The sequence below is a fragment of the Castor canadensis genome, chromosome 3 (genome assembly GCF_047511655.1).
Source record: "Castor canadensis chromosome 3, mCasCan1.hap1v2, whole genome shotgun sequence".
Classification (NCBI taxonomy): Eukaryota; Metazoa; Chordata; class Mammalia; order Rodentia; family Castoridae; genus Castor; species Castor canadensis.
Window position 1 is genome coordinate 148,535,922 of NC_133388.1, and position 72,089 is coordinate 148,608,010.

Consider the following 72,089-nt stretch of genomic DNA (forward strand, 5'->3'; position numbering starts at 1 on the left):
CTGGGAAGAGTCATCTTTAGTAAGCAAGAATAGGATATTTAATCTAACAGAGAGAGTCAGGTGTATTAGTCAGGGTTCCCCCTTAGAAGCAGATCCAGTGGGTGTGCACATGGAAAAAAGGGGAGTTTTTCAAAGAATTGGCTCAGAGGATTTTGAGGGCTGGCACATACAAATTTGCAGAATGGGCTGGATGGAGATCCAGGGATGAGCCAGTATTATAGTCCCAATGCCATCTGCTTAGAATTCCCTCCTGCTGCAGGAAGAGAAGTAGGGAGTCAGACTTTGTTCTAGTAAGACCTTCAACTGATTGGATGAGGTCCACCACATTAGAGAGAACAACCTGGTTTACTCAAAGTCCACCCATTTAAATGTTAGTCCCATCTCCCCAAAGGAAAAAAAAAAGCTCTGTAGAAACATCCAGAATAATTTTTGACCAAATACCTGAGCACTGCAATTTAGGCAGTGGACACAAAAAATTTAACTATCACAAAGCCAGGTATAGTGATACTTACCTATAGTCCCAGCCACTTAGGAGGCTGAAGCAAGAGGATCACTTGAGCCTAGAAGTTCAAGCTGGGCAACACAGTGAGACCTCATCTCAAAACTAGACTAGAAAGAGGTGGGGAGAAGAGGAGGGGAGGAGGAGGAAGAGGAAAGGGGAGGAGAAAGGAAGGAAGAGGAAGAAAAGGGAGAAGAAGTAGGAGAAGATGCTCAGCCATTACAGCAGGGAATGACTCCTCAAACTGGACAAGAGCCACCTGTGAGGCACAACTGATGAGGAACAGAGCTGGCTAACAAAAATGGTTCATCATTTTCCCACATTGCCTGTTCTTACTGGAAGGACACCCCTAACCCAGACACTTTAAAACTCTATGTTAAATTGAGGAATTTTTAGAAAGTGAATGATACTTGGTTGAGTGTGACTGCTGAAATGCTATCTATTCAGCTATCTAATACACATGTTTTATACCTACATGCAGAGTGCAAATAGGTCCCATTTTAGTCAAATGAAAGCATAGCAATGTTGCTCTTCCAATGTTCCTTGGGATTTAAAGGAAGGCACTCAAAAGAAAATAAACTTATTAACACATGCTTCTAAAATACCTATTGGTTTAAAAAATGTGACTAGAGGGGAAAGGCAAAGAGGACACATGGAATTGTTCTGTTTACCTTCAAATGAGCACCAAAAAAAAAAAAAAAAAAACAGGACTCAAGAAAGATGAAGAGAATGCTTTTTCATTTTTAATCATTAACTTTTATTACAAGAACACCACAAATTCAGTAGAAAAAGTTGAGATACAGGAAAAAAATGGAGGATACAGGAAAAAAAATGGAAGAACAGGAGAGACATCAATATATCAAGCTATACAAACTGAGACTTAAAATTTTTACTAAACAAGACAGAGCTTTAGTCATACATAATGATGATTGCCTCAGATTTTAAAGCTAGTACTCTCCACAACACTGTTACCTACATTGCTTCATTTGAGAAAGTTATCAAGGGAATTTCATCATTAATATTACATCATATGCCCAATCTTTATTTGGAACTTGGTGTGTTTTTAGCAGGCCATTTATTTTTTTAGGTTCCTACTCTGACACCTGCTCATTAGACACATCGGGGATACAAATATTGAATAGCAATTGTGAGTAACAAATCATCTTTTCATACCAAACCAACTTCAATTTGAAATATACTAAAGGTATGTAAAACAGTAATCCACTGAGAACAAAGAGAAACACATAGATATAGTGCATCGATGGAGACTTTACCAACGGTATCAAAACCAAACACAGGGAGATGGCCAGTGTCACAAATATGAATGGCAAAAACACCTAAAAAAAGGCAAAATTTTTTAAAATTAGAGATTCATATATGATAGCTATGTATTCATATAAATAAAAATAAGATATAAGCTAATGATAGAAAAAAGCAAACTGTGAAGGCTATTTGGATAAACCTGGCTTACAACACATAAAAGGAATTGTTGACAACATCATCAGGGCATTGGTTGGGAGGAATGAGTATCTGACGTTTGACTCTAAGTGAGTGGAAGCAGTCCTGGCCATTAGCTAATAAGTTACCCATCTGCTCATCTAGATGGTATGAATTTATTTAGAGGGAATTTCCAAGGCCAAATGGAGGTTACAGCAGTCATACTTGAAAAATAGTTCAAGTCTGTAAGAAATTCAAGACAAAAATACAAAAACTATCTGTAGACCCTCTGTTACTCAGGTAAATATGATGACTTCATAGGCTCAGCAGATTGAGAAAGGAAATAAATCAAGATGAACCCTTTGGTCCAAAAAATTCTTCCTATTTTTTGTTTTGCCAAAAATCTTAAAGATCCATCCTTGGTATTTGCTATACCTAAAGTTACCCTACCCAGAAAGAATATTTTGGGTGTTTTTGTTTGTTTGTTTGTCTGATTGTTTGTTGAGACAGGGTCTCACTATGTGGCCTAGGCTGACCTCAACCTTCTGATCTTCCTGCCTCTGCCACCTGAATGCTAGATTACAAGTATGCAATACCATGCCTATCTCTAGCCAGTCATTTTTAAGATGTCTTTACGAGACATGAATCTATACCCTAAATATACACAGCAGTCACAATTATGAACGCCTTTAATGGCAGAATCTTTCATTTGGGTCTTAAATAACTAAGAATCTCCTCTTACTTTTAAGTACCACTGACAAAGATAGCCTACCATCTCACAGCTCAGTATTAAAAAGAGAAACAAGCACTCACATAGGCAGACAAAAAAAAATTAACCATCTGTACTACAGAATGCCCTTGTAGGGCATTGTGGCACAGGCCTGTAATCCCAACACTCAGGAGGTGGAATGATTCTGAGTTTGAGGCCAGCATGGGCTATAAACTGATTTCCAGGCCAGCCTGTACTACACAGCAAGACCCTGTCTCAAAAAAAATAAATTGCCCTTGCATTCCTTTTTGATGCAAATGTAAATTAAATAATGATATGATAATATAAAATAACAATAGTCTTTAATGTCAGCCCTGGATGGTTTGCAAGCCTTAGCTTATTTAATCTATCTACATGCCTGGGAGCCATTTGAGATATGAAGAACTGAGGAGCAGACGTCAACTAACAAGACAAAGTTCAGAAAATAAGCTGAGGACCTGGACTTGAGCCCAAATTCTTAATGATTGACTTGTGATTATCTTGGTGTACTACAAATCCATCATCAGTTCATAACTTCACCTTCATTCAGTCTAATTAGGGCCAGTGATCTAGCAAAAGTGGGGGTCAGAAAACAGTAAAGAGGGAACAGATTTAAAAGTTGCAGAAGATGAAACTGTGAGAAGAGGAGACATTGTGGAAGCTCCAAGGGGGACCACGGATGTCAATCTTACTCTAGATTACATCTTCCTCCACAAGGTTCTCCGAGCATCCTCTGGATGTCACCAGGTCATAATTAGCATAGTATGGTTGGTCTTTGGTTCATCTGACTGTCCAGCTAGATTATAACCTGCCTAAAGGCAAAAGCCAAGTCTTACTCTTTTCTGTACCCAGAGCACTGAGTAAGATGCTTGAAATATAGTCACATCTCATATTTGAATATCCAGCAGGAAAGCGATGGCTGAGTGAAAGTAGAAGGGAAGACAGAAAAGGAAAGATGATTGTAAATCAAGCAGCGTTGGTGATGAAGACATTGCTTTCTTTCTCCTAGCATCTAGTCAAACACTTCAAACAGACTGCCACAATTTGAATCATGGCTCTGTTCCATGCTATATGAGCTTAGGCAAGTGACTTAGTGTCTCAAAACCTCTTTCCTCATCTGTAAAATGGGCACAGCAGGAGTAATTGCCTTTTGTCTTAATGGAAGAATTAAAGGTGACCATCCAGACAAAGTCTTGAATATGCTATCTAGCCAACCAAGATTTTTATTGCTCTGATAGGCCATCTTTTCCCCATAATCCTGATGCTGCTAAATGTCTGCTTACTTCTATTTTTTAAAATTAAAGTACCTCTTCTGTGAAATTTTTCCTCATTTAGACCAAAAGTACATTTAAAAGTAGTAAAGTTGAAAAGATGGAAGTCTTCAATGATCAAAATTAGTTGGTGTTTCAAAGCAGTGGATGTTATCATGTGTGACCTTGAGTTGTGTCTTCTAGTTTCCATTTGCTAAATCTGACCCGGACTGGAGAAGACACTGGTATGCATAAGTAATAAGTAACTCAAATAATCTCTGGTCCAAAGTCTCACAGTGATCCATCCCACGGCCCTTAGAACTCTCTTTCTTTCTAATAAACCACTAAATGGAACCTAAGGAGATTTTACACTGAGTAAAGCCTATACAGTAAAAATTTATAATGAAGGTTAGATTACCCTTACATGTTTTGCAATTTGTTGGATAGTAAAATACTTACAGCTGTTCTAAATATAGCCTTCAAATACAGTCACAAACAGTAGCTTTTATTTCACAATAGAAAAGAATTTAGAAAACCCACTTTTACCTTATAAGGTCTATGTAGATTGGGCTCCTGATATCTCAACTTCAGTAATCCTACTAATGATAATATCGTCCAAACAGAAGACACAAAAAAAACATAGTTTATCAGTTCAATTAGGTTTGTTGAGGCAATTGCAATGGATCCCAGGATGACACTTTCTAGAACAGGTATAAATGGAGAGGAGTGAATATTAAGCATGCCAAATAACAAAGGCAGTTGGCCTTGTTGGCCTGCAATGTATTTCAGTCTTGATGATTCAAGTATATCAATCATAAGATTGCTAAATAATGAGGCAGAAATCGCAAAAGGAACAATCCACGTTAATTGGGGGATGACTCTGTCAGTCCATGTAATAGCCACAGCATCTGCAGAAAAACAAAAACACACAAAAGTAAGCATATTAAGAAAGAAGATCTAATGAGAAACCTTTAAATAATATTATTTCCTGGTAAGAGCACAAAATTTTTAAAGTCATTCAAAAATTCAATTTTATTCATTCTTTCCTTGTTTTATCTTTACATAACATCTTATGCATGTGTCCATTTTAGTTATTATTTTTTCCCCAAAAGACTAGGGACTTTTTGAGAGCAAGGAGCCTTTATTTCTTTTCTATAAAACTAGTTCTTCACTCAGACATATAGGGAATTTTCAAAAAATACTTGAGAAGTGAATTAGTTTTATTGAATGGATGATTGAAAGCACACTTATTTTCTAAGATTAGCATATAGAATGCTGACAGATTCAGTAAGAGTCAGAAAAATCACTGTGACACTGCTGACACCATAATGAGACTTACCCATACCAGTGCACAATTTAAAATATTTAGAAAAATGATCCACAAAGGCAAAGAAAATAAATTATACACAGATGAAGATGCTTATGTCATTTCGGACTGGTCTAAACTGGTTCCCAAGTAGAGGTTGAGAATGATCATTCCATCACAGAGAAACATGAGTACAGTCAACCCCGGTACCTCTGGGGGTAGGTGCCCTCTGTGCATAAGTAGGGTGGTTTCCAGGGGGAGTCGCCAGGGCATCAGTATAATGGCTTTTCAAATGTGAAAAATTAAAATGTCGTCAATGGTTCATGCTAACATCTTTAATTTTTAACCATTATTTATTTACTTAATTTGGAGACAGGGTCTTGCTATGTAGCTCAGGCTGAACAAAAAATCATGGTTCTTCTACCTTGGCTTCCTAAGTGCTGGGATTACAGACATGGGCTACCATGCCCAGATATTTAACCTATTTCAAATAGTCTCAAGTGCCATACCACTTTTCTCTTTAGCACTATCTACAATATTGAGTCTTGTTTAAAAGTATCTCCTGTCTCAGTTCTTATTCATTTCAAATAAGGTATTATTGGTTGCTCCTCCTGGTTACCCATACATTCACATACTGCCCACTTTCAGACACATTTTACAAATATTTCTCTTCCATAATGCAAAAGAAGCTGCCCTTTGATTTCCCAATGCACTTTCTACAAGTGTGGTTGATTCTAACTAAAGGAGGCCATAGTGCAGCAAGGCCAGCATTGGCTGGCAAAAATTGTACATAATATTCATACATAATCTTTATCCCTAGCCCATAGTTGTTTTTCCTTTTTTACTCCTTCCCACACCATTTTTCTTTTCTTTTTTCTTTGATAGTAATTTTTATTGTGTTCTCAGCTCAGTATACATAGTCCATTGCTCATTTAAGATGTCTGTTCACAAGTATATAATTTCATGTTTTTTTAATTATATATGCTTTTGGTAAAAAGTAAAATAAATAGCAGTGAAGCACATAAAGTAAAAAGTGAACGTTTTCTTCAATTTCTCGTTCGTGCTCCCCCAGTGTAGCTACTGTTAACATCTATTTAGATCCTCCTCCAGAAATCATCTAAAATTATATCATATAAGCTCTGAGAGGATTGCATCCTTGTGTGCATGGATTCTGTGAGTACACACACATATGAGTGTGTTTGTGAGTTCACATGCTTGGGCTTGCTTTTTTTTACTTTCCAATGTATTTTGATCATATTAGTACATATGCATCCATGTAATTATTTTAGTGAATTCTCACTATTCAACTATATAACTGCAAATTAATTTATCTACTTATGTATAGATATCTCATTGGTGAATCTATAGGTTGTTTTCAGTTTTTTGCTTGTTTGCTTGTTTGTGTTTGTGCTTGTTTTGGCAGAACTAGAGTTTGAACTCTTTTGCATTAGTTTGTTTTTCTGGTAAGATCTTGTGTTTTTGCCCTGGTCATCAGCCTTGGATCACCTCCCGAGTAGATGAAATTACAGACATGCACCACAATGCCTGGCTCTCAGGTTTTTGCTAATATAAAATGTGCTTCAATGTCAGATGGGCAAAGTATGCCATATAGATACATAGAAAAAAAGCACAATGAAACACTGAAAAGGGTTGGAAATATAATGGAGGAGGTGAGCATTTTCAAGGCGCACTGTATGAATGTATGGTATTATCACAATGAAATCCCTTCATATTATTACTGTGTGCTAATTCAAAAATAAAATTTTAATTGTTTGGAAAAGCCAGGCATGCTGGCACGTGCCTGTAATTGTAGCACTTAGGTGGCTGGAACAGAAGGATCACAAGTTCAAGGTTGACTTGAGCTACATGGTGAGACCTTGTCTAACAACAAACAAAAAAAAATGTGCTTTAAAAAATACTCATGCCTTCATATCTTGACAGTTATATAATTTTCCTCAGAGGAAATTTTTAGAAATGGAACTTGTGAGTCCAAAGGTATACACATTCTTAAGTCAAGGGAGGGTATTTTTCCTCTAAGAATAATAGAAGAAGAAAAAGGCCAGAGCTCTGACACTGACAGATAAAAAAAAAATTATACAACTAACACCATTGCTTCTTTTACTATACAAACCACACAATCTAAAATTTATTACAGTTTGGCATAATTTCTTTAAGTGTTCCTCAAGTAAAATGTAACATCCAATTCACACCGCATCATAGATACCTCATATTTCTTTGGAAATTTTTCGCATCTTTTAGATTATTTGATCAAACAATCCTTAAAATTCTTAATCCTTAAAATTCTTAACTTTAAGAACCTATTTCCTTGTAATCCCAGCTACTCTGAAGGCAGAAGCAGGAAGATCAAGATTTCAAGGCCAGCCTGGGCAAAGTTTGGAAGACCCTCTCTCAAAAACAAAATGCAAACCAAAGAGTTGGCAGTATAGCTCAAGTGGAAGAGTGTTTGCCAAGCATGCCCAAAGCCCTGGATTTAATCCCCACTGGGGGTGAGGACAGATCTACTTCTGTTGGTTTTAACTTTCCCCACTAGTGATATCAATTATGCACTTCATTAAAGAAAATGTGGAAAATTCAGTGAAAATAATAAAGCAAAAACCACCCACATCATACCAGCTGATCACCATTTCTATTTACTTCCTCTTTTAGACGAGAATTTAAATCTTGCCTTTGCCATCATTGTCACATTATAAGCATTGTCCCTTTACATATCCATCAGCAATCTGATCTTTTTAAATGTTCAGAATGGTCTACTATATGACTTTATCTAACTTATTTACTTTAACCCTATTGGTATTCTGGAAGTCTTCAATGATTTTGCTACCTTAGCTAATGATAGGATGACCATCCCAATACGTACATTTTTCACACATAGTTCTCATTATTTTCTTTTAATTTGAATTCCTAATACAAAACTGTAAATATTTAAATTCAAAAATGTGGAATTTAAAGAAAGTCTAAGGATTATAAATCAGAAAAAGGAAGCACCATAAACCAAATTATTAGCAATGATTATAGTCAAAATACTTTATCAGTTTTCCACTAAGGCAAAACTATTGTGCCACTTGCAACATTGTTGCCACCATTATGATGCACCAAAGGAGACATTTACAATTTATTTTCCTTTTTTTTTTTGGTGCTTGAACTCAGGGCCTGCTAGGCAGGCACACTACACTTGAGCCACTCTCCCAGCAACATTTGCCGTTTTTTAATAACAATATGACCGAAGCCCAGGCAGTTATAACAAATGTCAGCTTCAGTGAACTGTATACCTGTACCAGCTGACCAGTAGTTCTGGGCAGACCCAGAATTAACTTTATAAACTTACTCTTTACACAATCGAGATAGTTAATAAATCACTGATTGTTCTCATGTAGTTTTGCATTTGGTTTTTTTTCACACAAATCCTTAGAATCTTTCTTTTGTTTAGTTTTCCAGCTCCTAAGATACCTAGACCCTTGGGAATGCACTCTGAAGTGGCACGCCATTGGAGCCTTCTATACAGTAGTCACATTCAAATTGAGGCAGTTTGTTGTAATTTTTATATTAAAACCTACCTTGGTTTTGAAGGTAGGAACAAAATAAATGATCATGTTTAAGGATTTGGAAATACTGATTATCTTGATTTGATTATCACATGTTGTATACAGTGTATGGAATTATCACAGTGTATACCTAAATATGTCCAATTTTTATATGTCAAGTCTATTTTTAAAAACCTGATGGGTAGGGATGTGGCTCAAACTGTAGAGTGTTTACCTAGCAAGTGTAAGACCCCAAATTCAAGCCCCAGTACCAATATAAAAACCTTTCTTTAAATGTATGAAAACAATTCTATTTACAATAGCTTCAAAAAAAAATCAAACACCTAGGTGTAAACCTAACAAAAGATGTGAAAGACCTCTACAAGGAAAACTATACACTTCTGAAGAAAGAGATTGAGGAAGACTATAGAAAGTGGAGAGATCTCCCATGCTCATGGATTGGTAGAATCAACATAGTAAAAATGTCGATACTCCCCAAAGTAATCTACATGTTTAATGCAATTCCCATCAAAATGACAATGACATTCATTAAAGAGATTGAAAAATCTACCGTGAAATTTATATGGAAACACAAGAGGCCACAAATAGCCAAGGCAATACTCAGTCAAAAGAACAATGCAGGAGGTATCACAATACCTGACTTCAAACTATATTACAAAGCAATAATGATAAAAACAACATGGTACTGGCACAAAAACAGACATGAAGACCAATGGAACAGAATAGAGGACCCAGATATGAAGCCACACACCTATAACCAACTTGTCTTTGACAAAGGAGCTAAAAATATATGATGGAGAAATAGCAGCCTCTTCAACAAAAACTGCTGGGAAAACTGGTTAGCAGTCTACAAAAAACTGAAACCACACTAAGATTCCACCTCACTCCAGTTAGAATAGCCATCATTAGCAACACCACGAACAACAGGTGTTGGCGAGGATGCGGGGGAAAAAGGAACCCTCTTACACTGTTGGTGGGAATGTAAACTAGTACAACCATCTGGAAAAAAATTTGGAGGCTACTTAAAAAGCTAGACATTGATCTACCATTTGATCCAGCAATACCACTCTTGGGGATATACCCAAAAGACTGTGACACAGGTTACTCTAGAGGCACTTGCACACCCATGTTTATTGCGGCACTATTCACAATAGCCAAGTTATGGAAACAGCCAAGATGCCCCAGCACTGACGAATGGATTAAGAAAATGTGGTATCTATACACAATGGAATTTTATGCAGCCATGAAGAAGAACGAAATGTTATCATTCGCTGGTAAATGGATGGAATTGGAGAACATCATTCTGAGTGAGGTTAGCCTGGCCCAACAGACCAAAAATCGTATGTTCTCTCTCATATGTGGACATTAGATCAAGGGCATACACAACAAGGGGATTGGACTATGAGCACATGATAAAAGCTAGAGCACACAAGGAAGGTGTGAGGATAGGTAAGACACCTAAAAAATTAGCTAGCATTTGGTGCCCTTAATGCAGAGAATCTAAAGCAGATACCTTAAAAGCAACTGAGGCCAATAGGAAAAGGGGACCAGGAACTAGAGAAAAGGTTAGATCAAAAAGAATTAACCTAGAAGGCAACACACACTTAACAGGAAATTAATGTGAGTCAACTCCCTGTATAGCTATCCTTATCTCAACCAGGAACACTTGTTCCTTCCTATTATTGCCTATACTCTCTCTTCAACAAAACTAGAGACAAGGGCAAAATAGTTTATGCTGGGTATTGAGGGGGTGGGGGGGAGCGGGAGGGGGCGGAGTGGGTGGTAAGGGAGGGGGTGGGGGCAAGGGGGAGAAATGACCCAAGCCTTGTATGCACATATGAATAATAAAACAATAAAATTTAAAAAAAACACCTTTCTTTGACTTATCTCTAGTGCCTCAAACATTCACCAAAGCAATAATAATTGCTCAAAAGGAACTAATCCTAAAGTACTGGGTAATAGGTTTATCTCAGAAAGTGATGCCTCAAGGTTTAGTGCTGATGTGAGACAATTACCAGTTTTCCATTTTCAATATTTTTCATTTCTTTCTAAATTTCCTTTTATTCCTTGAATCTCCTATTCATTTTTAAAAGTATGTCTATTTCTTTAAGATTTTCTTTCTTTTTTTTTTTTTTAATGGTATTGGGGTTTGAACTCAGGGTCTACATCTTGAGCCACTCTACCAGCCTTTTTTTGTGAAGGGTTTTTTTGAGATAGGGTCTCATGAACTATTTGCTTGGGCTGGCTTGAAACCATGATCCTCCTGATCTCTGCCTCCTGAGTTGCTAAGATTACAGGCATGAACCACCAGTGCCCGACTTCTTTAAGATTTTCTTATTGTTTATTTGACATATGGGCTTTTAGATAGTGATTTTGAGTCAAATTTTCAATATATTCAGAGTTCTTTACCACCATAAGTTTTAGCTATTTAAACTAAAAACTTCAGCGTTTTACATATTAATATTATCAATTATATGCATCAGTTGACCATTAGCATCCCCTCTTTCAACTGCTAATACTCTATATTTCAAAATTTATGATTCTTCATGTCACCCAGAAGAGTACTGAAAATAGAATATTTTGAAAGATTTAATAGATGTAAGTACTGGTTCAATAACCTCACTGTGATGAGAAGAGATCATGAAACAGACAACTAATATGTTGAATCTTTTCTGTACCATATATCAACATTACACATACTCGTCCATATTATCAGAAAATGCACAGCCATGCTTACACATGAATCTCCTTTCTAAGCCAAACCCTACTCTTTGGTCCTTCATTGTTAGAAAACTACAAGCTGATTCTATATACAGAATAATGAACAATAAACAAAGGTAAGGCGATACTTCAGATATGCTTAAAGTACCAGCACTTCATTTTTGGCTTGGCCATTTGTATACAAACCTGAAGAGAGAATTTCTCTTGGCGTCAGAACAGTCATGTAGGAAATATTAGCCAGTAAGTAAACCACAGTCACCAGAGGTAGTGCTGTAAATATGCTTTTGGGAATTGTCTTATTGGGTTTCCTCAGTTCCCCTACAACACATAAAAGAGCAAAACCATAATTGGTAAAAATTATTTCTTAAATTTATCTTTAAACTTGTTCATGTGTCAAATATTAGACTGTATTCTTTCCATTCTCTCTGTCTCTGTCTTTTTCTCTTCTCTCTCTCTCTCTCTCTCTTTCTCTCTCTCTCAAACACACACACAGATGCATACAAACTACTGCATGTCCATCTGACTCTGAGTTTGCTGCTAAATGAAGAAAAAGGGAAAATTTCCCCATAGATTGCAATATTTCTGAAGACACAGATTTAAAAATGAAATTTGAAGCCACAGTGCCTGAAACTTCTGGAACCTACCTACATCTTCAGTCTTGTCTAATAAGAACAACACACTGAGCTTGGGAATGGGAGTTCAATAGTGAGCAAAATCTATAAGAAACTTGACCTTAAGAAGCAGAGCTACACATTAGTTAAACAAGCACATAAAAGTTAAAATCACCACTGTGGTAAGTGACCATTTTGCCTTTCTCTGAAAATTACTCCCTGACACAAAGAATTTAACATCTGTAGCCATGGGTATGCAGTGAGTCTTTGTGCCCTGAGTACCGGAACAGACATCTGACCCACTGGAAGCCCATCACTGCTAGTATATAAGAAAATTTCTCTCAAGAATTTGAACCCAAGGTCAATAAGACTTAGAGAACTGAGAGAAGAGCAATGTAAGGTTGGTTTGGAAGGAGAAGGAAGGAAGGAAGGAAGGAAGGAAGGAAGGAAGGAAGGAAGGAAGGAAAAAAGGAAGGAAGGAAGGAAGGAAGGAAGGAAGGAAGGAAGGAAGGAAACACAGTGCTATTCATCCAGTAAGCCCCCTTTTATTGTTTAAGCTAATGCATGAGGGTTTCTGTTACTTAAAACCAAATCCCCTAACTAGTAAGTCCCTGTTGCTGCTGAAGGTGAGTTGCTCGGATCTTTGACATATATCAAATTTCTTCCATCTGCCTATGGGATGAATGTAATGCTCACGGAGTACATTAATTTGAATGTAATGCCAAGGAATACATTAACAGAAGTTGATAAGACTCAAAGAGTAAAGAATTAGAGAGCTCTAATTGTCACCCTGGTTGTAACACTTACTAGTTTTGGCCTATGGACAACATATGGGTTGTCAAGGTTTCAACTTCCTTAACTGTATAGTGGGAGAAATGGAAGCTATAGAGACAATAAAATTTCAATCCCAGTGCCCAGCACTTAACGAGTGCTTAAAAATGGTTGTTGTTAATGACTATGGTTATTAGCACAAGCTTTGGAACAAGCAAAAGGGCAGTTTTTTAAAAACAATTAATTATACTTTCTTCTGGTCCTTCTATTCATTCTCATTACATATTTTATTTATAGCAAGAAGATATAGAAATTCTTACAGAAATAAGAATTTAAATTTATAATAAAGAGTTATAATAGCCAGACAGGTAGCAAATAATCTTGGACATTGATCTTAAAACAAATGTATTCTGATCCATGCAAAGTCAGCTGTCTGCAAATTGCTATTTTACTGATAAAAGTGTTTAGGACTTAGTTTTTCTTAAGATTTATTTAGTACATTAACTACCCCAACACACACTAAAATTCCCCCAGCTTTTGCTTACAATCAGCTGCTTTGGAGGAATTCTGCATTAATTAATAAGGTAGTTAATTTCATAATTTTTTTTGTAGTTCTGGGGTTTGAACTCAGGGTCTCATGCTTGCAAGGCAGGTGCTCTACCATGTGAGCCACTCCACCAGCTTACTCAAATGTTTTTAGCAGAGAATAACTATCTGACAATGAAACATCTCTGGAAATGGAGAAAGAGAGAGGAAGATTCAAGTGTTGCTTTTTATCCTTGCCCTTGAAGTTGCAGTGGTCCATTTAGACACAAAATCTCACAGTCTTCTTTTCTCAATACTTTATTTTTTTAACTCAATTCAAAATTACTTTCCTTTCATGCATGAAGTTCACCTATGACTTTTCCTAAACCAATGAAATGTTGTCTGATCATTCCTTAGATCCCTCAGCTTCTGAAGCATTTAACCATGTGGATGACCCCCTGTTTTAAGACTATATGGGGTTTTACTTTATAATTCTTTAAACGTTCTCTGGCTTCCTTACTGTTACATCTTTCTCCACTTGCTGTCTAAAAGTTGACATTGTCCAGTCATCTGTCTCCAGTCCTATGCCATTTTGCTCTTCCTTTATGGAGTTGCTGTAACCATATCTATTGTCAACACAATCACCATCTGGTAGAAACAATTTTACAGTCACACAAGATTGTATGTTGTATCTCTTTTTTTTTTAGAGGCAGGGTTTTTGCTATACAGTTCAGGCTGATCTTGAACTCACAATCCTCCTGCCTTAGTCTCCCAAGTGCTAGGATAACAGACATGCACCACCACACCTGGCTAGATAGAGTTGAAGGAGAAAGACTGACTTTGAAAATCAAAAGAGAAAAACTTTTGTACTCACACTGAACTCATTGATGGGTATTAAATCTAGCCTCAGTGCCATCAAAGATATCTATGATTCTCTTCCATTTAAAACACTAAAGAGCCTAGTACAGGGCATGACAAAATCCAGCCTTTGTTGCTCTGCTCTGAGGTTTTGAGTGATCAAAGAGGTATTGTACATCTGAACACACACCTCAGCAGTCAAGGGTGGAAAGAAGGGACTTGGCTTTAGACAGTGAGCCAGAACAAGGGGCCCTGTGGCTTTTGGAGAAACTCCTGTGTCAGGTACCCAAGGAGTGCCAGTCTGGAGGTGGGGGGAAAAGGAACCTCATTTGGGCGCCTATAATCATGGTTATAAGGAGTAGTCCTAAATATTTCTTTGCATTTTGACTAATTTACCATTTAAAATCATCCAAGATTGCTATCAGATGACTGTTTCTAAAATGTATGCACAAAGGTTGTAGCTTTAACATTAATTTGAAATGCTTGATGTGAGAAAAGCCAATCCCATCCAAAATCAAGTCTTTAACATTATATTGTTCATCTATGAAAGAAAAATATTATAACCAAATATAATTCCAAAAGAAAATAAACACATTCACAACACAAACACAGTCCAGCATTAGATCATACATGAATTCACAGTGTCATCTGAGAGAAATATTTCACAACCTGAGCATTCACATACTCACAAAGAAGACACTAGATTAATTCAGGAGTTTCATATTTGTGGTCCCAGAAAACGAAGCTGAAAAGAAAAAAGTTGGCCAATAACATAATAGCTTTGGCACGAAGGGGATAAAGGATTAAGAATAGGTGACAAGTCCAAAGTTACCATATACTGATTTAGAAAGTCAAAACAGAAAAAAAAATGAATCATTTGTTTAAGATAAAACTCAAAATACAATAAAAAGATCTGCACTGTATAATTCATGCAGTAAATCATAGGTTGCCTTTTTCTCAACAGATTCTTAATTACCTGCTACAAATGTAAAGCATCCCCCTCCTGCAAATGCAAAATATCCTTGGAAGATGGCTTGTATTATCTGGGAGGCATCTGGAAACTCAGCATCAAAAGCATTCCGAAGCCTTGCCACGTGCTTCTCCTCTCCTCTCACCAGCATGAGCAACCCGGTCAGGGAAATGAGGCAGAGTATGGTCAGTTTCAGCACTGTGCTAATGGTCTGAAGCCAAGTCACCTTTTTCACACCACGACAATTCAGAAACCCCACAATCCACAATATGGCCAGGGCCAGACATTTCTTTGGTAGACTTGGGGCAGAGCAGTTGTGGTAAAAAGGCTGGATGCCATACTCAGCAAGCAGCAGGGCGTGGCTGGCAATTATCCCTGGCCGTGTAAACAAGGATGTCCAAAGTCTCAGGAAAGCAATGGAAGGGCCGTAGCATCTCTTGAGAAAGTGGTAGTAAGCATCACAGTACGGGAAGGCTGTACCTATCTCTGCAGAGCACAGAGTGCTTGTCATGGATAATACAGCACAGACAGCCCAAATACACAGGGAGACCCCTATATTCATGCAAGAGTACTGCAGCACCCCTTTGGGGGACACAAAAATTCCTGCACCAATTATATTAATAAGTAAAAAGCATGTGACCCAGAGATATCCAAGCTCTCTTTTGAGCTGTATTTTCTTCTCTATACCCATCATAATTAAAAAATTTTAAAATCCTATATTTTAGAAATTACAATTTCTAAATTTTCCTGTGTATATTGTGGGAAAAGATGTTCTTGCATGCTCTGAAATAAAGTAGTGCTGTCCCTTTTTGTGCCACCTTCATTAAATATAGTCTATTTTCAATAATTAACAAAGTATATGTGACATAATTAGGTAAAATAAAATAGATTACCTATAAGGGTTTAGTTTGACTTGTCTTTTAATTATTATCAAAATAATACATTCAGATGAAGAAAAGGAATTTAAAAGAAAATGAAGATTACAACTCCTCAAAAATAATTATAGAACATTGTTCTTAGCTCTAAGACATTTTCTAGGATATATTTCTTAGCTCTTTGACAAAGTTCTGTTTGCGCTGCATAAGTTGTTTTTTTGACATGACTCAGAGACTGCTCCATGAGAAAAATCCCTATCTGTAGATTGTATGTCTGAAACAACCAACTGCAATTATTTAATGTGGCAGTTTCCTAAGGCAACAATACCAGCATAGGAAAATAACCCCAGCCTAAACTAACTGGCGGAAATATCGATAAGGCCTTCAAACAGCTCTGCCATATTCTTCCTGAAGACCTTGAAGCTGTGTGTGCGTGCGTGTGTGTGTGTGTGTGTGTGTGTGTGTAAGTGTGTGTTTGAGTTTGTGCAAATGCCCAGGAAATAAACTGAAGAAATTCAATATTTAGCAAAGCAATTTTTAACAGATTAGGGGAGAAACAAATAACCCTTGCTATATAAGAAAGTATATCTCAATCAGTATTAGAATTTAGTATGAAATAGCCAAGGCATTCTTGCTGCCATTCTTGCTGGTGGCCACTTCATCAAAAACATCAAATAAAAATAAAAATGCACAACCAGAAGATCTGTCCTAAAGGGCCTCCATCAACCTAAAAAAAAAAAAAAGACACAAGACCATAACCCAAATCTACATGAAGAAATAGAGTATCATTAAAGCCAGCTCCATCCATAAGTATTTCAAAAGCAAGATAATGTCATTTTTGTAACTATTTTATTCTCTTACTCTTATCAAATTTAGAAGACCCATGATGATGGGATTCTGATACATAAAGTTGTAAATTAAATTGTAGACTCAAGAAAACATGTAAATTCATGTTTGAATAGGAAAAGGGTCCAGACACAGAAAATTTTCTATAATCTATTTTTGCAGGCTTGGAGATGTGGCTCAAGTGATAGAGAGCCTATCTAGCAAGAGAGAGGCCCTGAGTTTAAAACCTAGTACCATATAAATAGTTTTTTCTGGTAAAAAGTCAAAAGTAAAAAAGTTTTTAAAATAGTTTATAATAATTTATTTTAAGATAAAAGCACACAGCACCATAAAATCTACAGATGGCTAAGGAAATTCAGTTTAATTATATCTCCCATTTTTTTAAAGAGACATAGTCCTTCTTTCCAAATTATTATCACCATCAACACTAATTAATTATCATTGTACTTTTTAAGTTAATCACAGCTATCATTATACATTTTAAATTTGTTTTATTGAAGCCAAATTTATATACACTAAAATTAATCAAATTTAAATTGTGTAATATGAGTTTTGATAAATGTATACACAGTTATGCAACAAATATAATAACCAGAATATAGAATGTTTTGGTCATTTCAAAATGTTCCTTCTTTTTTCTTTGCAGGTAATTCCCTCCCTTTTTCTGTGATTTTGAGCAATCACAGATCTGCTTTCTGACTATTGTTTTGTATTTTCTAGAATTTTACACAAATGGAGCCAAGCAGTATAAAAGTTTTTGTGTATAGTTTCTTTTATACAGAATAATGAGCAATTATTTATTTTTGCCATGCTAGGAATTGAGTTCAGGGCCTTGTGATTGTCAGGCAAGCCCTCTCCCACAGCCATACCATGTATGACTCAAAACATCACACTTATACCCCCAGCTCAGTGTGATGTTTTGAGTCATACATGGTATTGAAGTGTAATAGTTTGTTCCTTTATATTGCTGAGAAATTGTATAAATATAATACAACATGTGTATCCATTTATTAGCTAAAAGACATCTGAGTTGTTTCCAGTTATTAGCTATTATAAATAGTTATAATGAACACACTAGATGAGAAGAAAAATATAATCTATATAATATCATATAGGAGGAGGCAAGAGTGAAGCAAATTTTCTCTATACTACTGAAATTAAGTTTATATTAATCCAAACTCAATTGTTTTAAAATGGCCATTGTAATCCTCAAGGCAGCCAATAAGACAATAATTTTTGAAAAATAGAGCAAAAGAAATAATATGCAGAATTTAAATTGTACACTAGAAAATATCCATTTAACAAAAGTGAGGGCAGTAATAAAGGAACAGAGGCATAAAAAAACCATATGGTCTATAGAAAACCAATAGAAAGATTGCAGATGTAAGTCCTATCATCAATAATTTCATTAAATATAAATAACTAAATATTCCAATCCAAAAGACAGGCAGGTTGAACGAATTAAAAAACATGATCCAATTATATGCAATTTACAATAGAGAATTTTGATTCAAAGGCACAAGTTGATTAAAAAGTAAAAAGATAAAGATATGTAACATAAATACTACCCAATCCAGAGCCAGAGAGGCTATCCTAACCAAAGACAAATAGACTTTTTTAAAAAATTGCTACTAGACAGGAGAGACATTATGTAATGATAAAGAAATCAACTTGTAAAGAAAAGATAATAATTATAAACTAATAAACACTTAACAATTAGGCCCAAAATATACAAAATTAAAACAAACAGAATTGAAGATAAAAATAGAATATTCAGCAATACTCAAAAACTGATAGAATACCTAGAAAGTAAATGAGTAAGCATATATAAAATGTAGGAAACATTACAGACCAAAGTGAGCTAATGCCTGTCCACAGCAGAATTCTTTCCTACCACACAAGGAATATTCTCCAGGATAAATCATATACTATGCCCTAAAATAAGTATTACTAAGCAAATAAGGATGTAAGAAGTACAAGTAGAGTTAAATTAGAGATCAAAAATAGATGGAAACTACAGTTTCCATTAAGACAGTATGAGCAGGTGTGACAGTGCACTCCTGTAATCCTAGCCCATGGGAGGAAGAGCAAGAGTGCCATCATAAGCTAGATAGTAAAAACTTGTCTCAAAAAAAAAATTAAAAATATAAAAATAAAAAAGGCAGTGTAGGATTGGCAAAAAAATTAGACAAATATGTTAAAGGACTAGGACAGAGCCCCAATTAGGCCCACACAGGTAATCTTTTTTTTTTTTTTCTTTTTTTGAGACAGGATCCTTCGATGTAGCCCAGGCTGGCCTCTAACTTGAAATCCTCCTGCCCCAGCCCCCCATAATTAATTTTTGGCAAAGAGGCAAATGCAACTCATTTGGAGTGATTCTGGGGAGGGCTGAGAGAAAGAGACTTGGGAATGCTTGGTGCTCCTCAGAGATTATCTAAGTGAACTTGACCATAATGTTAATTAAAATGGGGACCAAAAAGGCCGTTCTGAAGGGGTCTCAGATACAACTGAGGACTAAGGTTTTAGAAAGTGGAATAAAAGTCTTCCTTGCTATAAATTTGCAGAACTTGGCTTCATTTTGTCCTTGCCATAGAACTTTATGGAACTTACAACTTCAAATGAGGAACTAGAACATCTGACAGAACAAATTTCAAAGCAGCAAAGCCTTTAGGCTCTCTCATGGCTACTTTTTAACTGAATACAGTGGGATAAGACAGTGAAGAGATAATTCAAAGATAGAATTTATAATTAATAAGGAAACAGAACGAAAATATTCTGTGTGATAGAGACTAATGGTATTTTTAATCAAGCAAAGTGGCATTGTGACTGACTATAATCCCATCTACTCAGCAGGTCGAGGCAGGTGGTTTTCTTGAGCAAAGCCCTTCAAGGCCAGTCTGGACAGTACAGCAAGACCCACACCCCCTCTCAAAAACAAAAAAAAGGAGGAAGAGGAGAAAGAAGGGGGAAAAGGCATTTTTAGGAGACAAGAAACCAAGGGTATTGCTGAGTGACTGCTTGCCAAGATTAGTGTGGAGGAGGGATCATCTAGACAATGGGAGAAACCTTGAGGCTGCCCTTCACCACAGGTCCAGAGCTCTAGGATAGAATGGTTTTGGAGGACAGGCCCAGGCTGCCCTCCACAGGTGGGCTCACTGTCCAGCACTGTCACAGGACTCTCTTCCTGCATTCCAGCACAGCACTCCTGGGCTGCCCCAGCCATGGCTCAAGCAGGGTCAAGAGGGTTCAAGTGCAGTGTGACTCCTCTAGCTACTCTGGAAGGTACAAGTGGTCAGACTTGGTGGCATTCCTGTGGTGTTAAGTTTACTGGCATTCAGAATTCAAGAGCTGTGGGGACTTAGCTTCCTTCACCTGGATTACCTGGAGAGTGGAGGGGCAGCCAGCGACTTGTTGCAGGGGTAGAACTACCTCACAAAGCCCTGTTAGGGTGATGCCTACCAGAAATGTGAGGTCAGAGAGCCCACACTAGGATAATGCTGATTGGAACCATGGTAGCAGGACTACCTCAAAAGGCCCAGAACTGTACAGTTCCCTGCACGCACTGCCAAAATGGAAGAGTTGGAGACCTGAGACTCCAATCCAAGAGAGTGGAAGCATGGGCTATGCTTAACAAGTCCTGGGTTCTGGGCTGCCCAAGGCCATAAGGGTCCAAACCCTGCACCAGTATGCACAAGATGTGGGACATGGAGTCAAGAGGAACTGTTCTCCAGATTTAAGACTTAATGTTTTCTCTGTTAGGTTTTGAACTTGTGACCAGTGTCCCATTTCTTCTTGGCTATGGAAATATCTGCCCCATCCCTGTACCACCATTGTACTTTGGAAGTAGATGACTTGTTTTAATTTCTCAGGTTCATCACTAGAGTGAAATTGCCCCAGTTTGATTCATGTCTTCAGTCTCATCCATATTTCATTCAGATGAAACTGAATTTTTTGAGTTGGTACTGGAATGAGTTAAGACTTTGAGGCTATTTGGATTGAATTAATATACTTTTGCATGTGACAAGGACATAAATTTGTGATCCAGGGGCAGAATGCTATGGTTAAAGTGAATCTCCAAAATTCATGTGTTGGAAGCCTAGTCCCCAAATATATATGTTAGTGATATTTGGAGGGGGCCTTTGGGATCTAAAGAGAATTAGATGAGATCATGAAGGTGGGCTCCCCACCTTCTTTATAGGAAGAGGAAGAGAGACCCATGTCAGCATTCTTGCTTTTTCTCACCATGTTATTACCCAGTAAGAAGGCCCTCACTAGATGCTGGCACCATGCTCTTAGACTTCCTTTGCCCCAGAGCTTGAGAATCAAGTTTCTAGTTTTTTTTTTCCTACAAATTGCCTGGTTTCAAGTATTTTGTTGCATCAACAAAATAAACACTATCAACAAAATAAGATACTAGCTAAATACCTGTGGATTCACAAAAGAAGAACACACTTTCAATATTCTTACTGATATTTCCTTAACCAAGGAAGATTAACAGAAAAAGAGATTGAAAATTAAATACCCACATCTAGAGCCTGAAGGAACCTTGCCCCAGGTCCCTGGCTGTTCTTCAGGTCCATTCATTCTCCCTCAAATCATTTACTATCCCTCTAAATTGCCTACAGTCCTCTCACTTCCCTCTCCGCAGGAAAGACAGTAGAAAACTTCAATTATCTGACCCTTCTTTGAATTTCATATTTTGTATGGGACCTGTACACATGGCATGTTAATAAATTTATTTGTTTTTTCTCCTGTTAATCCATCTATTGCCAATCTATTTTAGCAGTCTTAAAGACTTAACTCTTTAGAGGGGGAGAGAAAAGTTCCCTTTTGCCAGGCCTGTTTCCTTCTTTCCTTCCTTCCTTCCGTGTATTTTTTGTTTGGGTGCTGGGGTTTGAACCCAGGACCTTACTCATACTTTGTACCTGCTCCATCTATGAGCTACCCCCATCTCCTGTCCCCACACAAGTAAGAAAACAAACTACTGCATGAACAAGATCTAACAAAGAAATATGGGAATTTATTTACTTATTTTAATAATTTACAGATTGAGGACAAAGGTTTACTTCTACAAACAGTGATTTTAACATTAGAGATCTTTCAACTTACATTGCCCCTGAACTTTGGAATCCAGTTAAGTGATATGTGTTTAGATTTTCACACTAACATGGAGAAAAAAACCTTGCTTTAATACATTCTCTCAAACTTTTTGAATTTAGAAAGAATGTTCTGGTTCGTTTCTCTCATTTACATACCATCTAGGTGGCCTTTCTTATGCTTAAATATGTTTTACTCAACAGTAAGTACTTTTTTCTGATCTTTCAATTTAAAATATTATTTATTTATTTTATTGTTGTACTGGATGGGGGTACATTGTCGAATTTACAAAACTTCTTACAATGTATCAAATATATCATACTTTAATTCACCACCTTCTCTGCTCTCCTTTATTACATACTAACCTGTCTTATTTAGCTCTGCCTGTTTTTCAGACACTGGTGGAGTTGTGTCATTTAGCTGATAGGCATAACACCAAAATATGTGGTATTTTTACATATATGAATAGAGAAATTTTGGTAAATAATCAAATGTTAACTATCATTTATGATCTTTTTATTTTGACTTGGATCAAAAATTCAGAACTGTGAAATAGTGGCATGTACTTCAGATAAGGATTATATTCCTAAAGAATGGAAAACATTTCCATTACTGATTCTGTTGTATAACATGCTTGGGAGAAAGAAACTTCACAAAATTCATAAGGAAAGTGTCTGTCACTAAAGTAGATGAGTACTAAGAAAAACCTAAGGTAGAAAAATGCTAAGAAAAACATGCTGCCTTTCCCTTATAAATGGACCAACTATGAGAAAGATGGAAATATGGAGAACAGAAAGACTAAAGAATGTCCAAGGAGGAGAGAACTGGACAGAAAGAGAGGTGAAGAAAGGAGGGAAACCTAATTTCCTTTTGCAATTAAATTGTACTCCCAAAATCTTAGATTTTCCAAAGTAGAAGTTCTTATACTGACATAAGAATAATGGGGGGGGGAGGGTCAATTTATAAAAACAATGCAGATTGCCCCATTCATATGAATTGGTACATATAACTAGACTTAGATAGAAAAATGGCAGATGAAAAGGGAAAAGTAAATTAATAAATGCACTTTCAATTTTTAAATTAACTTTGAAATTCTTCATTGCACTGAAAGAATGGGCAAAGTCCAGTTTGACTTCAATATATCAACCCTCCAAGTATTTGGTATGAATATATTTCATTTTATCAGCTAGGATTAGCTAGCTGTTTTTCTTAAATACAGTCATTTTTTTTCTTGCCTAAGAGGAAACTTGACGTAGGCAGTCCTCCACCAACATCTATAATGATCATAAAACAGCTTCTACAGCTGTAGGCAGAGCACCAGCAACCAGAGCAAGAGCCAAGGGAAGTTGGTAGTGCTGCTTCATATGTATATTCTATAAGAAAAGGAAAGAAAGAAAGAGAGAGAGAGAAAGAAAGAAAGAAAAGAGAGAGAAAGAAAGAAAAAGAAAAAGAGAGAAAGAAAGAAATAAAGAAGAAAAGAAAGAAAGGAAGAAAACTCAGCCAACTAGCTAGAGGAGTAGGAAGAACTGTTGGAGTAAGCCAGCCGACATTGTCAGAAACTGGTTCAGAGATCTGTTTTTAATTCTTTAGCCTAAGGTTCTTATTATGACATATATCAAGTTTGAGAACTCCAAAAGAACTTAAAAGTTCTTATCTTGTATTATATCTAATAGTAATATGCCAGTAGTATCTGGCATTGTACCCTTAGTCTTTTTTTGTGTAACTATAACAACATACCTGAGGCAAGGATGTCCATGACAGTGTCACGACATGACAGAGAAGCAAATACAGAGACAGCTATGTACAGAAAATACCTCTGTACATGCAAAGAAGCAAGAAGAAGAGAAGGACCAGGCTTGCTCTTTTATAATAATCCACTTTTACAGAAACTAATGCACTCCTTCAAGACCCAACCACTTTGCAAGACCAGTACTAATCCATGCATGGCCTAATTACCTTCTATGAGGTCTGCCTCTTGAAAATTCCTGTAACAAATACTGGGATAAATCAACTTAAAATTTGGAAAGTTTAATTGTGGCTCACAGTTTTGGAACTTTTGATCTATGATCAGTTGGCCCCATTGCTTTGGGCCTGTGGCTCTTGAGTATCTCATGGCAGAGGAATGTAGCAGATGAAACCTGTTCACCTTGTGGCCAAGTATGAAAGAGAGGAAGAAAAAGGGGCTGAGGTCCCATTATCTCCTTTAAGGGGACATCCCAATGAACTAAAACCTAACCACTAGGCCCATCTCTTAAAGTTTTATACCATCTCCCAACCACCAAGCTGGGGACCAAGCTTACACATGGGTCTTTGCAGACAGTCAAGATCCACTTAGTGAATTGTCTATATCAAAGAGTAGAGCAAAGTTTCCAGAAACAGCTCTTGTATTTCTATAGCTATTCTAAGAAAAGTAAAATAATAGTTATTCCATTCTTTGAATAAAAGTTGACTTATAATCATAAATAAGCAGTATTAAATTGCAACCAACTCACCTAGAAAATCAAGCCAAATACTTTGCTGATTAACGATGGCATTAGATAATCATGACTTAGCATTTCATACAAATGCAACACGTTCTGCTAAGTGAGAACTTAGCAATCCTTTTACAGAAAAAAAATGAATCACATTATTATCACTATTTTGTCTAAACCAAGGCACAGATTTTTTTAAAGTGGAGAATAGTGTCAAAATGTGGCTCCTTAATTACTTTGAACATTTGTCCTCTTGTTTTAGTATTTTTTCTTGTTTCATAGTATTTTCATGTTACAAGTTTGAGAAAATATCTTTGCCTAGAAATCATTTTTTTCTTCCCAAGTAGCCTCAGATACAGGTGTTAATCAGAACTGTTCTGAAGGAAAAGTTCACGAAAAAGATTACGAAAAAGAACATTAGAGCCTATCTTCCTGGCTTACCGAGAAGAAAGCAGAACTATCAAATTGTATTAATGCTTCCTCCAGCAAATTATTGGACAAGTCAGGTAGAACAGGTTAACAACAATATAAAAGAGTCTCAAGCTGTCTATGGCACAAGTTCCAGGCTTCTGTCTATGGCTGTTTCTATTTCTAGCTGAATATTCTGGTGAAGGCAAAACCTGGCCATCAAGGCCTCATTTTGCTATCTTAGAAGCATTTGGTAGAGTGATTCTATCAAATTCATGCAGACTCAAGGATCACCGTACTCTACACAAACACCCTGTTTAAGATTATTTAGATTTTTAAATGATAACTCAGATTTGAGAATACCATAAGTTTGATCTATTCTGCCTCCAGAAAGTGACAAAGGCAGAATGGCCTTCAAAGGTCAGCCTCTGTGGCCAGGAAAGGTCAAACACACCAACCAAGAAACTATTTTTGATAACTTGGCCCTGGAAAGATCAGCTTAGCTCCCCATGAGCTATTTAAAACCTGCTCTAGATTCTTGGGCAGCACCAGCTCTTCCGATTACATGTTTACAAGCCAACTGTTAATGAGCAGTGCAGTCTTCCACTCCACAGCCAGGACACCCAACGCTATTCACCTTTATAGGAAAGTCCAGATATAACAGAATAATCCCCATAAAAATCTATGCATCCAGGTGAGTGTCATTAACTCCGTTTATACATCAGCCAATAAAATCCTTATCTAGTGCCAACAGGGGAATCCACACTAAATTGGTCTCCAAATCTTATACTTTCCCAACTTAGTCACAACTCTCAGAATTAATCTGATTTACAGGAAGTAAAGTATTTGGCTCCATTTGCGTATTCTCCTCCTGGAATTCCACATAGGATGAATCGCACAAGTTGTTCTTTCTGATCCCACAACCCCTCAGAGGTGGCATAGGATCTGGAGTTACCATGTGGTTTCTAATTCTTTTTCAACAGTTATCAACTACAGAACCCTGGGCAATTTATACTTCTGCCTCAAAGTTCTCAAGTATAAAATGGAGACAATAATTGGCACAACAAAATGTTGTTGGAAAATTATGAAAAATAATGTCAGATGTAGGAAGTCTGTTTAGTAAATATTGTTATCATTACCATTATTGACAAAAAGAATTTCAGTCCAGAAATGGATAAATGAGCAGGCAAAGAGCAAGCCTTACATGGTATCTAAGCTCTCTGGATCTTCTTTCCACATCTTCCCAAATAGCTTCTTGAAACAAAGGAGCAATATTTTTGGTTGCTAAGTTTCTGTTCTTTTATGTTTATCAAACTTCATTCTCCATAATGGTTATGATAAACTCTTTAAGGCCTCTAGCTTTTGTTCTTGATGCAAAAAACTACAATTTTGTAAGTCAAAGAACATTTGTCTCCAAAAACACCAGCTCTTGAAACCTTCAGTGCTCTACTTTGGAACTCAACGTCAATAACAATAGTAACAGCTAATATAAAGTCCTGGCATGAAAGCAAGTTCTTTATACATTAACTCATTCAATTATCACAACAAATGCACAACACAGGATGACATAATAAGAAATGAATATTTCTGCCTCTAGTTTCTGGCTCAGTGCTACTAAAGCCCTTATAATTTCCTAAGTGATACAGGTGATAGAAGCATCTTTTGTAATAATATTTGGCCTTAGTGCCTGCTCCTGACTCAAGTGCTTCTAAAACATTGGGAATTTTCTAAGTGACAGGGGTAACAAGACCATATTTCCTTATTCGTAATAATCCCCTTTCAACCTACCTGAGTTTATGCCAACGAGGACTGTGACTGCGTGCCACAGGAACCAACCATGTGATTAAAGAGCTGGAACTTTCAGCATCACCCTCAAACTTCCAGAGAAGGGAGACTATGATAGAGTTAATCAGCCATGCCTAAGTAATGGAACCCTCACAAAAACCCTAAATGAGGGGTTCCAGGAATTTATGAGTTGATCAGCAATATCCACAGCCTGGGAGAGTGGCATACTTTGACTGCACAAGGTTCAGAGTTGTGGTCTCAGGACTTTCCTAACCTCATTTTTCACCTCTTCACGTGGTTATTTGTTTGTGTCCTTTTCAGTATCCTTTATAATAAGCTAGTAATAGCAAGGAAAGTGTTCTCCTGAGTTCTGTGAGCCATTGTAGTAAATCAACAAACATAGAGAGGGGACTATGGAAACACCCAATTTGCAGCTGAAAAGTGTAGGCAACTTGAGAACCCACTGCATCTAAGAACATCTAAGAACCCAGTGCTACAGACTGAAATAAAAGGACTTATTGAGCCATTACAGAATGTTAGCCAGAAAAAGAAAAGGCCAGGTCCTGGCATTATAAAGTACTTTATAATGAATACTTTTCTTTACAGTGCTGGGGACCAAACTCAGGGCTCCCATGCATGCTAGGCAAGTGCTCTACCACTGAGCTATACCTTCAGCCCTATAATGAAAACTTGGGAAAAACACAAGCTGTTTACAATGAACATACATTGGGTATTGGACAAGAGGGGTGGAATGACCAGAAGTAGAGGAAGCTTTGGGATAGGACATCCTACAGGGAGGAGAAGCAAGCAGGATGCTCTGGCACCTACAGGGTCACCACAGGCTTTAGGGTTTTAATTTTATACTCAGGAAGATAAGCCAGTCTTATTCTTTTTGCCCTCTATCTTGTTGCTGAATAATCTCATCCCATCTCTCTTTCCTTCCATCCTCCAAATCTTTGGAAATAAATTGAAAGCATCTTGGTATTTTTCTCATATCTTCTATTGCTTTCCAAGAATGTGCTATTGTTTTGCAAGTTCTTTTATGTTCTCCTTTTCTGGTAGCACTGTATCCCAGTCTCATGAATACAGAAACTCTGGGGCTCAGGACCTTCTGGATCTCACTCTATGTACCTTTGCACCTGGCTGTTCATTTGTATCTTTTGGATAGCCGTTATAATAAACCAGTAATAGTGAGTATAGTGTTTCCCTAATTTTGTGAGCCATCTTAGCAAATTACCAAACATGATACAGGAAATGTGGGAACCCCCAATTTATAGCCAAGTCAAACAAAAGTGTGGGTTACTTGGGGATATTCCGAAAAAATTTCAAGTTACAGAAAAGTCACAAAAATAATACAAAGAATTCTTTATAACCAAGGCAGACTAGCAATAGAATTTTGTGTCTCTGTTGCCATGAGGCTTTTCCCATTGCATTTTATGCTAAACTCCTCTCTCGAACCAATGCTATTCTTTGCAGTTGTAAATTTCTTTTTAATTGTAAATCCTTTGCAGTTGTAAGTTTTAAGATCTCCTCAGAGAAAGTTCTAAGAAAGTTGTAAGTAAACCTTGAAGAAATTCCACCCTCAGTTACCTTTTGCTTAAAACATGAATATTAATGGCACCTCATACATGTAATTAAAATATCTGAGAGTTAGCTTAAGTGCATGTGCAAAGTGCCCCATATTTTATGACAAGACCTTGTCAATCAAGCCTGTCAATCATGCTAACCCATCCTGCAAAGACCACCCAGATTTTCCCCACCATTTGCCCTTTCAATTTATAAAAAGCCCTTTTGAAACAAAGACTGGAATGCTTCTATCCCACCTGGCTGGGGACCCTCCCCCCAGTACTTTTTCTTAGGTAACTTCCCCTCACTTTCAATAAACTTTACTAAATTTTTGGATCTTGCTTGAATTCTTTTCATGAAGGATGCAAGTACCAGAAATCTTTTGTCCAGAGTCTTGAGAGACCATCCACCTGGTAACATAACCATCACCAAAAGTTGACATTTTACCAAATTTGCTTTTTCATTCTCACTTACTCTGTTTCTTTATCATGTATCCTTATGTGTAAAGATTATTTTCTAAATATATTTTATATACTTTAACATGTGCGTGTGTACTTATTCCCCTCAACCTCCTGAGAATAAGTTGTGTTGGGGTCTGAAGTTGACCACCCCTTAGAGGAACAAAAGACACTCACGATAATGTAAGCCACAAAGCGAGGTTTATTTCCAGCCAGCTGGGGTCCGGGTATCCGCCCGACGCAGTGGGTTTCAACACGGACCCCAAATACAAAGTTCAGGCTGCTTTTATATTTTTCAGACATTAGTCACGGTCACACAGCAATTTTTATGGTCCCTGGAGTCACATATTTCTGATATCACCCACATCTTGGTGGTGGGGCAAGATTACTTGAAGATTATTTATCAGGAATTTGGTAAACACCAGGTGTCTCAACTCATTGTCTCACATACCGTTTTAGCAAGATTAACCAGAAACAGTCCCTGTTCCCACAAACCATCCTACCCTCCTTAGTTCCAGTAAGTGGTGGCTTGGGTCATGTTAGCCATGGCCGGTTTCAGGCTGAGTGGGCTGCAAGCCTCAAAGGTACCCTAACATTTGTACTCTAACAGTTGCAGAAATAAAACCTCTTTGTCTGAAAATATTCTGGAGTATATTTACTAAAAACAAAGATATTCTGTTGTATAAATTTAGTACAATTATCAAGTAGTTAATATTGATACAAGACTAATGGTAGTATTCTGGTTAATTTTTAACAACCAACTCTCTAAGCTAAAAAAACAAAATTAGAAACAACCCTGGTTTGTTGCATCTACTATTGAAATTGAAAATTGATTAAGACCTAAACATACCCCTACATAAATTCCTTAAATAACAAAATGCTAAGTTGTTTTTCAGGAATCTGCTCAAGAACCATTTTCAAGAATGGACATGCACAAAAGAAGCCAGTTCATCTAGTCAATGATCAAGCTCAAAATCCCATACACAGAACATAACTTTCTCCTCCAAAGAAGCATGTGACCCAGGAGGAGGCATGATGACCATCTGAGACTGCACAAAAGAATACTAAATCTCCCCTTCTCAACATCTTGTCAATATCTTAGTTCATCTCTCTTCTCTCTTCCTATAAATTCTTCCCCTTGCTACCAACAATCACAGAGACAATCCCAGTGATAATCTCAGTTTACTCTTCCTGAACTTCTTGATGGTTGACTGTGCAATCAAATCCTTCCTTTTTTGTGCAATGATATTGGTTTCTTTGTATAAGGACATCAAATCCTTGCTCTACATACTATTTCCTGAGTTGTAAACACTTTTGCTTTGGCGAATTTCAGGATATCAAACTGATGTTGCTAGACTTGGAGTTGATAAGATGTGCACAGTCATTAGCTCCTGTGAACTGTGCAAGGCAACCTAACACATTGTGAAAAAAAATACAATTTTATTGGTGTAATGGCTATAAAATTTACGAAACATTAAGGATAAAGAAAAACATGTATTTGTATTAATAAAACTATTTTTCCAATACTTTATTTTCCTATGTTCAGTTAATACCCTCCCAACTTTCATTAAAGTGCTATTGTCATTACATATAGGAAGGCAAAATGTTACTTAACAGCCACAATTTTAAGTAGAAGATTTCTGTTTTTGTTGTAAAACAGTGTTACATGTAACTTAATGATATTATGTGGCTTCCAAAGCAGTTAAGAGAAATTTGATAACTAGAATGAAAGAAATGATAATCCTAATGTGTGGTTATTCTTATTTGTAATTTAAATTAGCTGCCTAGGGCATTTGAGAATTTTTTTAAAGGTACAAAAAATAGCATAAATATCCTAATACATCAGCTTCCACCCAGTATAAAATACTAAGGGAAAAAAGGTTGTTTGTATAAATAGTGTTAGTTTCATCTTTCTATTAGTATCAGTGGAAACATGACAACCAAAGAAAATATTTGTTTTAGTGCAATTATTATTATTATTGGTGGGACTGAGGTTTGAACTCAGGACTTCCGATTTGCAAAGCAGGCCACACCTCCTGTCCATTTTGTTCTGATTAGTTTGGAGATAGAGGTCCTGTCAACTATTTGCCCGGGATGGCCTCAAGCCACCATACTTTGGATCTCAGCTTCCCAAGTAGCTCAGGTGTGAGCTACTGACATTTAATTGTTTCTTTTTCAATTGTCGTAATTTACAAATTCAATACAGTATAGGATAAAAAAAGTTTAATACGATGAATTCCAGCAACTTTTTTTTATCAAACAAGCATTCAAATTAATTTAAATAAAAACTTTGTTTTTATACCTTGCTACTCATCAGATACATCACATAAAGAAACATTTTGATTATATTTATAAATCAATTTTCAATGAACAAAAGGAAATATAATTTAGAGAGTACTAAGTAAATTAAACATGTGTCTCATAGAGAAAATTTTACAGATAGGCTAAAGGCCACATGATCACTAGAATCATTACTACACTGGATTAATAGTTTAGTTATAAAATTCCATAAAATGATAATATCTTATGATATTATGATATGATATTATCATAAGATAATGATATAGAAAATAGCATCTGGATTAATGACCTAAAACATTGGTGCCACCTCTGAAGAGGTGAAATACAACTGAATAGAAGAGATAATTTCAAAGGGCATTTTTGTCAAGACTGGTTGAATGACTCATACTCCTGAGTCATTCAAACCCAAGTATGTGCAAGGATTAGAATCCACAGGATGTGGTTCATATTTTCTTTAGGACAACACAAGTAAGCAATATCAAACTATGAAAATTTCATGTTATAAATGTACCAATCATCACCAGGCTGTGTTGTAATCAGGATGTAGCAGATTAATAGTGCCATTTAAGAGATATTGGGCTGGGACAGAATTAAAAACATCAAGTCCTTCCAGCCATTTTTTGAGTTTTGTTTCTTTCCTTCTCCCAAATACCTCCATTGGTGCTGCCAAGATTTCAACCACTAATACAATTAAAGATTCATTCTTATGTTCTTGATTTATTCTGTGTTCAGGCCTTTTTTCAAACCAATTCTTAAATCTAAGTGTTAAGTATAAACTCATTGCTTAATACCTTTTAGGGTAGTAGAAAATAACTGAGAATAATGGAAAAGCAAGAAGAAGCAAAAGATAACCAAACAGAACACTCAAGACAAATGTGAGCTGATTGTCCTTTGTAACTAAGGCTAGCTTTGCCATCTTTCAAACACAAGTGTGTGAGTGGTAATAATTGCAATCATAAAAACCAATTTTATTGAGTGTTTACTATGAGGTAGACCCTGCTGAGTGTTTGCTTCACCTTCTTACCTATTCAACTACTAAACATCAAACACTGTTCTTGTATGTGGGTTATAACAATGAAGAAAGCAGATGATATCCCTGCTCTCATGGAGTGTATATATTACTGGAGGAACTACAACTACAACCAGGAGTTCTAGGCCAAGGTCCAACTCCAGGGGTTGGTTAGTCACTCAGTTACTGAGCAGAAGAGGTTAGCCTTACCTCAGAGGTAGTACTCTTGACCATTGTGTGGTTCTCATGGTTACGCAAATATTTCGTTCACTAGTTGTTGAAAAAATGGAACAAAGAACTCAAAAAAGAGATGGAGGGAAATTCCTAAAGGAGGGTAAACCATAGGGCAACATCACCACTGCTAGGCAAAATCCCCACCCAGCCCCTGCACCCCCAATGCTGACACTCCTTTCTTGTTGCTATGTGTATCTCACCATCTTGCATTTATAATACTTTGTTTATTTACTAACTTTCTTGTTGGGCCATGAGGTGCTTGAAAGAAGGCACTGCCTTACAACCATTCTTATACTCACAGTACCACATATAATCCTAAGTCTACAGTTAGTCAATAAATGGCTGCTGGGGAAATACATTAGCAAGCAAAGTAGAATTCGAGAGAAGCCTTTGTGTGTGTGTGTGTGTGTGTGTGTGTGTGTGTGTGCTTCTAGAAATTGAACCCAGGGCCTGTGCATGCTATAGCACTGAGCTACATCCCTAGCTCCAAGAGAAGCCATTTAGAAGTAAGCTGAAAGGGGAGGATAGCCCAGTAGTCCTTATTCCAAGTATTTTTTCTGGCAACCCAGGACTCTTACAGAGCATTTGAGAGCTTTGACCACAGAACCAGAAATTCAACGTTAGATTCTCAGCAGGAAAATCTCTTTAGTTGTAACCTACGACACTTCACTCAACTTCTCTAAGTCTCAATTTCTTTATCCATAAAACACAATGAAATTATATAAATTTTTGTTCATGTGAGATTACATCTAATGATACATTTTAAATTCTTAGAAATATATCAACCACACTGTAATTACTTTATACATTCTGGATGCCATCGACCAGCATCATCATCTTACTTGTCACAAGCTTATAACTGAAGCATCTTTCCCTACATAGTTCCTTTAAGGCAAGAACTTTCCCACCAACAATTTTCTATAATAGGAGCATTGTAACCCACTCATTCTTTCTCTAAAAATCCTCCTTATCCTTTGAGGTATTAAAGACCAAATAGTTTTCCCAACCCAAAGGAATAAGGTAAGAAGTTTAAAATGGAAATTGTAGGTGGTGGATTGACATATTGTTGTGGGAGTTTTCAGAGCACCACTTTAAGAAGTTACCTATGCCACTTGCCATCTGATTAGGAAGAATTGCAGAGTGTTAGTTCAAGAATGATCCATTAATTCTACTCAAACCTGTAAGCATATCTAGCTGAATAATTGTTCAAAGAGACCATCTTTCCTCAGGTTAGTAATGGCTTCTATCCAACTATTGCAAGAGCTATCTGCTATCTCTAACAAGAAATCATTTCAATATATCAAACTTGAGAGTTCTTAATAAGTAGGGTTCAAAAGAAAAGATGCAAAACAACAAAATAGAAAATTAGAATTTAGACAACATTGTTGATAAATGATTTCTCAGTTGACTGAGTAGGCTTAATTTTACACTCTGATATTCTGAAAATCTGTTGGATCTTCCTCTCCCAGGGAGAAACAGTCACATGAAAACTTTCTTCTCTTACATGATCTTTTGGATTGCTGGTGTTCCCATTTACATTTCCCTTTCAGTGATAAGGAAATCCAGATCTGCTGCAGGAAATTAGCTTGTTGAAATGTTCATTAGATGATTCAAAATGGATATAGCTCACCTATGAATAACTAACAATAGTGAATTGCACTTTTTACTGACTGTTAATGTAATAGATGCCCTTCTTTTGTACCCCATAAAATCTTTGACATTTCCATTATTGCTTTCATTATACTTTTGATATTGTATTGTCTCCCTTATTATATTGTGAACAATTTCAGGGTTGGTTTTATTTTTTCATCTCTGTAAACTTAGCATCAGCCTTGGTTTCTGACATAGTAGATCATCAAAAGATATTCATTTAGCTGAGAATAGTGGTAAATACCTACAATCCCAGCTACTTATGGGGCAGAGATCAGAAAGATCTTGTTTGAGGACATCCCAGGTGAAAAGTTAGAGAGAACTCATCTCAACCAATAAGCTAAGCATGATGGCACATGCCTATCATCCATTTATGTGAGCAGTATAAGTAGGAGAATCACAGTTCAAGATTGGCCCCGGGGAAAAAGCATGAGACCCTATCTGAAAAATAACTAAAGCATAAAAAGGGCTGGGGGCATGGCTAAAGTGGTAGAGTACCTGACTAGCAAGCACAGAACCCTAAGTTTGATTTCCTGTACTGCCAAAAAAAATTCATTGAATGAATATGATTACTTCCTAAGGTTTATTGACTTCATATTATAGTTGGAATCAGAGGTAAAACACAAAGCAAACTGCTGAAAATGAAGGAATCCAGGCAGAGAAAGAAGGAGGGAGAAGAGCAAGCGAGAAGAACAGAAGAGCAAGGAAAGGGAAGGGAGAAGAACCACATCATAGTTTTCTTCAAAACATGGCTCATGGTAGATGAAGGCAGCTGATTCAGACCTCCATGTCATTTTATCAATCTGTCAAACTCAGGGTCAAGAATATGGAATAGTATATTATTTTCTACTTAAAGGTGAAAAGATAGCAGTGCTTGTAATTGCTAACTTGAGGAAGGTCTGCAGAGATAAAATGCACTAATACTGAATGTCATTATTACATGGAGGTAGATGAAGGCAGAACCTAAAGAACATTCTAGCACAGGAAAATAAGGCATTCTAAAGAGCATTTTTACAAAAGTCTTTAAAAGTAGAGTTAGAACCTAACATGCAAAGTGTCTTTGGGGGATACATTTGCTCTGGAGCACAGTAGTTCCAGTTTGTCTTTGATAGGAACCAACATATCGGCCTCTCATAAAATAATAAGAATTTTCAACATGATGAAATTAAATGACATCATATGGTTTAAGTATTGTAATAGCTTCACTGAGCTCATATTTTTAAAGTTTGTGATTTATTTTTGCTACCTTTTAAATGCCACAATACAAATAGTCTCATTCTATCCTATCATTCATGTCCAATAATGACACTGATGTTGGCTGCTCCTGAATGCCCCCAACAATGACCTTCTATAGTTTCCACAAGGTCATTGACTATAAAAAGTTTTTGAAACAAAATAAAGTTACCTCAAAGTGTCTGCAACATTTAAGCAAAAGAATAACAAAAAAAAGACAACTGAACTTAACAATGAAACAGGCACCACCTAGTATCATATTTATAACAAAAATTGTGAGGAAAAGTCCTCCACAAAATTCTGGAACACAGTTGGACAATGCAGTGTGGTAGGCCTCCTCACTCTCGTATTCTGAACACTTACTGTTCATCCTAGGGATAAGGTGGGACTCCCTTACCCCAAATAGCACAAGATGGCCAAACACATACACCTAGCACTGAACAGATGAGAATGACAGCAGTTTGTTAGTCTTATCTATTCACACTTCATGAGAAGAGGACCCTGTGTGCTGCCACATAGGACCAAATAGGGATTGCATGTAGGAGCAGAGTGGACAAGCAAGGTCTGAGGGGTGTCAGGCTTTGTAGTAACAATGGATGAGGTGCCTTCTGGTTTCTACTGGAGGATGTGATTGTCTTGTTTGAAAATTGTTCAGGCTGACACAGAGATAATAACCCACAGGGTGGATGACTGGGTAGGGAATAACTTGTGCAGCTGAGAGAGAAATGACTAGGTGAAGAGAGCCCTGATGGGTTGGGGACATATCTGGCCAGGGCAGAGGAACTCACGGTTCACCTTATAGAACCCCGTGAGGATGAAAGAAGTCACAGGACAATTTGAAATGTTGCAATTTATCTGATTCAATTGAGTCAAACCAATTCCTGAGAATTCTGTCACATACTCCAACACTTAGCTTTGGATTTAAACGAAGTGAGTTAACTTACTTTTGTCATTGAAATGAGTGATGGGAAAAAACCAGTTCAATAGGAGAAACTCAGTATGAGATTGACTTATACTGAACTGGAAAGCAGAGCTGATGCCTGAGGGTACACACTTTGAGTGTGTGTGTGTGTGTGTGTGTGTGTGAAAGAGGGGAGGGGAGAAGAGAGAAACAGAGAGAGAGACAGAGACAGAGAGAGAGTCTGTGGCAGAAACAATGTGCTCATCAAATCCTCTAATTTCCCTCTGCACACACTTTTGTCTGCTTCTCCAAACTACTTTACAACTACATTGGAGCCATAAAACTGCATTTTAGCCAATGGAATGTGGGCAAAAGTTACAAATGCCACATTCAGATCATTGTGAGGTCCCTTATTTTCTCTTCTCTTTCCATAGTGCCACTGGAGGCCACATGTTGAAAATGGTGGCCTCTCAAGATAGTAGGAATTTAGTCCCTAATGACAATGACTTCCTTCCTACGTTATCCTCATTGAACTACGATGTAAGTGAACTACAATAAATTGTTATTATGTTAAGTCTCCAAGGTCTTAGAATTACTTGCTATAGTAGATAGCTTACTCTACTAGATAACCCCATTACAGAACATTAAGAAAACTTGTAATATGACAGCAGAGCCTAGATATTGTTACAAATAGGAGAATCATTTTCTTTGAGCAGTTCTGTCCTCTCATCATGACTTGTGCCATAGAGAACATCCTTAAATTGTGTCACAGAAAATAGCCAGTTCTTATTAGGCACAGTGGAAAGAGAACCACCAAGTAAAGGTATTAGAGCAAAGATTTTTTTTTTAATACAACTAGCAAGAATAAAGTGAAAATAATGGGAAGATAATCTACTATGTTAATAAATACAGCCAGAGCTAAAAAGCAAGATAAGAAAAGAACAAAAAGAGAGGAAATTGAAGATTTTAAGAATTCAGTTGAAGACTGGGGGCATGGCTCAAGTGTTAGACCACCTGCCTAGCAAGCTCAAGGCCCTGAATTTCAGTAACACAGAAATAATGATGATAATAATAATAAAATAATTCAAGGCCAAACAGCATCATTGCAGATCTAGAAAATTAATGTTGTGTTATTAGAAACATAATGAACAGAGATTAAATTTTAATTAATAAAAGAAAGGTTTGAAATAATCACCAGTAAAATCAGCTACAAATTAAAATATGGTAAAGTGATGTGATATTGGAAGAATCAAATGTAAACAAGCAAATATGGAGCAAAGGTAACCACAATTCAGCAGAAGTCATTCTGAAACTAGTGAACTTAATTCACACAGCAGCAAAATCTTCCAAAGAATTACGACTAAAAATGTAATACCAAAAATTTGAACATTCTTAGAAAATCACTCCAGCAGATTCAATGTTCATATAAACCTACAAGAAAATTTTGTACAGAATAAGAATAATCAACACCAAGTTGTACTTTAGTACAATGATAATAACTTTAAAATAAAGAAAGAAAACAGAGATGGAAAGGAGAAAACAGAGATGGAAAGGAGAAAACAGGTGGAAAAGGAACAGAAGGTGTTCTTCAGACATCAGACAAAAGAAGAAAATTCTCTATAAAGGAGACAAAATTGAGCTGTCTTTACTTTTCACAGCTTGATCCAGTCCAAAACATAGTGGAGAAAGGTATAAAGAAAATTTCTGGCAGAAGCAGACAGTGTGAGCTCCGTGACTACAAAGCTTTGCTGAGACACTGGACCCACACTTGGCAGAAACAAAGCAGCAAGAAGAATCAAAGCTTTGACACCCTGAACCCCTAGCCTGTGGAAAGCATCTCCATACCAAGTTACACTGAGAAAACAGGAGGGCTCCCACTGCCACCAGGTGCCAGCTCCAAACCTGCTTGGGAGACATTCTGCAGACCAAACAGGTGAACACCAAGTATCACGTGGTATACCCCCAGCCACCCTTGGTATTAAAAAAAAAAATGAACAATAAACAAGGAACTGAAAACTACCACACAGCAGAAGGGCGGAGGTGCTGAAAGTGCACTGGAGAAGGTGGGAGGAGCAAGGAGCTGATCTCCACCTGAACTCTCAGTAAACAAAGGCTGGAAAGGCAGAAGGGCCAACAGCAGGCAGGTAATAAGCCGCTGTCTGAAATAGGGCAGGTAGCAGTCCACAAAGCTCAGCTCCTGAGCCAGTGAGGAACATACAAAGTCAAATGACACTGCAAAATTGAAAAACAATCAGCAAACCATCACAACACACTGACAACAGGGGGCCGGCTAATGGATCACTGAACTTGCCCCAGAGAAAGGAGGCGAAACAAAGAAACAAGCCATCAGTAATCAAGCACAGTGAAAACCCACCTTCAAAGCAAGACAGCTGGTGGGCTATAGAGCTGATTCTGGAACCTGAGGACAATATACAAACTTAAACTGCCACACCCCACTGACCAAGCAGCTGCCTCTGAAAGAAAGAAGAAGAAGAAAAAAAAAACTACTATCCAACCACCTGGCAAGACTATGACAGAACTTCTGCTTAATACCAACACTGGGATTGGATACTGGAGGAGTAACACCAGAACTTAAACTAAGACTGAAAGTCTACTGTTCCTGAACCTGGAATTTTTTGTTTGTTTGTTTGTCTGTTTGTTTGTTCATCTCCTCATGTTCATTTTCTTTTTTTTTTGGTTAGTTTTACTATTGTGAATTAGCAAGTACTAAATTACACCAATCCAGGGACAGAAATAGCACACACACTCTTAACTACAAACCCAATGCAGCCACAAAACAAAATTAAACCAAGGGAAAGAAAACGGGTGACTGAAACCACCAACTAGCCTATGAAGAACAAGTTGCACAGTACCAAGTAGAGCGATGGGAAGACGAAAAAGGGATGGAAACCATTCTCCCCCCAAAAATAATTTAATACAGGATTGAGAAGGAAATGAAGAAAATGGATACCCAGTTCTGAACTCCAACAAAATAAAGATAAATTATGCTAAGGAACCCAATGATGCCCACAAGAACAACCTCAAAGAAGAAATCCTGCAAGTAATCAATGAAAATTTCATGGACATCAAATCAATGAGAAATTTCAAGACACCAAAAATAAAGAATATGAGAAGAACAGAAACAAATAAATGAAATCATAGGAGCCCTAAATAAATACCAAAGTGAAACAGAGAGCACTATAAATAGAGAGATAAATGAATTAAAGATAAAAAATAGACAATATTAAAGAGGAAGTAACCCATTATATGGAAAACCTCAGTGAAAAGATTAAATAGAAACACAAAATACAATGGAAGTCCACTCCAGCAGACTTGAGCATGCAGAAGACAGAATCTCAGAACTTGAAGATAAAATGGAAATTAAATGAAAAACTGAAGAGCTATTAGTCAAACAACTCGAGACCTGTAAAAGGAATATGCAAGAACTCACTGACTCCATCAAAAGAACAAACCTGAGAATCATGGGCATTGAAAAAGAAGAGGTGCAACCAAAAGGGATTTGTAATATATTCAACAAAATAATAACAGAAAACTTCCCAAACTTAGAGAAAGCTATGCCCATTCAGGTACAGGAAGCCTCCAGGACACCAAACAGACTTGACCAAAATAGAACTACCCCATGACATATTATCATTAAAACAACAAGCACAGAGACTAGGGAAAGAATATTGAAGGCTGTAAGAAAGAAAAAACAAATAACATACAAAGGTAAACCCATCAAAATCACAGCAGATTTCTCAACAGAAATCTTAAAAGCAAGAAGAGCATGGAGTGAGGTATTCTGGACACTGATTGAAAACAACTTCAACACTAAGATACTCTACCCAGCAAAACTCTCATTCAAAATAGATGGAGCAATAAAAGTCTTCCATGATAAACAGAAACTAAAGCAATATATGACCACCAAGCCACCACTACAAAAGATTCTTCAAGGAATTCTGCGCACAGAAAGTGAAAGCAAACAAAACCATTAGAGGACAGGCAGCACCAAACCACAGGAGAAGAAAAGGCAGGGAATCAGAGAGTAACATTAATTCAGCTGCACACAATCAAACCCTTAAACAACAAAAACAACTAAATGACAGGAATCATCACATACCTATCAATATTAACACTGAATGTTAATGGACTTAACTCCCCCATCAAAAGACACCATCTGGCAACCTGGATTAAAAAGGAAGATCCAACAATCTGTAGCTTACAGGAGACCCAACTCATCAACAGAAACAAGCACTGGTTTAGGGTGAAAGGCTGGCAGAAGATTTACCAAACCAATGGCCCCTGAAAACAGGCAGGAGTAGCAACACTTATCTTGGACAAAGTAGACATCAAGCTTACATTGATCAAATGAGATAAAAAAGGACACTCCATACTAATAAAAGGGGAAATAGACCAAAAGGAAATAACAATTATCAACTTATATGGACCCAATATCAGTGCACCCAATTTCATCAAACATACTCTGAAGGACCTAAAAGCATATATAGACTCCAACACAGTGGTAGTGGGAGATTTTAATACCCCCCATCTCCAACAGATAGGTCATCCAAATAAAAAATCAATAAAGAAATTCTATAACTAAATCACACCATAGATCACATAAACCTAGCTGATGTCCACAGAATATTTCATCCAACTTCTGCACAATTTACATTCTTCTCAGCAGCCCATAGAACTTTCTCCAAAACTGATATTTTAGGGCACAAAGCAAGCCCCAGCAAATATAAGAAAATAGAAATAATCCCATGCATTCTATCTGATCACAATGCATTAAAACTAGAACTCAACAACAAAAACAACAGTAAAAAACTTGCAAACAATTGGAAGCTGAACAACACATTGCTCAATGATCAGTGAGTCACTGATGAAATAAAATAAATTAAAAGGTTCCTGGAAGTTAATGAAAATGAAAACACGACCTGCCAGAACCTATAGGACACAGCAAAGGAAGTCCTAAGAGGATTGTTTATAGCCATGAGTGCATATATTAAAAGGACAGAAAGATCTCAAATCAATGACCTAATGCTACATCTCAAACTCCTAGAAAAACAAGAACAAGCAAAACCCAACACAAGCAGAAGAAGAGAAATAATAAAAATAAGGGCTGAAATTAATGAAATAGAAGCAAAAAAAACCATACAAAGAATTAATGAAACAAAAAGCTGGTTCTTTGAAAAAATAAACAAGATTGACAGACCCCTGGCAAATCTGAATAAAATGAGGAGAGAAAAAACTCAAATCAGTAAAATCAGAAATTCAAAAGGGGAGACAACAACAAACACGACAGAAATCCAGGGAATCATCAGAGACTACTTTGAGAATGTATATTCCAATAAATTTTAAAATCTTAGAGAAATGGACAAACTTCTAGATTCTTATGACCACTCAAAGTTGAACCAAGAGGATATTAATCACCTGAATATATCTATAACACAAAATGAACTTGAAGCAGCAATAGTCTCCCAAAAAAGAAAAGTCCAGGACCTGATGGGTTCTCTGCTGAATTCTATCAGACCTTTAAAGAAGAACTAATATCAACTTTCCTTAAACTTTTCCATGAAATAGAAATGGAAGATACACTGCCTAACTTATTTTATGAAACCAGCATTACACTCATCCCAAAACCAGACAATGACACCTCCAAAAAGGAGAACTATAGGCCAATCTCCTTAGTGAACATCAATGCAAAATCCTCAATAAAATAATGGCTAACTGAATCCAACAACATATCATAAAGATCATTCACCACAACCAAATCAGCTTCATCCCAGGGATACAGGAATGGGTCAACATATGCAAATCTATAAATGTAATACAGCACATTAATAGAAGCAAAGACAAAAACTACTTGATCATCTCAATAGATGCAGAAAAAGCCATTGATAAGATCCAACACCACTTCATGATAAAAGCTCTAAGAAAACTAGGAATAGAAGGAATGCACCTCAACATTATAAAGGCTATGTATGACAAACCTATAGTCAACATCATCATTAATGGAGAAAAAACTGAAACCATTTCCCCTAAAATCAGGAATGAGACAAGGATGCCCACTATCCCCACTGCTATTCAACATAGTCCTGGAATTCCTAGCCAGAGCAATTAGGCAAGAAGAAGAAATAAAAGGAATACAAATGGGTAAAGAAACTGTCAAAATATCCCCATTTGCAGATGACATGATCCTATATCTTAAAGACTCAAAAAACTCTACCCAAAAACTCCTAGACACCATAAACAGCTACAGCAAGGTGGCAGGATACAAAATCAACTTACAAAATTATTAGAGTTTCTATACACCAACAAAAAACAAATTGAGAAAGAATATATGGAAACAATTCCATTTACAATAGCTTCAAAAAAAAAATCAAATACCTAGGAGAAAACTTAACAAAGGATGTGAATGACCTCTACAAGGAAAACTACAAACCCCCGAAGAAAGTGATTGAGGAAGACTACAGAAGGTGGAAAGATCTCCCATGCTCATGGATTGGTAGAGTCAACATAGTAAAAATGGCTATGCTACCAAATGCAATCTACATGTTTAATGCAATTCCCATCAAAATCCTAAGGACATTCATCACAGAGAGTGAAAAATCTACCCTAAAGTTCATTTGGAAACACAAGAGACCACGAATAGCCAAGTCAATACTCAGCAAAAAGAGCAATGCTGGAGGTATCCCAATACCTGACTTCAAACTACATTACAAAGCAACAGCAATAAAAACAGCATGGTACTGGCACAAAAACAGATATGAAGACCAGTGGAACAGAATAGAGGACCCAGATATGAATCCACACAGCTATGCCCACCTTATTTTTTGACAAAAGCACCAAAGACATACAATGGAGAAAAACAAATGTTGCTGGGAAAAGTGTTTATCTGCCTGCAAAAAACTGAAACTAGATCCATGTCAATCACCCTAAACTAGTATCAACTCCAAATGGATTAAGGACCTTAATATCAGACCTGAAACTCTGAAGTTAATACAGGAAAGAGCAGGAATACTCTGGAAGCAATAGGTATAGGCAAGGACTTCTTCAATAAGACCCCAGCAGCTCAGCAACTAAGAGAAAAGATGGACAAATGGGACTACATAAAATTAAAAAGCTTCTGCACAACAAAAGAAATGGTCTGTAAACTGAAGAACCACTCACAGAGTGGGAGAAAATATTCGCCAGCTACACATCAGACAAAGGACTGGTAACCAGAATATACAGGGAACTTAGAAACTAAACTCCCCCCAAATCAATGAACCAATAAAGAAATGGGCAAGTGAACTAAACAGAACTTTCTCAAAAGAAGAAATTCAAATGGCCAAAAAACACATGAAAATATGCTCACCATCTCTGGCCATAAAGGAAATACAAATCAAAACCACACTAAGATTCCACCTCACCCCTGTTAGAATACTGTCATCAAAAACACAACCAACAACAGCTGTTGGTGAGGATGTGCGGAAAAAGGAACCCTCGTACAGTGCTGGTGGGAATACAAGCTAGTGCAACCACTCTGGAAAAAAATATGGAGGCTTCCTAAAAAACTAAACACAGATCTTCCATATGATCCAGCAATCCCACTCCTGGGGATATACCCAAAGGAATGCAACTCAGGTTACTCCAGCGACACCTGCACACCCATGTCTATTGCAGCACTATTCACAATAGCCAAGTTATGGAAACAGCCAAGATGCCCCACTACTGACCAATTGATTAAGAAAATGTGGTATTTATACACAATGGAATTTTACTCAGCCATGAAGAAGAATGAAATCTTATCATTAGCAAGTAAATGGATGGAACTAGAGAACATCATTCTGAGCAAGGTTAGCTAGGCTCAGAAGACCAAAAATCATTTGTTCTCTCTCATATGCGGACTTTAGATTTAGGGCAAATACAGCAATGTTGTTGGACTTGGGTCACAGGCTAAGGGGAGAGCACAAATGGGAGGAATGGGGATCGGTAGGAAACCCAAAACTTGAAAGTGTCTGATGCTAAAAGGGAAACCTTAAAGTGCCAGAGGTCAATATGAGAAGGTGGCTGGGAAGTAGTGAAGAGGTCAGGTAGAGATGAATCAATTAGGGTTGTAATACACTTGTGCATGGAAGCAATGCTAGGAGTCTCTCTGTACAGCTATCCTTTTCTCAACTAGCAAAAACACTTTGTCTTTCTTATTATTGCTATATCTACTCTTTAATAAAATTAGAGAAAAGGGCAGAACAGGTTCTGCCTAGAAGCGAGGGGGGTGGAAGGGGGTTTAGGGAGGTGGAGGGGGGTGGGGGCAGGGCGGAGAAATGATCCAAACAATGTATGCACATTTGAATATAGAAAAAAAAAAGAAAAATTTTAAAAGAGAAAAAACATGTGGCTTAAGGAGATTAGACTCAACCAGCATGTCAGAACATTAAACAAACTTTCCCAAATGTGAAAGCATTCCAGGAATATAACACTCATGTGTTCTTACTAGGAGGTGAAAAAGCAGAAAGGCAAAAACAAATTAGAGAACTCAGAAATGGAAAAAAATCTATGTAAGTACACTGGGGATAGGCGTGAAATTCACCAAAATATGGAATAAAGACCAAACATGTGGTCCAACAACAGTGGCATGGAAAACAATGTCAGTAATATACATTTTGACAGTACTGAAAAGTCCAGCTAACCAATGGGAATGGAGTTACCAATGTGAAGGGAGGCTCTACTGTGAAGTCAGGAGTCCAAGATCTGGGTCCAGGTCTGAATTTTGGCCTTGTTTCTTCTTCAGTGATGCATCCATAGGCACTCATGTAAACTTTCGGTACCTTAGTGTTTTCATAAAAAAATTTTAAAAAGGGAATGATAGTTCTATCTTGCAGGGTTGTTTTAAAGATTACATACTTTCATACCCTTAAGGCATTTAGAATAGTGCTTGGCACAATATGATCACTCGAGAAGTGTTAGCTTTTGTTGGTAATGTTCTCCTATCCCATAGCAGAAGCTCCAATCAATACTGTTTAAAATGGCAAGAAGCAACTTTTAAGAATGACTCAGCTTTTTAATGCTTTTCATTATCGGCTTTCTTAAACTTAGAGAAATCTTTTATGACATAATGTCCCTCCAGTTTTATTTCTCTAAAACTCAAATACATTTAAATTTAGTATTCTTTATTTAGAATGTGATCTCTTTAGGAAATTACTTCTACCAATGTATAGATCTATGCTTCCATCTGTACATATGTACAGAAAGATTTCTGGAGTAAAGTTAATTCTTTATAGTGAGACTTACCATATTTTTAAGCTTTTTTTTTAGCTTCTTCTCATTGTTTAATTTCTTCATATTGATCCTGTGTTATTAAAATTAAAAATATTACTTGGGAACAAGAAAACTTATTTCTTACACAGCTTAGATTGTATATAATATATTTATTTATTTATTTACTGCTAAAATATTAAGGGATTTTGCACAAGTGAACACCATGTCCTTGGCACATTTATTGATTTAGCTTTGTACCTGAGCAGACCCTGCAGGAGTCTTTTTTTAATCTTATTTTTTGTCTTTTAAAAATATTTTGTAAAGTTCTTTACTAGAGAAGTAATGCAAACTCAGAAAATTTCAAAGAGCAAAGGTATCAAAAAAAGCAAATCCTGATCTTACCAATCCCCCATCCCATTTCCATTGCTTTGTCATCTTTTTTTAATTTATTTTTTTTAATTATCATATTATTGTTGCACTGGCAGTACACTGTGACATTTACAAAAGTTCTTATAACACATCATAGTTGAATTCACCCCTCCATCATTCTCCTTTATCCCTCCTTCCCATATTCCTGGAATAGTTTCAACAGGTCTCATTTTTCCATTTTCATACAAGAGTACATAATATTTTCACTGCATTCACCCTCCTACCCCCTTTCCTTATATTCTCCTCCTTCCCACTGGTATCAACCTCCAGACAAACCTGTTTTACCTTTCTGTTCTCCGTTTTTGAAAAAAGACAATAAATTGTACTTCTATTAATCTGGTTCATAAACAATGCTGTTTAACAGACCAAACTTGATGACTTACAGAAATGAGCATTTTTCTCATGCTCAGGGATCCTCAGGTTAACTACAGTTCTGCTGATTTAAACTGCGCTCAGCTGAGTGGCTCTGGTACTGGCTAGGGACCAGATGGTGGGTTAGGTTCAGGCTGGCTCCGTATGTATTTGTTCTAAATGAGGCACGCTGTCCTTGTGGCATGTCACTGGAATGTTCCAGCCAAGTCAAATTAAGAAACAAGCACATTTAAGGACGCTGTTCACTCCATGGCTATTAGCACTCATTGGCCAAAGCAAGTCCCAAGGCCCAGTCCAATACCATAAGATTGGCACACCTCACCTCCAGAGTGAGGGGAAGTGAGTGAATATTTCCTGAACGGTTACCCAAATTATCACAGATTAGTTTACTCAGTTTTATAGATGCTACCTCATGGCTTCTAGATGTGACCGGTTGAATGAAATATTTTCAATCTCTCTCTCTCTTTCTCTCTTTCTCTCTCTGCCCCCTCTGTCTCTATCTCTCTTTCTCCCAATGTAGGAAAATATTTCTGGATTTGAAATATATTTTTCAAAATAAGAAATCATGTATGAATAATTTGAAAACTAGTATATAAATAACGTCCATATTAGCATGAATAGCAGATCATTACTCTAAATTTGGCATAATCATATATCTGTAAATAATTCCTTTGGGGGGACAGTACTGGAAATGGAACCCAGGGCCTCACACATGCCAGGAAAGTACTCTACCACTGAGCTGTATCCCAGCCCTAAATAAACATGCTCTGATCTGTGTCATTTGTTATGTTTTGTAGCACATCTCAGTTACCATTAAGTTAGGAGCATTTTATTAGGTCACTAAATATTCAGTATCATGCATTGCATGATACTCCATCATATGGAGATACCCTAATTTATTCAATAATACTCATTACTGGGCATCAGTGTACATAAATCTTTGTACACCTATAACTATTGCCTTAGAATTGTCTTCTCATCCCCTGTTCTCTCTGTTCCAGCCAGCCTTGCCTGTTCCTCAAAGCTGCCAGGCACATTCCCACTTTAGGGACTTTGTCTTCACTCTGAAATGCTGTTCTCCCATGTATCTCACATGTCTCTTTTTTCCTCCTCCAAGTCTTTGCTAAAATGTCACCTTCCCAATGAGGCCTAATGTGGCTGCTTTGACATTGCAATCTGTGCTTTGTCTTTTCCCCATGTCCCTTACCCTGCCTTTTTCCTCTTGACAGAACATCTTCTAGCACACTACATAATTTACTTGTTTATTATATTTACTATTTATTTTCTTCTCCTGCTAAAATGAAGTTACTTGAAAACCAGTTTTAATCCATTATTTTTTTCTCACTTATAGAATCCCAGTGTCTAGAAAAGTACTAGTAAACAGTAGGGAACTCAGTAAAGATTCTGAGTTAATAGTCATCTAGAAATAGAATCAAATAGTATACTGTAATCTTTTGAAAATTAGATTGTGCCCAAATTGGACTAAAAGCATGCATTTTTAGGAAAACTGAACCAAGTCACATTTTACTCAACACACTTAATAGTGTTTCCAAATCCAAATAAAGTTCTTCTTTTATATTAAAAATTATATCCCATTTATATTACACACATACTTCACTTCGGGAATAATTAAACATTAGTTACTCATACACAAATGTTTTCAAAATGTGTTACCAAAAAAAAAAAAATCAATCCTGCATTTGTCTAGTTAACATGTGCCAAGCACAGTTAGATTGTAAAATCCAACATCTTCTATTGTTGGTGTGATTTAAAAGCATACAAAAGTAGTGGTAATTATTAAAGCCTCTCATAAACTTCCTCAAACCTCTTAAATGTTCACTAAAGAGATAATAGAAATGTACACAAAAGGAATTTGTTTTCAATAGATTAGTAAATGAGGTTTAGTGAGGAAATTACTAACTTCCTACTTCTCTTGTCTCTCTCTTTCCCAAACATTCTCATCTTCCTTAGATATGTTGTTCCTATTTAAAACATGTTTTTGCTTTTGAGATTTTCATGATGCATAGTGTTCTACTTTGCGCATTTTTCTTTGCTTCAAGAGGAACTTTAAAATTCTGATGCCATCCAATGTTCATTATCTCCAGGACTCATTTTCAAACTTCCTTTATGCTGGTGAAGTGGCTCAAGTGGTAGAGCACCTGCCTAGCAAGTGTGAGGCCCTGAGTTCAAACCCCAGTACCACCAAAAAAAAAAAAAAAAAAAAAATCAAACTTCCTTTATGAAAATACTCAAAAGGGGGCAGAGGATGTAGCTCAGTGGTAGAACACTTGCCTAACACATGTGAAGTCCTGGATTCTATCCCCAGCATTGTAAATAATGATAGTAATAATAATAAAATAAATACATATATACTTATAAGAACATTATGAATTATTAATTTTATTGGCATGTTTTTATTATTCTTTAGTTCAATCTTTTAAGAACTGACACTTTTTCACACCAAATGGAATAGTTATTATTTTAAAACAATAAATAAGAAATGTTGGCAAGGATGTAGAAAAATTTGAACCTTCATTCAATTTGCTGTGGGAAATACATGGAAAAATCTTTAAAAAATTAAACATAGAATTAAAAATGATCCAGCAATCCCACTTGTTAGTATACACCCAAAAGAAATGAAAGCAGGGACTTGAACAATGTTTGTATACCCTTGCTCATAGCACTATTATTCACAAGAGCCAAAATGTGGAGGCAGCATAAGTGTTCATGGAGAGATGAATGAATGTACAAAATGTGATATTATCAGTCTTTTATTAAATGAAAGGTTTCAGGCATGGTGGCACATGGCTGTAATCCAGCATCCAGGAGCATGAGGCAAGAGGATCATGAATTCATGGCCAGCCTAGGGTACATCGCAAGACTCTGTCTGAAAAAGAAAGAATGGAAAGAAATTCTGACACATTCTGCTACATGGATGGACCTTAAAGAGGTTATACCAAGTGAAGTACTTCAGACACAAAAGAATAAAATTGCATGATTCCACTTTGAAGAGGTACCTGGAATAGTCAACTCATAGAAACACAAAGTAGAATGATGGTTTTTCTAGGGGCCGGGAGGAGTGGGGATAGTGTTCAATGGATATGGAATTTCAGTTGAGGAAGACAAAGCAGTCCTGAAGATGGGTGTTGGTAAGGTTTGCACAAGATATGTTTTGCAATGCAATTGTACATAATGCCAAGAAATGCACACTTAAAATAGGAAGCTCTATGGATGTATATTTTACCATAATAAAAACCAAAAGGCCCAGTGTGGTGATGCATTCTTGTAAATCCATCATTCAGGAACATAACACAGAAGAATTGTGAGTTCAAGGCCAGCCAGGCCATATACTAAGTTGAAGGCAGCTTGGGTTACTTAGTAGGCCCTGTCCAAAAAAAAAAAAAAAACCATAAAATCCCACGGCAGCAAAAAGGACAATTACAGAGCTAAATAAACAAGAGTAAATACTCATCACTTCCAGTTAAGAACTATGAAACACAAATCCTTCCCAAGTTTGACACAAGGTGATTAGGCGAAGCCTGATAAAAAGGGCTTGTGAAAAAAGAATTCGAAATCTCAGTCAAATCTTTACTATTCAGCTTCAATTGTACTATTTGAAGTTACTTTCCATATTACCAAAAACTATAGGATCATATTTAAGGATAAAAGATTTTCATACATCAAAATAATTCTGGTTCTTTTTTAAAATGATAGATAAGTGCAATTTATATATGAACACAATTATATAAATTGTCCTCTATATATAGGACAAGAAAAACAAAGGCCAGTCACAGTGGCCTGTGCCTTTAAACTCAGCTATATAGGAAGTAGAGATAGGAGTATTGAGGTCCCAGACCAGTTCTGGGCAAAAAGCTTGAGACTCTGTCTGAAAAACAACCCATAAAAGAAAAGGGAAGGAGGATGTGATTCAAGCAGTAGAGCATTTACCTAGCAAGTACAATGCCCTGAGTTCAAACCCCTATATGTCGAAGAGGAAGGAGGAAAAGGAAGAGGAGGGGGAAGTGGAGGAGAAGGAGGAGGAAGAGGAGGAGGAGGAGGAAGAGGAAGAAGGAAAGAAGAAAGGAAGGAAGGAAGGAAGGAATGAAGGAAGGAAAAGGAAAGACAAACATTCCTCAATAAGTCAGTGCCACTTAAGCTCTTGATGGTGAGAGACAAGTTCACTTTCTTCTTAGTTATTAGCTATCAAACACAAAGAAAGGACTTCCCCAATATTCTAAAAATGTAACCAAAAATAAAAACCAGGTCATTAAAGGAACGGCCATTAATAATGCATTTTTCAAACACCTGGTGCTCTTCAGTTAAAAAGAAAACTTATGAACAAAATAAGTGTTGCTTGTTAGTTATGATTTTTGGAAAAGATATGTTTTACAACATAAATGAAGAAATATGGCAGGCATGTACATATTTTTCATGATAATGGCAATTTCACTAAATGGAAGCCTAATCTCAAATATTATGTGCTTTTGTTATGAAATGGGTCTAAATTTTTGGTTTTAAAAATATGGTCAATATAGGTAATGAGAACAGGAAATTCCTGTTTTTACAACTCACTGGCAGTATGACCTGGAACAATTTAATTGAACTCTCTAAGTCTCAATTTCCTCGCAATGAAATGAGAATGATAATATCTAACTTGCTATTATAAGGATTATATATAATATACCTAATGTCTTTGGAAAAGAGTAGATATTTAATAAATTGTTATTATTGTTAACAATACTAATAGTGCATATACCTAGAAACAAGGGACATCTGTTTAGATTATCTGTATCTTTCTGAGAACTGCATTTTTATTCATAGGCAATTAAACTTATAAGAAGAAATAAGGCTTAGAATTAATGTTAATAAAAATATTATAAGGTGCTATTATCATCAAACCTTGGAACTTGAACCTAAGAGACAGTAGAATAATGCTTTTTTTATGTATCTCAATTCAAACTGCCTTTAAATTACCTTTATACAAGAAACATTCTATTTCAAACTAAACGTGTCAACCAGGCCTACAGTGAACACTAACATTTTCCCACCTGCAGTTCTTTGTTAGATTCATTCCTACTGAAATCTGAAATACCAGCAGTGGGGAAAGGACAGGAAGATAACTTGCCTGGTAATAAATTTTCTATACCTGTCTTTAGATAAAGAGATACTGACTCCCATTCTACCCCATCTAACAGAGAAACAAGAAGAAATTGGCTCTGATTGCAGTCAGAAAGATTTGCTGTTATTATGGAGGTTTTCTCCATTCTTCTCTCCCTTCAAATTACCATCCTATCATGCCTTTCTTTCATTACCAGTGTCACAGAAATAGCTCCTACCACACAATATACACAATGCGGTTTCTTGTTCTTCCTTCTCAGTGATCAAAACAGTAACCTCAAAACAGTCCAAAAATGCCTTCTTCCATTTCACCCTCTTCAATTTCTCTGTGGCCTGAGATTCATTTGACCAAGTGTCACTTTCTTGAAATGGGCTCACACTGAATGTAATTTTCTAGCTTCTCACATGAATCCTCTTCTCTTACCTGTACCCTAAGAGTAGGAATACCCTGACTTGTTTCAACTTCTGTTTTGTCTCTTGTATTGCACACTTTTTTTGGTGATCTTAGCCATTTTCATGGCACTATAAATGCCCTGTATTATATCCACCTTGGGCATAATGCCTATTTCAGAATACATTCTGTTCTTCTCTGTCTCCATGGTTTTACTTTTTATTCTGCTTAAATGTTTTCTTCAGGATCTTTTTTTTTTCAAGATTCAGCTCAAATTGCCACCTTCATCAGGAAGTCTTCTCCTAATGGAAGTGAGCATTCGTCTCTCTGACTGTCCATAATAGTTAATTTGCATGTCCTTGAAGGCACTCCTTAGACATTGCCTCGATTGCTGTTTCTTCTGAGTTTGAGTCCAAGCCAAGGAAAGCCAAAGTAACTGAGGAGGCTGAAAATTCATAGATTAGAGGAAGTGAAAGCCAATAGCCCAGGTAAGAGAATGAAACTGATGTGCAGGAATCACTGCTGTGATTCCTAGAACTCCCTGGTTTCTTTGTCCCTCTGTGTGCATTTTTATGGGGATTCCCACTGGCACATGCTTTTAAGCAAACTTGGGTGTACTTATGCTCTGTGCAATAAACTTGAGTAGAAAAAATTCTATGAACTATCTAGTATGCCCAGAGAGATGCTCTTTACTGGTTGCAGAAAGATATTTATCATATGGAGAGGAAATGAATGAGAAAGCAGGTGAAGTACACAGCCACTTTTTTTCATTTCAAAGTAGTTTCCATTCTTCCTCCCTGTATTCCATTTATTTTTTTTTTGATCATAGGTAGAGAGTCTTTAGGCACCAGGAGTAAAAGGAATGAGGAAAATGGTAACAGTACCCATTGAACAAAATTGATCAAACTGTTATTAAAGGTAAATTTGGTATGTGCAGCAGCATCTCTGACTCCTTTACAAAAGTGTCATATTGAGCAAAGGTTGGGTTTGGAAAGGGTAACCAACTAATTCTGATTTAAAACTAGACCCTAGTCTAGTTGTTTAATCAACGTATTTTAGGACTGGCTATAGGATAGCTCTATGCCAGCAAGATTATGTAATCTGTTTTACACTGATACAGCTGAGTCTCACACAAATTAATTTGCTCAAAATTCATGAAATGAGTGAGCAGCAGAGGCAGGGTAGACACCATTTTGATATATTTTCAATAGCTATGCTCTTGCTGGACTCGTAGGCAAGGATATCAACTGCCATAGTCACAAAACTGTAACCAAAAGTGAAAGCTAACTGAACCATTAACTTAAAGTATAAAAGGTAGAAAGAAATGAGAGATGGTCAGATAAATCTTTAATGTCTTCGTAATCTTTGGGAATATTAAAGTATTCCTACCAACCTCAGTTTGTGGCATAATTTGGTCAGCAAGCCATTGGTAGAAAATGGGGAGTAGATGGGGTTATAGAGGACTGTTTTGGTTTTTTTTATTTGTTTTTTTTTTTGGTTTTTTTTTTTTTGCTTCTTTGTAAATAATTTATCACTTGTGGATAAAAATCTACTTCTACAAATGATTATTTAAGATTAGTCTTTCAGTAATATTTCCTTTGTTGTCTGGGTCAACCTCTGAATTCAAACTTAACTGACTGGCTGAAGAGATCATCTGTCTCCTCTTCAGTGGCCACTGCATTCCCCAGGCTAACTTCCGTCTAAACATAGAGCTCTCGAAGCAGTCCAGGCAATGAAACAAAGAAGTGAATCCAGTTCATCATTATCATTTTCCCTGGTCCAGTTTAGCCATGTTTTTAAACTTTTTACTTTGAAATAATTTTAAATTCAACAGTTAGTAGCAAGGATCATACAGAGATCCCATGTACCTTTCACTCAGTTTCCATCAATGGTTACTCTTACATAACTATAACATAATATCAAAACTAGGGATTTGACCTTGGTACAAAATGTGCATATAGTTCAGTATCACTTTATCACAAGTGTAGTTTCATGCAACCACCACTTCAATTAAAATACAGAACTGTTCCACCATTGCAAAGTTCTTCTCTTGTGCTGCTTCTTTACAGTCACACCCGCTTTGTCTCTCCCCAGTGAAGCAGCCCCCTGAAGCTCTATAATTTTGTCATTTAAAGACTGTTATAAAAACTGGGGTTGTGGCTGAAGTGGTAGAAGGCTTTCCTAGTAAGCACAAGTCCCTGAGTTCAAACCCCAGTACTACCAAACAAAAAAATATTATATAGAAGAATAAGTGGAGTCATCATATAGTGTGTGATTTACTGAGACTGGTTTTTCTTTAGTCTTTGAGACAGGTCTCCCTATGTAGCTCAGACTGTCTATTTCTTTTTTCATTTACATTATTTTTGTTGCATATATTCTGCAGCTTTGTTGTAGTGTTAGTGTGTACACATTTGAGATTGCTGTCTTCTTGAAGGATTGCTCTCTTAATATAATTTTCCTCTCTGTGTCTGGTAAAAAAATTTTTGCTCAGAAGGCTACTCTATATGATATTAATATAACTACTACTGCCTCTTAATGTTTTTGTGATATTTTACTTTTTTGCCTTAAACCTGTATCCGTATATTTGAAGTCAGTTTCTTGTAAACAGCCTATTATTGTTTTTTTTAAATCCATTCTGCCCATTTGTTTTTGTTGCTGTTGTTGTTATTATTCTTTGGTGGTACTGGGGATTCAACTCAGGGCACTCTACTGCTTGAGCCATGCCCCTAACTCATCTGTTTCTTTTAATTGGTATATTTAGACCATTTACAACCATCAAATTACTGATATGTTAAGACTAAGTCAGCCATTTTATTTTTATTTCCTGTTTCTGTTCTCTACTTTTCATTTATCCTTCTTTTCCCATTGTTCCAAGTTGAATTTTGATTTATTTATAGTATTGTTGAGCTTAAGTCGCTCTCTTTAGAAAGATGTTTTAGGACTTGCTGGTAATGGTTAATTTTATTTGGCTGAGCCAAAGTTCCCTGATGCTTGATCAAACTTTTTTTTTGGATGTTTCCATTTACATAATAGATTTAGAGTCAAGGAGATTGGCCACCCTAGGATGGGTGGGCCCCATTCAATCAGTTGAAAACCTAAGTATAACAAAGACTGGCCTCTCCTAGAGCAAAAGATTATTCTGCCACAGGTGGCCTTTGGATTTGAACTGTAACAGTGACTCTTTCCGGGGCCTCTAGTTTGATGGTTCACTCTGTAAACTTTGAACTTGTCAGCTGATATAGTTGCTAGACAATTCCTTAAAATATCTGTGTGTCTACCTATCTATCCATGTATATATCATCCATCCTATTAGTTCTTTCATTCTGGAGAATTCTGGCTAATATAAATATTATATTAACTTATAAGTGTTATATAGATTATCTAAGTCTATTAGTGTTGACATTTTACCAATTATAATAAATTTCATAAACCCTATCTCTCTCTACCCTCTGCCATTGATAATTCTCTTAAATAGCTCCTCTATATACACTGAGAACCACATCAGTCACTATTATATTTACCTATATTTTTGCTCATTCCTGTGCTTGCTCTTTCTTCTTGATATTCCAAGATATTTATTTTATCATTGTATTAGTTAGTTACTTTTGCATCAGTGTGACCAAAATATTTGAGAGAACAAGTTAAAGGGGGAAGATTTATTTTGCTCACAATTTCAGAAAGTTCAGTCCATGTTTGCTTGGCTCCATGAGCTTGGGTAGAACATCCCGATGGCAGGAACATGTATTGTGGGATATTCTTCACTTCTTGGAGGCCAGGAAGCAGAGAAAGACAGACAGGCAGGGCACAAGACAAGATACACCTCCCACTGACCTGCTTGGGAAGTAACCTACTTCCTCCAGCTAAGCCCCACCTCCTAAATTTTCCAGAAATAGTGCCCCAAGTTGGGGATTAAGCCTTCAACATATAAGCTGTGGAAGACATATCATATTCGATCATAACAACCATTTATTTTCAATGTCAAGTGCTTACTTAAGGGCTGTGAGTGTGGTTTAAGTGGTAGAGAACCTGTTGAGCAAGCATGAGGCCCTGAGTTCAAACCCTAATATCACCAAAAATAAAAGGACTTCCATTTTACTCTTCCTTTTAGGGTAGGTCTGCCAACAAATTTCCTTAATTTTCCTTTCAGCTAAAAGTGCTTTGATTTCTCTTTCATTTCTGGAGGATATTTTCACTAGATGTAGAATTCTGGTTGTCATTTCTTTTAATATTTGACAAATATTGTTCTTTTTGTTTCCATGATTTCTAATGAGAAATTCCCTGTCATTCAATTATTTTCTCCTACAGGTAGTTTGTAATTTATCTGACTGTTTTCAAATTTTCTCTTTGTTTTTAATTTTCGGAAGTTTGGCTATGATGTTTCTTGGTGAGAATTTATTTTTTTATTTATCTTCTTAAGTCTGCAGGCTGTTCTTGTTTTGTTTTGCTTAATTTTTTGCCTGTAGCCACTATTTCTTTGAATATGATTTTAGCTCCATACTCTTTTTCGTCTCCTTCTGGCACTGCAATGAGACAGGTGTTAGATATTTTAATAGTCTCACATATCCCAGAGGCTTTGTTCAATTTTTTTTTAGTCTGTGTTCATTCTACTGTTCAGATTATGTCAAACTGTTGTTCAGTCTTCAGGTTCAATAGTTCTTTCCTTTGTCCATTTGTTGAGTCCATCCATTGAATTTTTTTAACTTTGCCTTTTATAATTGTTACATGTAAAATTTCCATTTGATTCTTCTTTTCAGTTTTACTTTTGCTGTGAATTCCGTTTCTTTTCTGAAATTTTCTTTATTTTCATTTGTTTCAGGGGTTTCATGATGTTTATTGAAGAATTTTTATGGTGACTTTTTAAAAATCCTTATGAGATAATTCTAACACCTGTGACATCTCAGTTTCAGCATGGGTTGATTTTCTTGTCTCATTCAGTTTGAGAACTTTTGAGTTGTTATTATGACAAGTGATTTTTTTTATTAAAACATGGCCATTTCGGTATTATGCATGAGAATCTATATCTTATTGAAATTTTTCATGTTTGCAGCCCTTCTATGAAATTGCTCCAGTAGGTAGAAGGGGCCTATGTTATTACCACGAGGAGGATGGAAGTCCAGATTCTCTACTCAACCTCCATTATCACCTAGATTGGGAGAAGTTCCTCATTACTCCTGGGTGACAATGAGACTTCAGGCTCCCCACTAGGCCTCTCCTCATACCATCTGGTAAGGAGGGAGAAGGCACCTCATATTGCTTCCCCTGTGGCCTCCACTAGCACAGTCAGGGAGACATGGTCTTCTTGTTACTAAGCGGCGATTAAAGTCTTCACTCTCTACTAGACATCCTGATACCACCTCAAGAGGAAGGAGAGCCATGCCTTTTTACTAAAGGTGCAGTGGAAATCCAGTCTCCCCACTGGCCTACACTGTCAGGGAGGGAGGAAGGAAACTCTTCACCACCAGAGGGGAAGCTAGAAAGTCCAGCTTCCAAGCAAAGGGTAGGAACTTAGGGAGCCTTATTATAGTCTGACAGAGGTAGAAGACTAGACTCTCCATTCAGCCTTTCTTGACAGGATGAGAGTAGTGCAGTTTTTCCTGTGGTGTTTGGCTGTAGTAGAATGATTATTATCTAAAAGTTTTTTGCATTGTTTGGCTGCCCCTTTTCTGATCCTTTGGCTAAAGAGAGCAGAGTTTTCTTGTTTGTTTGTTTTTTTGGCTAAAGAGAGCAGAGTTTTCTTGTTTGTTTGTTTTGTACAAGACCATTGGCCTTCTCGGTTGCAAGCATTCTTCCTATGTGAAGCTTTGCTTTTGTGATTTGGGTTGCATGTAGTCAATTGCAATCTGAAATAGTAAACAGAAAATTTCAGAAATAAGTAATTCGTAAGTTTTATCTATTTATTTATTTGATTTACATTCTTTTAAGTGCTATATTTTCACTATGTTTCCAAGTCTAGCTCCAAACTCCTGGACTCAAGGGATGTGAATCATCCCTTTGTCCAGTAGATCCACACAGTCTATGCTCACTACCTACCCATTATTCATTTCGTAGCCATCTTGATCAACAGATTGACCGTCTCAGCATCACAGAGTTTATGTTCAAATAACCCTTATTTTACTTAATAATGGCACAAGAGTGTGATACTGGCAATCCAGACATGCCACAGAGAAACCATAAAACAATTCCTTTAAAAGGAAAGGTAAAAGTACAATAACGTATTTGGAGAGAGACCACATTTACATAACTTTTATTATAATATATTTCTATATAATTGTTCTATTTTATTGCTAGTTATTGTTGTCACTATCTTATTGTGCCTAATTCGTAAATTAAACTTTATCATATGCATGTATAGGAAAAAAGATGGTATAAATAGGGTTTGGTACTATCTGTCATTTCAGGAATCCACGGGGGGGGGTCATCTTTTGTTTTCTTTTTCTTTTTTTTTAAGGGAAGAAGGATATATTTTGACTCATAGTTGGGATGGATCAGTCCATTGTCACTTGGCTCCATGCACTTGGGCAAAACATCAGGGCAACAGGAGTTTGTGGCAGAGAAAAAAGTAAACCCAGAACTTACCATCATGTCATTTTTTTTTTCTTTATGCAGTGCTGGGGATTGAACCCAGGGTATCGTGCTTCTTAGGCAAGCACTCTACCACTGAGCAGTACACCTAGCCCTTGGGCTTTATATCTTTCAAAGCTTTCATATTTGTTTTGGATATGATATTCAGTATCTTTTTTGTGGCAATTAGTGAGAAGAGGAGAAAATATATTTATTTCATCTACCTGGAAGCAGAAGTCCCCTGTTTAGAATTTTAAAACATTGCAATATATCATATAGTAACATAAAGACCTTTTCATTCATCACAATCTGAGAATTTCTTAAGTAGTTACTAAGTAACTAAGGGCTAATAATCTCCCCATCAGAATTGAAGCCCTAACCCCCACTTCTTCAGAATGTGATCACTTTTGTAGACAGGATCTTCAAAGAGATGATTAAGTTAAAACAACGTCATTAAGATGGGCCCTTATAAATATGACTAACGTCTTTATAAGAAGAGGAGATTAAAATGCAGGCTGAGAGAGCTGACCATGTGAAGACAATGGGAAAAAATGACTACAAGTCAAGAAGAGAGATCTTCAATGGACTAGCCATGGTGACACCTTGGTCTTGGGCTTCAAGCCTCTAGATTGTGAGAAAATAAATTTCAGTTCTTTAAATCACCCTTCTATGGCACTTTGTTATGGCAGCCCTGGCAAACAGATACAGAGTCATAGCATTAAAACAATGTATTGACTTCATTTAATTTTGGGGAAAAAAGTTCTACATGATAAAAGTTAGTTGTCTTATTTTTTTGTATTCCTTCCTTTTGACTTAGACTAAAAATTCACAATTGTAACAGCCAGCATATGTTTCAAGAAAGAATTATTTTTCTCCCGGAGAGATATTCTAAGAACATATTTAAAGTTGAAAATCTGGAAATTCTTCTATTGAATCTATTCTGTATCATGTTGACTAGAACTCCTAAACTTATGGGAGAAATACCTTTCTAGTGCAAAGACAGATGGTGCCAGAAAAGAATAAAATGTGAGCAAAAATGTGGAAAATAAGCAAACAGCACAATGCAATGAACCTAGTAAAGACTGAAAGTTAGATGTGGGGACAAAAGAATAAAGAAAAAAAGGAAGAAAGAGAAAGAAGAAGTGCATGTGGAAAAGGAAAATAGAAAAGAGTGAGGAAAAAAGAGGAAGGATACAGTTTGGAATCAATAAGAGGAAAAAAAAGAGTATAAATCATTTTCCTTCTTTACTAAATGTTACTAACAAAAGCTCATGGAGTTCTTCCAGAGTGGAAGTGTCTGTATGGGTTGATAATAATATTTTGGAGAAGATGGCCAATGCGCCAAAAAAAATAATGCTGTGAATGTTTATAAAATAATATTTTTGGTTTGCTCGGTTTATTTGCAGAAATATTCATGACAATAATGCAAAGTAGAACAAAACAGTAAAGGGATTTTTTGGATGTGATGAGGAGCTTCCAAAAGGTTGACAATGCATAGAATATCAGAGGGAAGCTTTTTCTCCTTTAATATTTGGATTTGGCATTGGTGAACCTGCCAAGTCTTTGTACTTATGGTTGGCAATACTGCTTAATTCTTATTCCTGAATGATAACAATTCATCGCTGTCCCCTTGTCTAGAGAAATGCCTCAGCCACACAGGAACCATGTTGGTGGCACAAGTTGCTCAAATGCGCCTGGTCAGCAGAGAGGGTATCTGAAGAGTGTAGGATCAAGAAAGATGGGATAGTCAGGAATAGACTCAGACTCACAGAGCAGCACTATCTATAAAAGACCAGTCATGTTAGACAATTGGTAATTTTTTGCTTTAATGTATTTATACATATATGTAAATCATGGAACCTATTGGTTGTGAAAGAGCATTTACTAAGGATCATCAATATTAATGGCATATATTGAAAACCACAGAATAAAAGTAAAAAAGAAAAGAAAGATGAGATATAAAACTCAATAATGATGAGCCTGTTAGTAAGGAAGCATTGTCTTATAACACAGAAGTTACTATCTTGCTCAGTGCCATGGATGAAGATTCCAATATGCTACAAGAATAGCTCCTAGAAGCCTGGAAAAAGTGATGGCTTACATTAAACAAAGTAGAGATGCCAGATATGCCATGGCAAATTAGTAGAGGAAAGGATCAAAAAGCTCAGAGAAGTGAACATGCTAGAACAGGCTTACTCCAGACAACTCCAAAACCTTCTAAGATCTGGGCACTGATGGTTCACACTCATAATCCTCATTACTCAGGAGGCAGAGATCAGGAGGATCTCACTTGGAAGCCAGCCTGGGCAAATAGTTTGTAAGCCCCCATTTCAAAAAAAAAAATCACAAAAAAGGGGGTGCTGGCAGAGTGGCTCAAGTGGTAAGAGTGCTTGTCTGGCAAGTGTGAGGTCCTGAGTACAAATCCCAGGGCTGCTAAGTGGCCATGTTCCACAGCAGATACTTCCTGCCTTGCAGATCTATTTAGAATTTTATCTGAGTCCATGAAAACTTAAATCCTCTTTTGATCTCATCTTGCCCCAAGAATTGTTAGGCAATAAAGATGAAGGTGAGGCCCTCAAGATAGATGTCCATCATAGACCTTCCTCTGGTCTCTGAGAGCTCCACTGGGGTATAGCTCCATTAGCCTAATCCTCATGCTTTCAGATTAATGTCTCTAGTATACCATTTAGCACAATTTATCCATGATTAACTGAAAAAGACTATTTAAATGCTCCTCTGGTTTTTTTTTAACTATATATCTGTGTGATACCAAATTTTCTTTATATATTTCAACATAAACAAACTATCGCACAAGAGTGAATGCGGATGTAGATATGAGAATTCAGCTGTCTATTGTCAACATAAGCATTAATGATATTTGCAAAACTGTAAAGCAATTCCATTTAATGCACAATTTTTTGGTTTGGGAAAACATAATTATTTTTCATAAACATATTCTGTCTATGTTAACATATAATGAGTTTATCACTGATATTTTAAATTTAACTAACAAGTGAATGTTTAAGTCTGAATCTGAAATATTTTAATTTATGGCTCAAACTTTTTTGTGTGTGAATTCCTTCCTGCCTGTGAAGGCAAGCATTGGTGACATCAGGTTGGTCCATACAAATAGGAAATTTAATCAGAAAACTCAGTTTTGCTCTCCCTGGTCTATTTTAAACCAGTATCTTACTGTATATTCACAAGATTTTGATACCATGTTGACAAACTACTCTGAGGAAGAGTCAGGGTGTCTATTGCATTTTATCTTCAAAGAGTGGGGCATCATCAGTAGAATAATCTACACAACAAAAATAGGTATTGCTGGAAATGTTATCAGCCACACTTTAGAAACTACAGTAATTCAATCTCTTCTCTTCGGTTCTTGAAGGAATATGCATTAAAAGATCTTAACTATAAATCTCACATCATTCAACATAATCATGGCTCCCAGCATCTGTACAAGAAGAGTTTAGAAACAGCAAATCAACTGTATAAATTTCCTATAATAAGGCCTTGATTTTGAAATGCAATAGACAATTCTTGTTACAAATTTATTTTACTTCCCTCCAAGACAAATTTTATATTTATCCCTTCTGACATTGCTATCTAGTTTCTTTTTATCTTTTTCTAGAAGACTATGTTCTCTGGGGGAGCCTTATTTACTATCTTTGGTAGGTGCAATTCTCAAGATCTAGTTTTGGTAAAAGATTTTTGAACTCTGAAATCAAAACTCTTAAAATATCTAGAATTAGCAAGGACACAGTGCTGTTCTACACAGGCTTTATAAGACTATACGTGAAGGCATTGCATTCATTCTTGGGCATGACATATTTAGAAAAAGTGTATGAAATAGAGAAAACTGACCAAATTAATAGATCAGATCAAAATCGAATATTTTAAAAAGCCATTTAGAATATTTAACCTAGAAAAATGTGAACTAATGGGCATGATTTGTTGTCTTCAAGTATTTAAGTGGAAGAGTTACTTGACATCATTAATTTATATCATAAATTTGTGAAAGCTACAGGTATAGTTCTGTTTCCTAAAGGTTTAGAAGAATCCACCATCACAAGGGCCACACAAGTTAGGCATACCATAGACATGTAAGCATCCTTCTAATCCTGACATGCTTTGACTTCATATTTATTCTTGCTTTTTATTTAACTTTCACATCTGAATCTGAAACTGATTCTGAGTTAATGGAAATTATGGGATCTATATAACACAAAATAATTTTGCGCTAAAAGATAATAACCTACAAGGATAAAAGTTACTTATATATTCTTTGTGAGTGTATAAAAAACATAGTAATGCTTTTCTCAAATATTTAAGAATGCCAAGAAATGCAGCAGAATAAAGTAAATTAAAATTTAAATTTAATATGGGATACTAAAAACTTTTAAAAGCCAACAAAGCAAATGGGATTGCTCTCTTAATTAGAAATCGGGGTTTCAAATAGTTTCCAGGAAAGTGAAAATGACTTTATCTTCATTAAATTTATTAAGAGTTGATAGAGAAGGGAAAACTAACCAGAAAGAACAGAGGAATGGGAGCAGTGTATAACTCATCATCATAGAAGGCCATCAAACAAGGTGCCCGCTCTGGCAGACATAGCCTTCCTGCATAGGGGCTGAAGCAGGGGGACCAGCTGGCTAGATTGCAGTCCCTTCTCACCTGTACTTTAAGAAGCAGCCTTGTGACTAAAAGCACTTGATTTCCTCTTTAACAAAAGAAAGTCATTTTTAAGATCAATTCTGGCAGTTATAAAAATATGCCTGTTACCATATGTTACATAGTATGAATTCAGGGATATGGAAATAAATTATTTCACTCCTTGAAAAAAAAAGGTGTATAGAAATTTCACAGTGATGATTTTACTGACGATTTATCATTATGTAGAATTTGGAGAATCCATTCCCAGACACCTCAGGGAAGAAGGAATTCAAAAGTAATTTTAAATATTAATTTTTTTCAAACTAGATGGAATAAAGTTGAAAGCACGTTTAAGCTAATTATAATACAATTTTTTCTAGCAAAAAGAGAAAAATATAAAGTATATTTATGTAGGCACAATTATTTGGATCAAAGCCTAATAGAAATTAAGATTTTCTGGCCAACGATATAAAAACATTTTTAAAAATGCTATCTATAAAAATCAAGATAAATGTTTTATATCTCTTCCTATAAAGATAAAGGAAAGAGCAGACGAATTAATAGGGGAAAATGAGCTAATACCAAGCAGTTAGCTAAGAATGATTTTCAGAAAAACATTGCAGTTTAGTTTTTAAAAGGAAATAGCCCCCCGAATTAACATTTAGGAATTAGATTGATTAAGCAATTTCCTACTTTTGGAACAAAGGTATAAAACCTAAGCACGCTGCTAAGCAAAGTAAACTAAATTGTTTCTGAGGGTTTCCATGGAGCTAATGTAAGTATCAACATGTTTCATTTGACAACTCTAAAGGCAGGAAGACACCAATAATAAAAAACACAAGTTATGTCTTCAAGTCTTTTGTTATTCACAATTGGAAAAGATCAACACTAAATGGTATCATTTCAGGCCTGTGCATGGGTGGAGCGCACAGGGAAAATTTGAAAACTTGGCCAAAATAATTCTCCTTAAAGCCTGCCAGGAGAAAAATAAGTCTCCACTATTACTCTTTCCTTGTGTTAGCACTTTAAGGATCCTGCACTAAACTGTGCAGTTTAGGAGAAAAACAAAATAGGCAGACACTTCTGATACATAATTTGAGAGAAGCAAGCTCTCTCCTCTACCCCAAAATATCTCTACTACCCCCAAAATACCTCCACAGCTAGTCTCAGATTTTTCACCCCATAATTAGATATGCATTCTTTCTTCTTCTTGAAGGGTTTTTAAGCTTAGTTGTCTTCTGCAACTGGAAAACACTCTTGGGAAAAAGTAAATCTATCAATTAACACCTTAAGGAAATTAAGTTACTAAATAAGGAAGTGAGAGCTCTGAAGCAACAGAAAAGAAGACAAGCATTAGGCAACGTATACCTGAAACAAATTTCAAACACTTCTCAGTTGTCCCCAAGGCTCTGTAACATTTACATGTGTAAAACTGTCAGTAATCACAAATAATGCTAATTGAATACATTGAATGTGACTGTGTGCCAATATGGCTCACTTGGGTAGCAGATTTGAAATTAATCATCAGGAGGCTCTCAGGCACTCCAAAAAGCATATCTTCCTTCATTAATACCCTAGTTGAGGGAAAAACATGAATTTGCCCAAAGTAATTCAGACACTTCTAATTTTAAAAGAACTAAATTCATAACCTAGAAGGTAACACCCACGCACAGGAAATCAATGTGAGTCAATGCCCTGTATAGCTATCCTTATCTCAACTAGCAAAACCCCTTGTTCCTTCCTATTATTGCTTATACTCTCTCTACAACAAAATTAGAAATAAGGGCAAAATAGTTTCTGCTGGGTATTGAGGCGGGGGGAGAGGGAGGGGGCAGAGTGGGTGGTAAGGGAGGGGGTGGGGGCAGGGGGGAGAAATGAACCAAGCCTTGTATGCACATATGAATAATAAAAGAAAAATGAAAAAAAAAAAGAACTAAATTCAGAATTTAACCTCTCAACTTCCACTTGGCTGTCATCTTTTCTCTGATGGTAGTATGGTGTGAGGATGGGGGTCTCCAAGGGGAGATGCTTTGCATAGTATCCTGGCATGAGTACAGGATGTCCATTCCAGAGCCCTCCTCAAAGTCCTCCTTACTGAGATGCAGTTTATCTCTCTGGTCTTCAGGCTCTCGGGTTGTTGTCTCTATTCTAGACTTTCACTTTCCATTTGGGAACTTAAAAGTAAGCGACAACTCTAATTCTAAGCTGAGTTCTCCATCCTTGCATTGATTATAAGGGAGGAAGACTAGGGCAAGTAGGTAAATCCAGTAAAGAATGTCTCTGTTAATATTGCACAAGGGTTCTTCTACTATTATCCTTCTTGAATTTGTCCAAGGTTAAATGGCTAATGAGTGAAAGTCTGGGCATTTACTCAGGTGGAGCTGACTGCAGAGCCTGAGCTCTTACTTACCTCTAGTGTCACTCGGAACAACAAAACCACCATCTGCTGTTAGAATGTCAAGTTTTTATTTGACTAAGTTCAGTAATTAGTCAAATTCTGATATCTAACAAGAGCCCAAGACTCTGAAAAGGGGGTAAGAAAAAACCTCTACCATATGTTACTCTTAAGAGAAGATACCAAGGAGAGATACTGATGTGGAGTAATCATGGAAGCCTCCTTGTCAAGGCTCAAGGCTCTTCAGGGTTTCTATCCATTTGGGGAAATAATTTTCTATAATTTCCTTGAATTTCTATATTCATGAGGAAAGCCACTGATAGTCTTTTGTTCTGGACTATTTTTTAAAAACTGTACAGCAAACAGCATTAAATGTTAGAGGTGGGGTGGTGTGGTTCAAGTGGTAGAGTACCTGCTTTGCAAGAGTGAAGCCCTAAGTTCAAACCCCAGTCCTGCCAAAATTTAAAAAAATTAAATAAATAAAAGTTAGTAATAGTACATTCTACTATAAGAAAAGGCAGGGTTTTTTTTACTGTCAAATATAACAAATATAATGTCTCCCTGCAGGTTAAAGATTAGATGGGTTTCTACGCAGTGCATTGAAAGAGATTCAAGTTAAGCACAAGTTCCTCTACAGGGAAAAATCCATTGTACATATGGATAGATTTTGAGGGTAAAGACCAAAGGATTTGTTGAAATGGGTACAGGTATAAAAAAGAAAGACAAGCTAACTAACAGTCTAAGCTTTCACTCTCATTTCCACCTTCAAAGATATTCTTCACTTTCAAGTGGGGCCATCTTCAAAATTTTCTCTTCTTTTCTTTTTTTGGTGGTACTGGAGTTTGAACTCAGGGTCTTGTGCTTACTAGGCAAGCACACTACCACTTGAGTCATGCTCCCAGGCTTTTTTGTGTTAGTATAATTTTCAGCTCTAGTCTCACTTTTGCCTGGGCCAGCCTCCAACTACAATCCTCTTACCAAGGCCTCCAGCATAACCTGGATTATAGAAACGACCTACCATACCCAACTTGTTTTGTTGAGAAAGGGTCTCATTAACTTTTTTCTTGGGCTGGCTTTAAACTGTGTCCTGAGTAGGTTGTATTATATGTGTGTACTACCACACATGGCCCCAAATTGAATTTTTATGAAGATTAAATATAATAATTTTGCAAATTTGTTCTCATGATGCTTGGTAAATAATAGTCTTGTAATAATTGTATCCACTGAGTTACTCTTTAGGCACTGCCTGCTAAAACAACTTCTAAATATCCTCTCTAGCCTCTAAGTTTTTGCACATTTATACTTTTAGAAGTAAGGACTCATTGATGCAACTCTACCTGTCAAAACCTGATCTATCAAGACTTTGAAGAACTTCCCAAGGAATGAAGGCCAGACATTGAAAATGATAGAAGATATGCTGATGTTTGGAGGACTAAAGATACCCTTCATGAGCAGTTCCCCATCCACTTATTAAATCTTATTTGCTGAATACAAAACTGACTATTGAGTACTACAAAATAATATTAGCAAATTTATTAATTTTTTTAAAATCTCAGCTGTACACATGAATAGATGCATAAAAACAGAAATGCATCACCTTGTCAAGAGACTAGTAATGATCTTTGCCTAACTGCTTCAGAGACCAGCTCCAATTGCTAATGGGAAAATATTTTGATACTGAGCTAAAGAGACCTCAAATTGAGTAGGGCTTATATATGTTACACACCAATGCACTGGAAAATTAAACTAGAACACAGTATCATTATATGTTTTACAATTAGTTGAGACATAAATAATTCTCCATATTAAAGTTCCACATATATTCTTCCAGTAACATAAAGCTAAAGTTGCTTTTAAAACAGTAGAAAAACTGAGCTGGTGGAGTAGCTCTAGTAGTAAGAGCCCAGCAAGTGTGAGTCCCTGAGTTCAAAATCCAGTGCCGCCAAAAATAAATAAAACAGCAGAAAAACTATAAAACCCATAATCCCTAAAAGTGATTGCTTAGTTTTAGTGCTACAGTAATTATCCCAAAAGGAATTTGCAAAGTAATAAATTATCAAAGCAATTAAACTGATGTGATCATCAAAATGGTTGCCACAATTAGTCATTAGTGACACAGTCCTAAATTTTGAGAATCAAAAAGGCAATTGGTCCATTTGCTTTGTACAATTTAGTCTTGTAAGGAAAATGAATTTGTCAAAAAGATAGTAAAATCTTAGACAGAAACATTAAAAAGAATCATTCACACTCTGGAGGGGATAACTCTTTCAGCCCATAAAATGTGGCATTTACTTTTTATGTGGATCAAATAGTGTATCACTTTGGAAGACAATTTGACAGTTTCTTACAAAACTGTACATGTTCTTACTATGATGCAGAAATTGCATTTTTTCAATCCAAAGCAGTTGGAAAATTATATCCCCCAAAACCTTGCATGATATGTTAATATCCTTCAGTAGGTGAATGGATAGACTTTGATGTATATAGACAAAGAAATATTATTCAGTGCTAAAAACAAAATAAACTACCAAGCCCTGAAGAGCTGTGGAGGACATTTAAATGAATTAAAAGAAGCCAATGTGAAAAGGGTATACACTGTATGATTTCAATAAACAAAACTATGCAGATAGTAGAAAGATCAGGCATCATCGAGAAGGAGAGAGTAAATAGGTGGCACACAGAGAAATTTTAGGACAGGGAAAGATAGTCTGATCCTATTATGACACATACATACCATTATACATTTATCCAAATCCACAAAATGTACAATGCTGAGTGAACCCCAATGTAAGTTATATACTTCAAATGATAATGCTGTGCCAATAATGTACTTCATCATTTGAAACAAATGTCCCCCTAGTGGGGGGGGTGTTGACAATGGGATGGGCTGTGCTTGTGTTAGGACCAGGCAGTATGTGGGATGTTTTTGCATATATCCATCAATTTTGCTGTGAACCTAAAATTTCTCTTAAAAAGGAAGTCTTTTTAAGAAGATACATTTGAAAAGAATCACCAGTTACTCATGCTTCAATGTATTCCAAAATGATACTGATATATCAAATTCAATGTTCCATTGCATTTAATAGTATTAAATGCGCTTCTTTTTTGTTTTTTTTAAAGCACTTATACTGTTTCATAAATGTTGGAATTTTTTTTCACTATTTCTTCCACCAAATTGTGAGCCAGTCATTGAAATAAGGAACAGGAAGAGGGTTTATAAGACATGTGAGCTGTTCAATCCCAAAAGTTAGTCTCAAAGCATCCACGTGGGGATGTTAAAGAGGAATTGGCTCCTTCTACCCTGTGAAGACTCTCAGAAGAATCTCAAAAGCATGGAGCCTTCACCAGAAATTGAATCTGTTGGCATCTTGATCTTTGACTCACTAGCCCACATAACCATCAGCAATCATTTTCTGTTGTTTACAGATCTTTTAAAAGAGAAATTGGAAGGCATGAGCCTGAATATTAGAGGAGACAGAGACATATGGTCTAAAGAAAAAAAATCACAGTAGATGAAAGCAATTGAGATCACCTAGAGTAGTGAATGTAAGTAGCTATGAGGTAGGGGCTAAGGATTAGATTCTGGATAATTCTATCTAGCACTTAGAGATAAGACTGTGAAGCCAACAAAGAAAGAAGTGGTCAGTGATGTAAAGAAAAATCGAGAGTGTGATATGTTTCTAGAATAATTAGAAGAGAAAAAATACTTCCAAAAGGAAAAGGCAAGGGCTGGTGGAGTGGCTCAAGTGGTAGAGCACTTGCCTAGCAAGTGTGAGGTCCTGAGTTCAAACCCCATACCACACAATAAATAAATAAATAAAAATAAAACAAAAGGAAAAGACAATAGAGAGGGTCAAATTTTACTACAGATGGGAAACCTGGGGCCATTTTTTTCACATCAATTAAGATTAAAACAAAAATATCCACTGAATTTGGGGAGTCACTATTGATCACCTTAACAAGAGGAATTTTAGCTCACAGATGTGTTAAAAGCAGAATAGATTTGAGAAAATGGAGGTAGCATTTACAAACTTTTGATATGTTTTGCTATGAAAGAAAATAGATATAGTAGCAGTTGGAGGAAGGTACATAAGAAGAAAATGCAAAGAGGATTGTAGAATTCACCGGGCAAAAATGAGGATGCTTTAAACTAATAACTTCTACTTTCTCAGTGGAGTGGAAGAAAGGTCATTAACTAAGCACAAAGAAGTTTGTAGAGTAGGTTTGAAATAGTCATCCATGAGAGAAGGTAAGTAATGTTACTTGAGAATTTTAGCAGAACTTTTGTGTTCACTTGACTTGTGTGGTCATGACTTGAGGTGAAATTAGTCAGTACAGTTTTGTGACTTTCTTTAGTAATATGCTGCTATTCAGCTGCAGGTAGAGAACACAAATAGTTAGGTTCTAGTTGAGTTCAGTTTGGTCTGAGGTTTTGTCAGGCAACCATACTATAAGTTGAAGAGGTTGGGCAAACTTTTGCCAAGGAGAGACTAATAACTGATCTTGAAATGTAACCATATTCATGAGTGACTATTAGAGGGGTCAAATGGATAGTAACAAAGTGGTAGAATCCATGGTGTGGATGCCTTAAAGCATTAAAAGAATCAGAGCAGAGGTTGCACTAAAGCAAGCAAGCTGGAAGGGTGAGACATGGTAGTTGAAGACTCAGATGTTTGAAATCAGGAGTTTGAAAAAAATTCACATTTAAGTGCTATTAATATCCCAAGGGACAGAAAATTGTCTATTACCACATCATGCTGCATAATAAACCATGCCAAAACTTAATGGCTTAAGACAAGTCATTTTTGTTTATTTATTTCCCCCATCTGTGATAGGCTTGATAGTTCTGCTGACCCACCCAGGGATTGGTTGATAAGTTCTGGGCTCGTTCTAACCATCTGTGGTCAGCTGACACATTGGTTTGTGCTAACTGGGTCAAGATGACCTGAGCAGGGAGGCCCAGGCTGTGCTACACATGTTCACTTATCCCTCAGCAGGCTAGCTTTTACTTGTCCTTCTACCTAGTAGTAGAGGAATAAGAGAGAAAGTGGATGGATACAAGTCCTGTTGAAATCTAGCTTCAGAATCCACTTGTCACTTCTACAGTATTCCAGGCCAATTACAAACTCAAGATGTAGGAAAAGTAGCTCTCTTGACTCCAATTGTAAAGGATGTGGCATAGGGAAGAATGGGAAAACTGGTGACATTTTGTTATCAGTCTTTAACAAGAAGATCTAAGTTGTAGTGAGCTGCTCCATGACCTTACCTTCTTTCCATTAACACTACTTTGTTAATCATAAACAGATTACATTCAAATAGAACGTTTGCATTTTAAAACCTTTTGTAACTATTTGATTGATCTTTACTACTACAAGCATTTAACCTCGATTTACAAAGGACTGGATGTTTCTTGTGGAGGAAATATGGTTAGATCTGTACATGAAATGTTTATCATGGAAGTTAAGTATAGGGTACTCGGGGGAGGTAAATTTGATAGAAGAGTGTTTAGAAGGCTGTTGAGCAGTTCTGTGGATAAATTACTAAGAGTCTGAACTTATGCAGAGGGTGTAAAAAGAAAATGACATCCAGCTATATTTAGGAGAAAAGCCAAAAACCCACAAGATTTATTGGCCTATTGGTATTGCAGACAAGGAAAGAAAGGATTGAATATTGAATTCTGTGTTTGTAACTGGTGCATCTGGATGGATCCTGAAGAGAGGGAATTGTGAGTTCAGGTTTGGATGTCTGACATTACATGTTCTTAGAAAACTTAAGCAAGTACCAATTAATTATCAGAAATATGAATATGGAACTCAGGAGAATTCCATGTCCAATATAGTCTCTAAGACAAGACTATTTGTCATTAAAGTGATAATGGAAGTATACATACATGAAACCAAGATAGCAAGAAAGAGGTAATAGGGAGAAAGAATTAAACTTTAAAGGAATTTATAGGAAAAAGAGACCTAAAAATGGAGCCCTGAGCAGCATCAATATTAAAGGGCTGGTCTGAAAAACACAGAAGTACAATCACGAAGGAGAGTAAAAAAGAGACAAGAGAAAGTAACATGAAGAAAGCCAAAATAGGATGATATTACAGAAACAAAGAAAAGGAAAATGACAAGAAAGCTTATCAAATGTAAAATAGGGCCAAGTGCAATGGTGCATGCCTGGAATCCCAGCTTCTGGGGGAAGGGAAATTGGGAAGACTGATTTGAGTCTAGACCAGGCAAAAAGTTAGTGAGTCCCCAATGTCAAAAACAAGCCAAGCATAGTGTGCATGCCTATAATCCCAGATATAAAAGAGGCATAGGCAAGATGTTGCAATGGGCCTGGGCAAAAAGCATAAGAACCTACTAAAACATAACTAAAGAGAAAAAGGGCTGGGGGCATGACTCAAGTAAGTGGTAGTGTGCCTGCTTAGCAAGCACAAGTGGAGCTCAAATCCCAGTATCACCAAAAAAAGGGGGAACTGAAAATGAACCTCAGTATTAGAGTGTTTGCCTAGCCTAGCATGCACAAGACCCTGAATTTGATTCCCACCATTGAAAACAATACAAAATATAGTTTGTGAGAAGCTATTAATTGCCTAAGATTTCATTCATCACCACAAAGGTCAAAGTTCACCCAACTTAGAATGGTTTCAGTAGTGTTATAAGCAGAAGCCTAGTTGTAGGGCTGTGATTTTCTTATAAGCAAAAGACTAGATAGAAGTGATGCTGCTTGCCTTTGAGGCTAGGTGAGAAGAGGCAGTGTATATACTTTCTTCCTATTTCTGGGACACTCATCTTTGGAGACCTGTGCCAGGATGTCAGCACTGTAACTACC

At 36.5% G+C, this 72,089-nt stretch overlaps 1 protein-coding gene and 1 long non-coding RNA gene across 2 annotated transcripts; both read right to left on the minus strand.

Moving 5' to 3' along the window:
* Positions 1 to 1,271: 1,271 nt before the first annotated feature.
* On the minus strand, positions 1,272 to 16,064 carry Slc7a13 (solute carrier family 7 member 13). Its single transcript, XM_020179166.2, has 4 exons — positions 15,266 to 16,064; positions 11,711 to 11,842; positions 4,481 to 4,842; positions 1,272 to 1,836 (listed from the first exon to the last, which is right to left on the minus strand). Exons 1-4 carry the CDS (start codon positions 15,951 to 15,953, stop codon positions 1,591 to 1,593), a joined length of 1,428 nt encoding a protein of 475 aa, XP_020034755.2. The 5' UTR covers positions 15,954 to 16,064; the 3' UTR covers positions 1,272 to 1,590.
* A 28,509-nt stretch (positions 16,065 to 44,573) lies between these two features.
* On the minus strand, positions 44,574 to 46,274 carry LOC141421349 (uncharacterized). The gene is made up of 3 exons (XR_012445943.1): positions 46,152 to 46,274; positions 45,373 to 45,430; positions 44,574 to 44,909 (listed from the first exon to the last, which is right to left on the minus strand). It is a non-coding gene; the product is annotated as an uncharacterized lncRNA (long non-coding RNA).
* Between the last annotated feature and the right edge of the window lie 25,815 nt (positions 46,275 to 72,089).

Excerpts from the sequence above, each read along its gene's own strand:
- Slc7a13 (XM_020179166.2), bottom strand. The coding sequence starts at position 15,953 with ATGATGGGTATAGAGAAGAAAATACAGCTCAAAAGAGAGCTTGGATAT. Across the intron at positions 11,843-15,265 it reads ATGCTTTACATTTGTAGCAG|GGGAACTGAGGAAACCCAAT; the intron begins GTAATTAAGAAT and ends TATGTGTTGTAG. Across the intron at positions 4,843-11,710 it reads AAGAGAAATTCTCTCTTCAG|ATGCTGTGGCTATTACATGG; the intron begins GTTTGTATACAA and ends GTTTTTCTGCAG.